At 39.6% G+C, this 67,806-nt stretch overlaps 3 protein-coding genes across 4 annotated transcripts; 2 read left to right on the top strand and 1 right to left on the bottom strand.

Annotated features, from left to right (window-relative positions):
* The first annotated feature begins 16,354 nt into the window (after window positions 1-16,354).
* LOC111604732 lies at window positions 16,355-35,178 on the top strand. Of its 2 annotated transcripts, XM_030223667.1 has the most exons (10): window positions 16,355-17,328; window positions 26,553-27,327; window positions 27,400-27,463; window positions 28,987-31,321; window positions 31,382-31,508; window positions 32,008-32,648; window positions 32,708-32,803; window positions 33,208-33,342; window positions 33,396-33,919; window positions 33,990-35,178. In XM_030223667.1, the coding sequence occupies exons 2-10, from the start codon at window positions 26,562-26,564 to the stop codon at window positions 34,123-34,125; spliced, it is 4,824 nt and encodes a 1,607-aa protein (XP_030079527.1). In that variant the 5' UTR covers window positions 16,355-17,328; window positions 26,553-26,561; the 3' UTR covers window positions 34,126-35,178. The 2 variants fall into 2 exon arrangements, with proteins under 2 accessions (XP_030079527.1, XP_023178671.2); XM_023322903.2 differs by lacking the exon at window positions 27,400-27,463 and having other exon boundaries at window positions 26,553-27,268.
* LOC111604745 lies at window positions 24,998-25,309 on the bottom strand. Its single transcript, XM_023322921.1, has one exon. The coding sequence runs from the start codon at window positions 25,307-25,309 to the stop codon at window positions 24,998-25,000; it is 312 nt and encodes a 103-aa protein (XP_023178689.1).
* A 1,476-nt stretch (window positions 35,179-36,654) lies between the features above and the next one.
* Window positions 36,655-37,753, top strand: LOC111604746. The gene is made up of 4 exons (XM_023322922.2): window positions 36,655-36,720; window positions 36,774-37,130; window positions 37,191-37,365; window positions 37,462-37,753. The coding sequence occupies exons 1-4, from the start codon at window positions 36,655-36,657 to the stop codon at window positions 37,641-37,643; spliced, it is 780 nt and encodes a 259-aa protein (XP_023178690.2). The 3' UTR covers window positions 37,644-37,753.
* Window positions 37,754-67,806: the final 30,053 nt, after the last annotated feature.

Raw genomic sequence — 67,806 nt, forward strand, 5'->3', positions numbered from 1 at the left:
TCAGGTAGTTCCCCCAGCAGCGACGAGGTTCGATGATAGTTTGTAAAGTTTTCGTTCCAATAAAATGCGAAGAAAAGGCGAAGAGCATATGAAATAATATCAATAATAGGAATAATACACAAATAACACAAAGCCCCAAAACTCGACGCTTTCTTTCGCCCCCCAAAACGGGGCAGCACTTTGCTGTTTGGGCTTTGATCGCTCTGCTGCTGCTGCTTCTTTCTGGCTCTTTCATTTTGATTTTTTGGCAATGGGCCTACAAATTGGCTCGCTTGTCTGGGCTACCGCACCATGCATATATTACCCATGCTCGACGCCTCATAATTAATTTTTTCTTTCTCATTTTTCCTGAGCCATGCAGCGGCTGCGGCTTGACTGAGCCAGCGACAACAAAAATCAATAATACAAAAGATCTTCAAAGCCAAAAGACTACAAAACTTCAGTTTTATATGCATGCATATACACACTTATATAGATATGATTATATATATATATATATCTTTCTTTTACTTCTTTCTGTATTTTGCTTTGCTTTTGGCTTTTTGTTTAATAATGAGACGACATTTCGAACGCATAAAATCGTCATAATAATTTTTGATATATGAAGCAGCACAAGCGCGATACAGCGCGCTAATATCAAACGAATTCTTTTCAAGATATAAAAAATATACACACACACACAGACACACACACACACTCACAGTGAGAGAGAGACGCATTCAACTGCGTCGCAAAGTCTTGCGGCAAAGCCCGAGAGCATCTTTGAGTTCACTTAACGAAACTTGATTTCGAGGCAGCCACGGTAGCTGTATTGCCAAGCCATGGCCAGGGGAGAGTGTGTGTGTGTGTGTGTGGAGCGGGGGGAGGGGTCGGGGGTTAGACTAGCCAATGCCTGACCATTCTTATAAGAAAAGCTATGGCAGAAGGCAGCATGCGAGAGCATAAATAAATAAAAGGCAGCCAGAAAAATCGAAAAAAAATATATACAACCGCAGCAGCAGCAGCAGCAGCAGCAGCAACAGCAACAGCAACAACAAAAAAAAGAAGCATTAATCGTAACAATGTTATTAGTCGTACAACAGGGGATTAGGCTACCGATTCGTGCGCGAGGAGCTGACCAGCGAGCGGCTCTTGGCTGTTGGCTGTTGGCTGTTGGAGCAGCCAGCGTCTTGCTTCGTTTATTGTCTGGGCGATTGGGAACCTGCAACGGTTGCTGGTGCTGCTGCTGCTGCCGTTGTTGTTGTTATTTTTTTGGGCGCGTTTTTATGGACAATCTTATGGCGGTGATTAAAGAGGGTGAGGCCCATGGTGGCATTGGAGGCGAGGCCCAACGCCAACGCCAGCTGCGCAGCCATTGCCACCGTGTGCCACACTTTGTTGTTGCTGCTGTTGCAGCTGTTGTTGTTGCTGTTGTTGGGGCTGCAAAAGTTTACGGCAGCGCACTATGGTCCCTCGGAGATTTGTTTGGTTTGCCTTCCGTTTAATTGCATTAATTAAATGCACTCCAGTCTGTCCTACTCAGCCAGCGAGTGGGCCGCAACGGGGGCGTGGCAGGCGCGAGGGCAGCAGCGTCGGAGGAGGATGGGCTGATTGTTATAAGTGTTGCATGGTTTATTACATATTATGCACATTGTTGGCCGCTGGCAGAGAAACATTTCACAGGATAATCAAAAGTGCTTGGCTTACGGATGAGCCAGCCAGAAAAATAATTAATAAATGGCCTATAGCCGATAGCAGATACCCTACAAAATCACACTCGACTACTTATATACATATATATATATATATATATATATAATGTGATAAAATAAATTGCTTAAAAGTGCTGTAGAAGCACTTTAGAGTCGAGTATATGAGGCCAGGCTGAGTGTTACCTCTTGACTAGATTTATTATATATAAGAATCAGTTAAGATGTTTGTATAATTAGCTATAAAACAAACAAACTGAACCACTTGACCCACCGGACCACTAGATAGACAAATGTAGAAGCGACATATCAAGACATAAAACATATATGAGGCATTATCCTGCTTTGATCGAGCCAAAAGGTTTCTTTGCGCCCATTCAGCAGTCTTATCATTTAATTACTGAAAAAGCTTACAGATTTAAATGTGTTTTATTATCAAGTTCAAAATGATCTAGAATAAAAATTTGTATTTGAAGCTTGAGCCAAAAAAAAAAAGAAAATTTTCATTTCAAGTTAAGTAAAGGGAATTTCTGATAAAAAGTTAAGTTGCTTGACTGTGAGTTATGGGTGAGCTGGCTGGCCAATATATGGACAGGTGTGCCTCACAGCAATCAGCAACAATGCGTGGCGTCAATCAAATTTGATGTATGCTGTTATATGTTATGTGATTTGATGTCGGGCAGGGCATATTGGGCGATTGCTGACAAAACATTGACAAGATCAACAATGGCAGCGAACTGACGAGGCGTACTGTAAACGTTAAGCCCTCATTGGGAACAAAAAAGTTCAGAGATTTCCCAAACGAGTTGCCAACAATGGCCACAGCTTGATTGAAGAGAACCAGCGAGACGAGAGACACCGGTTCCAAGAATGCAGCGCTGCAGTTGGCGTTGGAATTGAAATCGGAATTGGAGTAGGAGTAGCAGTAGCAGTAGCAGTAGCAGTAGGAGTAGCAGTAGGAGACGGTGCAACGGTTGCTTGAGCTGCTGTTGTTGTGCAACCTTTTTGATTGACACTATTTACGTGCGGATTGAAGACAACCAAATATCCGAGCTCTCTTGCCCACGCACATATGAGAAAGTAATTGTTTTGCTCGAGTTCAAATTGATTTTTACTTTCTTTCATGCTCGACTTGGCCAGCACTCGGCACAGAGCCCGTAGCCTGGGCCCGTCTTCAATACCATTCGCATTCCCAATCCCAATCCCAATCCCTTTCCCTTTTCCCTACTACGCTTTATTTTATATATATATATATACATATATATATATATTTTTTTTTTGTTTTTTTCTCAATCCCTCGTTCCTGGCTTTGTTTTGCTTAACCTTTCAATTTCTTGAGCCCCGGTTTCGTCCACAAGTTGTTTTCAAGTCTGAGCTGACGCCGCCAACGCCAACGCTACTGTGTGCGTGTGTGTGTGTGTGTGTGTGTGAATTGGCCTACTGAATGCACATGCATAGACAACGTGCCCATATTGATATGTCTTCATTCTTTCAATATTGATCATTGCTGGGATAATCCTTCTTTTTAGCTGCAACAACTTGGAATTGAAATTGGGTCTCGGTCTTGGTCTCGGTCTCGGTCTTGGTCTCTGTCTTTCTCGCTGTCTCTGTGTGTGTGTGTCGGACCCGGTCTGGTCCTCAGTCGCTGGCTATGGCGACTGCCAGTCTACCTCATTCTGATTTGTATTTTCCATCTTGGCTGCTGGTGTTGCTCTCTCAGGCTACTTAGAGCACCCGGCTCTGGGTTTGATGTCCAAACAATGCGCCCGTTGAAAGCAACATTGGCATATTGAGATGAATTGTGCCTGGGCCCTTTGATTGCATAGGCACACACACACACAGGTATGTATGTATATATGCATGTTTCATATTTCAACAATAAATTCATAGCTGATTTGCTGTCGATTTGCTCAATTGTTCAAACTGCTTCAATTCAATCCAATGCCAGCTGCCTGCTTTGCCAAAATTCGTAGCGTGCTTTCGGGCGCCGTACACGGACCACATCTCAAATTTCCCATCTAATACGATCAAATCTGTTGTGCATATTTAGGACACCTCAGAGAGCCAAGATCATACGAAGGGTGTGAATGATAGCCATCAACTGGAGTCATTGCATTGCATCGATATCTGATTAAGTGTCTTCGTGTTACATATATGCAACATTATGTATGTTATGTATGTTATGTATGTTATGTATGTTATGTATGTTATGTATGTTATGTATGTTATGTATGTTATGTATGTTATGTATGTTATGTATGTTATGTATGTTATGTATGTTATGTATGTTATGTATGTTATGTATGTTATGTATGTTATGTATGTTATGTATGTTATGTATGTTATGTATGTTATGTATGTTATGTATGTTATGTATGTTATGTATGTTATGTATGTTATGTATGTTATGTATGTTATGTATGTTATGTATGTTATGTATGTTATGTATGTTATGTATGTTATGTATGTTATGTATGTTATGTATGTTATGTATGTTATGTATGTTATGTATGTTATGTATGTTATGTATGTTATGTATGTTATGTATGTTATGTATGTTATGTATGTTATGTATGTTATGTATGTTATGTATGTTATGTATGTTATGTATGTTATGTATGTTATGTATGTTATGTATGTTATGTATGTTATGTATGTTATGTATGTTATGTATGTTATGTATGTTATGTATGTTATGTATGTTATGTATGTTATGTATGTATGTATGTTATGTATGTTATGTATGTTATGTATGTTATGTATGTTATGTATGTTATGTATGTTATGTATGTTATGTATGTTATGTATGTTATGTATGTTATGTATGTTATGTATGTTATGTATGTTATGTATGTTATGTATGTTATGTATGTTATGTATGTTATGTATGTTATGTATGTTATGTATGTTATGTATGTTATGTATGTTATGTATGTTATGTATGTTATGTATGTTATGTATGTTATGTATGTTATGTATGTTATGTATGTTATGTATGTTATGTATGTTATGTATGTTATGTATGTTATGTATGTTATGTATGTTATGTATGTTATGTATGTTATGTATGTTATGTATGTTATGTATGTTATGTATGTTATGTATGTTATGTATGTTATGTATGTTATGTATGTTATGTATGTTATGTATGTTATGTATGTTATGTATGTTATGTATGTTATGTATGTTATGTATGTTATGTATGTTATGTATGTTATGTATGTTATGTATGTTATGTATGTTATGTATGTTATGTATGTTATGTATGTTATGTATGTATGTATGTTATGTATGTTATGTATGTTATGTATGTTATGTATGTTATGTATGTTATGTATGTATGTATGTTATGTATGTTATGTATGTTATGTATGTTATGTATGTTATGTATGTTATGTATGTTATGTATGTTATGTATGTTATGTATGTTATGTATGTTATGTATGTTATGTATGTTAGTATGTTATGTATGTTATGTATGTTATGTATGTTATGTATGTTATGTATGTTATGTATGTTATGTATGTTATGTATGTTATGTATGTTATGTATGTTAAGTATGTTATGTATGTTATGTATGTTATGTATGTTATGTATGTTATGTATGTTATGTATGTTATGTATGTTGTGTATGTTGTGTATGTTATGTATGTTATGTATGTTATGTATCTGAATGTTTTTAATGCAATGCACCAATTTTCCACCAATTGCTGCACTTCTTTAAGGTAACAATCCTTGGCGATAAGCACGCTGATTTGGATCTGAAGTCAGGCAATTGGAGTCGACTGGCTTGGACTGTCAGCCACACCTAGAGAGGCATGTAACCTGCGCTGCCTGATTGACCCGCTATAACCACAGCTGTTGTTGTTGTCGTTGCTGCTATTGTTGGATGTTGTCTGTTTTGCGGCATTGGCTTTCAGATGTTGGGCCTTTCATGTTGTCACCGCAGTGGAGTGAAAAGAAACCAAAAACCAGAAGCGTAACGAAACAGATCGAAGCAGCCCGACAGACAGCCCAAAAGCGAACCGAACCAAACCGAACCGAAAGCAAAACCTCGACCCTTGCACGCGTCCGTAATTAGATGGAGGCTGTGTCGCCGTCGACAGGGATCATGGCTGGGGATCTCTCTCTCTCTCTCGCTCTGCCCGCCCTCGCTCACTCTCTCTCTCCCTCTGAGCCTACCTTTCTCTGTTAGCCAGCTTGAGTTTTGGGCGTGTTGGCTGAACAAATTTGTTAAGAGCTCCAACAGCGCGAGCGGCTCCTTTTTAGTGTGCTGCCTGCTGCCGTCCTTGCACCTTTTGGTATGCAAATTGTCTTTGTTGTTGTTATTGTGATTGTTGTTGTTGCCAGGCGACGGAGGCAGGCGGTAGGAATGTGCATAAATTTTGCCAGTGTTTTTGAAGGGGCTCCCAAGCAGCTCCCATAAAATTATGAGCAACTGCAGCAACGACACGGACGATGACGCGAGATGGGGGCAGAGGCCGGGCATGCCGGGCCGCAGGGGGTGTCAGCTGGCAGGGTATCCAGGGACACGGACACACAATCGCCTTCGCCTTTGCCATCGCATTCTCAAATTATATGCGATCATTAAATGTCTTCGACAAAAATGAGCATAAAAATCGCACGCGGCCCAAATGAAAATAAATTAAAGCAAAGCAAAGCAAAAGCGTTAACTAAAATGTAAAATCCCACAATGGATAACAGCGAACTGCAACATACGCTACTATCGCATGCTCGAATACATTATTTATATTCAAATTTATTTTTATTATTAATCTTTAAGTCAACAAAATATATCAAAATAATTTCAAATATATTTTGAAGTAAACAAACAAAATAGTTCATGACTGAATTTGTATTTTTAATATTCTATTGTAACGTGTTTAATTTGTTTTTCTATATATTATTATTAAATTTACTTTATAATAATAATTCACATATATAATAAGTTAAAATAACTCTTACATTTATATGAAATGTATTTAAATTATTTAACGAAAAAAGCAGTTTTTTTAATTTTTAATTTTTAATTTTATGTAATTTTATTAATATTGTATTTTTCTTTTACTTTTGTATTGTTAGTATAATTTATATTTAAATTGTTAATTTTTAATTTTAAAACAATTTATAGAATACCTATATAAAAAGGTATATATTGCTACTTGTTAAATATTTTTTATAGCAAATCGACATAGATAGAATTATTGTATATATAATTATTTTATGCATATTATATATATAAGTAAAATATAATATGCATTTGTATTTTTTATTAAATATTAATTTATTATATTAAGCATTTTTAAAAACATATTTTATTTATTTTATTATTTATTCATTTTACTAATCTACAATTTGTTTTGTTTTATATATTGTTATATATTTTATATATTTTTAAATATTTTGTTTTTATATATTTTTATATTAATATTTATTTTAATATTAATATTGAAATAACTAATTTGGTTCAGCATTTGTACGGCCAATCTAAATCTGAATCCGAGAAGCGTACTGCTTTTAATATTCATAATGCTCTGGTTGGGGCATTTCAAAAATCAAATGAATTGTCAGACCTGCTGAGATGGTCGCATTCGCTAGGTGTGTTTTCTGTTTTGTTGGGACCCACATCAAGGCACCGCCAGATGCTACTCCCTCTCTCTCGCTCTCGCTCTCTGTCTCTGTCTGTCTATCTGGGCATGACTCATCGGACCAAGTGTCCAACTGGTCAACAGTTCAACTGGCCAACCGGGCAACTGGTCGAGCTTCCACCTAAATGCTGAAAGTGTCGCAGAGTCGTTGCGGGAGGCGGTGGTGGTGGGGCCTTGCCGCATGTTGTGTTCTGATTCCTGTGTGGCTCGGCGATCGTTGTGTCGCGTTGGCATTCAGAAGCAAATAAGTCACGTGAATAAGATTTCTCGCATAATAAATTATCGAAGCTGGCCACTGTCCAGCAGCAGCATCGGCATTGGCATCGGCATTGGCATCGGCAGCGGCATCGACAACGGCAGCCGTGGCAGCGCTTAAGAATGCGCTTCTGTGCAACGCCGCAATATACACATGCGTCTGTATGGAGCCCGATCGGAGGGCGGGCACAGCGGAGGCCAGAACAGATCGGAAGAGCGCTGCAGCACACATTATTGTGACCCGTAAATGATACAAAAATTGTGTGTCATTAATAAGCGGCACAGCGTGGTATCCAAAGCGGCAGAGCCCACTCCCCCTCCCCCTAGCTCGATGCCCCTCTCTGGCTACGACTCCAACTGCGACGCGAGCTGCAACTTGTAGACTGGCAGGTACCAGGGACCGGTTGCAGCTTGTTACCTTGTCTACCCCCAAGCTCCGAGCTCCAAGCCCCAAGGCCCAAGCCACGTTCTAGCCTGGCACAGGGTGCGCCCAGGGTGGTCGCCTTGCCTCCGCTGCTTGTTGCTTTGGGTTGCCTGGGAACGCTTTTCCAATCGTTTGATTGATTTGCCTTGTTTTACTTCTTTTTTTTTTGGGGAAAATTTGATGTCTAATGTCAACGATTTGTTAAATAATTTGGTTAATATCTGCAGCGTACGCGGATTACAAAAGGCTAACAGCCATCGACATGGAACTTTCTTAAGCACCCCACCGTGAGCCCCTTTCCGACCATAGCAACCTCTGCCTCTCCCGCTAGCCGGCTATCAACGGAAATCTGAGCTGAACAAACACTTTGCAAAGTTCACCGCATACCCTGTAATCCCTGTTGTTGCCAATCGACGACTTCACTTCAGCTCGTAATTGAGAGCAATTGAAAAATTCAACTTTGGTTCAATTGCCAGAGAACTCGCGCCAAGGATTCGCCGGCTCAAATCCTAGACTCTTGACTTTGAATAGGTCAAAGTTATTAAACCAACTAAACTAATTTACTATCAAGCTAATATCTCGTACTATAAATAGGACTTAGATAAGCTCACATGAAAACTTGTTAACTAATTGACTGTGTAAGGCAAATCTGCGGTCTTCCGAGGCATTAAAGTCTGCACATAGAACATATGTTTCAAGTATAAATTTAACTACACACAATAGATATATATAATATATCGATGATCTATGTATATCTAAAGTATACATGTCTACTTTAGGTATACATACATCTATACATCTATATATCTATCATCAGGCAAGACATCTATCTATTTATGAGCTATGTGTAGACATTAAATATCTATTATATATGAATGATCTATGTGTATTCGGATGAGATATCTATAATATATATATGATCTGATTGTATACATATCAGACATCTCTGAAATGTTGATAATCTCTGTATATAGATATATATGCGTATAATGTCACTCAGACGACACTCATAAGACTTGCGAGCATAGAACATGTTTATGGAACTGGAACTGGAACTTTAACTGGAACTGAAACTGAAACTGGAACTGAAACTAAAACTGAAACTGGAACTGGAACTGGAACTGGAACTGGAACTTTAACTGGAACTGACACTGGAATTCGAATTGGAACTGGATCTGAAACTCTAGCTGGATATATATATATATAATATATATATATGATTACACTTAGATCTAATTCAAGGCAAGGCACTTCAGCTGTCTCTATGTGTGGGTCAACTCCAGTTCCAGCTGCAGCTAATACAATAATATATAATAGATATCGTGACTATATTCACATAGATCTGAGATATATTACTTATATCTTATCTATATGTACACAGAACATATATATATATATATATATATATATATATAACTTCCTCGGATATATGTAGATATAGACTATCTTTTCTTTACTTTTTTTATATACTTTTTCAATCTGTATCGCATCTGTATCTATTACACACACTGCCTATATCTGACCTATGGGCATATATCTTAGCTTATCCTGTAATCTGGATCTATTTTATATATGAACTATATGTATTCTAACTGTGATCTATGTGCATACAGATTAGAGCATTGCTGTCACATCTATTCTATATGTATATTCTATATTCATGATCGATATCTGATATTTAAGGCATATTCTCTACAGCCCACTGTGACTTAAATCAAAGTTGAATCGACGCATTTCAACTTCCTCTTGCCGCATTCGGTTGCAATCGGAAACAGGAACTCAATTGCACAATAGCACCTGAACGAGTCGTACCTTGCCATTCGGACCACCTTGAGGACGTCGTGGCTCGCAGTGAGTCCCTTTCTTGCTGCCTCCTTCATTTCCGGTCAGTCCAGTCGAAGAGCTGCGGCAAGTGTCGCTTGATATCAATTGAATTGAGCTAGGGCAACCGCACGTTGGCCTAGCAGAGTACCGTCGAATGGAAGTGCTGCGACTCCTCCTGCTGCAACTCCTCCAACTACTTCTAATGGGCTGCTGAATGATTTGTTCGGCTGCGAGGAGAATGCGAGAAATGCTGTTCGGCTTCCTGTCGCATTGTTGTGACCAATAATTGGTTGGTAATTGTTAATTTATGATGTGACACGGCAGCGGCACCTGAGCAACTGGCCCGCAGTGTGACTGACCTTTGACATCCGAGTGCCCCAGGCAGCGGCTCGACAGAGAGCCAGCATTTGAAGACCAGTTGCAGTCGCGCAATTGTTCCAGTTGACAGCGGTCCATAAATAATAACACAAAATGAATTGGCAGCCAAATCGCCCCCACCCCTGTCCCCCAGCCCCCTATCCACACCTCTCTATCTACATAAGCCCATTGCCCCAACGAACCGTTGTTATCTGAGAAATGTGGAAATTAGAAAAATGAATTAGGGCTGGGACAACAGCGCGACGACGAACTTTCGCTCTATCTAAGATTTCTTTCAACATTTTCTTCTTTCATAAAGAATAAAAAAGATCGAAAAGAAATTTATTTTTTTTTTTATACGCGTTCGATTCATTAATGCAGCAATGATGATCATGATGATCATGATGATCATCGATGAGCATCGTTGGTTGCGTTATGTATTTTCAGATCATGGGGTGTCCCCCCTCCCCCGCCCGCTCTTCTGCTGCTCGCCACGCCCCCCTCCCCACAGCTAGCCCCTGCTGGTCAGAGGCCGAGTCGGTAGCCAGTTCGATGTGTGTTTAATATCCGTTTTATTGCCATTGAATTAGTGCCCTTTGTCAGCATTTAGGGATCTTAATTTATATATGAGCAGCAATGAGCGTGACTTCATAACGAGCACGGCTTCCTGGGCTATACGGATGCCCCGATCCCCGAGCCCCGAACCAGCGAACCCCCGACCCCTGCTGCCAATGCTTGGCCACAGCCACGACCTCTGGCAGATGCAAAAGGTCAACACACACGCACACGCACACACACATCCACACACGCACACGCACACGCACACACACATCCACACACGCACACGCACACGCATACTAATCCCAAATGATGGCCGCTCTGGCAGACTGACTGTCGTCGTCTCGGCCGCGTCCACGTCCTTAGCCAAAACAATTATAGTTGCTCATAAAAAAAGAAGCAGAAGAAGAAGAAGATGATGATGTTGGAAAGGAGGGGGTGAGCTGGCATAGAGGAAGTCGACCAGGCATAAAAAATAGTTGCGTTCGCGTTGTCCCATTCCCAATACAATTCCCTTCGCCTGTCGCTGTTGCCCTTGCCCTTGCCCTTGCCCTTGTCGTTGCCGTTGCCTTTCCCTTTCCATTGGGATTCCCAATTTGATGCCGCATTCCGAATCTCGACGAAACGGCGATTCGTCGCGGGCGGCCCAGGACGTGCAAAAAACAACAACAATCTGCGAGGGCCCAGAAGCCATTGAGTGCCTCTGCCCCGGGTGTGAGTCAACCGTATACCATAAAAAAAAATATATATATATAGAACTTGGATGTGCCCATAGAGAATGAGTTCCGGCCCAGTGTGTGCAATGCGTGCCCAAAGAATTGGCCAGCGATTGGCCAAATGTGTGCGGAAACTGAGCATGGACAGGGCTCAATCCTCGAGCCGCAAACCTCGAGTCGCGTAAGCAGCATTTCCAATAAATAACTTGAAAAATAATAGGGAAGACTTCGACTCATGCCTGATAGAAAATAATTTGCTCCACAAATTGAAGCTTAAATTACTTCACTAAATATATAATTTAAGCATATTTTAGTATTTATTTTAAATTAAATGAATAGTAAATAAATTATATTTTATTATTTTATGCAAAATTTCGTGTATATAATAATAATTAAATGAATAATGAAAACAATCAATAAAAATTATATAAAAAAACGTATTTAAAATAAAAAAACATAGCTCGTTGAAACAAAACATTTTATAAAGAACTTTATATGAAAATAAAAATATTTGAATTATCAAATATTTTTATTTCAATTTTGAATATTTCTTAGTCTCCAGAGTTATTCCTTTTTATTTTATTTTTAAGCACAAAAACGTTTATATTTATTGAAAAAACACAGAAAATGAAATAATATAATAAAAATAATTAACAATAAAATCAAGTAAATATATTATATTAAAACTAAATAAGTTAAAAAATTAAAGTAAAAGGAAAAATGTCAACTATTTTTTATTTTAAAATGTGAAATTTTTTTATTAAATTTAGTTAATTTTTTTATTTTGTGTCATAATTAATATTGAATTGAAATAAATTAAATAATAAAATATAATTTGCAAAAAAAAAATGAATAAAAAATATTTTATATTTAAATTAAAATTAAAATTAAAATTATTAATGTAATAAAATTATATTTTTAATATTTTATATTTTTAAATATTGCTTAATTTGCATGTATTTATTATAATTTTTAAAAAATATGTTTATGTAAAATTTTATATTTTTAAGACAAAAAAATTATTGAGAATAAAGAAATAATTAAGATAATTATTTAAGTGCAAAAAAAAGTGAAAAGAAAAGATACAATTAATAATTAATTTAAATAAAATAAAAAAAATATAAATAAATTATTTCATATTAAAGTTAAATCAATTTGCAACCTGAATATAAATATAAAGTGTTATGAAATATTTTAGCTAAAATATTTCTTAAATTTCTTCAGTTTATATATATACAGTTGATGTACATATGTATATATAGCTGCTATAAATATGTCTTACCTGTGGTACAATTGCATCCTGCTTTCATGCAATTAAATTGATGTTTGCTTTGCTCAATTTTGAGCTGGGCAATTGATTTCTTGGCTTCACAATGCTTTTCACGTTTTCACCGTGTTGCGAATTTCCCAATTTCCGCCAATTTGCAATTTGAAAATGGAATAAAAAAGGCCGCATACTTGAATGCTTGATCCTCGACGTTTCCAGCTCGTCGCTTTCGATTTGTATCAAATATCGGAGGGAGCAGACGGCAGACGGTAGACGGCAGACGGCAGACGGCAGCAGGAAAGGAAAGGAAAAAGAAAACTCAACTGTCTGAGGAGCTATTCAACCAACAATCAGAGCTGAAAGGTGCATGGGATTTGTGCCTCTGTACAGGGTATGTATTGATATACCCTGGACGTGGAAACATATTGTGGAGTTCGCTAAATTGCACTCGTTGCAAGGCACGGAAGAAGTCAGAAGTCGATCAAGTGTGGCGGCTCATCCCGAACGTGGAGAATCGAATAGGGACTGCAAAGCTATGCCAAGGACTCGCAGCAGCTCGCATTGAGCGACTTAAGGAGCTGGCACATTCGTGCAGCTTCGCCTCTGTGTGTGTATGTGTGTGTGTTGTTTGCAATTGTCTTGGAAAACATTCAAGTGGAAGTCCTTTGAGCGATTTGATTCCCTTTCGGCTGCAGCTGTCCCGCTCCCGCACCCGCCTGGCTGCCGCAATGCACCGACTCGCTCCCACCCACACACCGTCTCGATTGTTGCGCTCTGTATGCAAAATTTGTTTGCAGTTTGCTGTCATTGTTGGCATTGTTCTGCGCTCCTCAAATCCCAGCCGCATCCTCGTCCTCAACTAAACTCCCAATACGCTCTCGATGTGTGTTTGTTCGGGTTCGCTTTGTTGCTGAACGGTGTTGTGTTGTGTTCTCCTGTGTTGAGCTGTGTTTTGTTTCATTTTCTTTTCAATTGCTGCAATTTGCATGCGCACGCTTTCCTCCGTTTTTCATTCCCAGTTTCCATTTTCCATTTTCCATTGTTCGACAATCATCGAGCAAATTGTTTGGCTTATGTTCTGGTCTGTTTTGCCTCGGACGCCACCTAATGAACCCCGCAGTGCATACCCCCCGCCCACACTACAATTGATCCACAATTCAAAATCCACTTTTCCACTGGCCCTCTACAAGCATCGCTCTGAGCCAGTGTCCAAGTGCTGTCCCTCTGTGCTTCAACAGCCAGGCTTACGCCGTTCCCGCAAAGCACTCCAAGTAAGCAACTAATCTCTTGCCGATTCGTTTATTTGCATGCATGCTCTTGCCTTGCATTAGCTAATAAGCACCCGATACGAGCTATAGAGCATTTCTATTTGTCTTTCGTCTGCATAGCTCGGGCTGCAATGCGAGATTTGATTCAGCGCCATCGGGAGAAGTCTCATCCAAGAGTTGGCCAAAAAAGATCTCTCGAGAGCAGACTCTCACCCAATTAGCCTGGTTAGACGCTGCTAGCGCCTGGGCTAGAACTAGGAGAAAGCTTAGACACCGCCACCCTCAAGTCGTACCCAGCCAAGTCTTGACTTTAAATACATCAAATGTTGCTGCTCTATAAGTCTCTCTTCCCCAAAGCACTAGATTCTGTGTTTGTTATCGTTGGCTAAACTCTTTTTAGATCAAGTTGCCCAAAAGGCAGTCACTAAATGCTTCAGCTTATTAAGACTCTGAATTGAGAGGAGGACTATCATCAAGGCATTCCATAGATTTGCTTAGCTCTTTCTTGCGAGCACTCTATACTGATTCTTATAGTGCTCTGTTAGCATTAGTCAGAATCATAGTATAGCTAATATATATATATATATAGTTTTGTTCATAAAAATAGTAGTGCACTAAGCAAAACATTAGCCAAATGAAAAATAAATTTTTCTTTTGAAAAATAAGAACTATGAAAAACAGCTAAAATTTTCCAAGAGAATTAATTATTTTTACGATTCGTTCATAAACTTAGTACATCTAGAAGTCGAAAAATGTAATAATTGTAATAAATTATAAATATATATATACATATATATATATATATATGTATGTATTTATTAAAAACAATAATAAATAAGATTTATGCATATATAAAATCTTCGTTTGTTGCCTACTCCAGGGCGCTACAGACGTTAGTTAATGCATTACGTAGACATACATAGTTCTATGTATACAGCACACAAATACACAAGCGCATATACATATACATACATAATGCATCCACACACACGTGTGTACCCACACAATTGGCCATAAAACAAAAACAAGAGAAATTAACATGTTTGCTAGATTAAATCAACTTTATTAATTACAAGTAATTAAAGTTTAATTAAGAGACCAAGTGCAGCACAACTTTGGCTGCTGCTGTTGGTGTTGTTGTTGTTGTTGTTGAGGGGCTTTCAAGGTTGTGCGTGTGTGTGTTCGTGTGTATTGCATTGCATATGGAATGCAAATATTTGTTTGCCATTTAACTTATCGATGCGTTCGTATTTTTGTGCAACTCACACAACAATAACAACAACAACAACAACAACAACTGCAACAAAAAGAAGAACAAAAACAGCCACAAAAGTCAGCATTAGAGCAACAACAATATGAATGGCAGAATGTAGTGCATTGCGGTAGTTGTTGTTGCTTTTGTTGTTGCTGTTGCAATTTTGTTTGTCTGTTTAATTAAAGCAATATGTGGCCTCGAGGAATGTTGGGTTAATTGACTCATCACTTATACGACAAACGAAGCACAAACAAACAAGCAAACACACACACACACACACATTCAAGCACACACACACACACTCACATGGCAGCTAGCTGGCTGGCAAAATGGGGGAACACAGCAGCTGCGTCGCAGTTGGCGGCGACGCCAACGTTTACGCACATAGGGCTGGGCGTTGCCCAATCGAGTTTTCTTATTTGTGAAGTTTGTGCGCATCGGCGAGCTGTGCCATGCCAGCCAATGGCAGCTGTGGATGTTATTGGCATACGCCCACACATGGCATTGTGTAAATTGAATGCGAGCCACACCAACACTCATAAAGTCACTCAAGAAAAAACTGGTAACAAGCTGGCAGAACAAAATAGTGGTATTTCAGCTTGGCGCGCAACCAACTTCAAGTGGGAACAGAATTTAATGCACAGCCAACTTCAAGTGAGCGCAGAAAGCAGCTGCAGCCAACATAATGTTAGTTTGAACTTAGAGCGCACACCGCGTTGCCAACTTAGTGTCTGCTAACTTATCGATATATCTACAAGTCTTAAATAAGTATGATTTCTGTCATTGACACTGTACGGTCACATTGCATGGCGGGCAATTCGTTTTTTATAACAAAAAGTAACATTCAATTTTGTATTTTGCTAACGGTACAATATTGATAAGTATTTATGAAAGCAATTATTTATAGTGCACACATAGATTTTAACAAGTGTGAGTTGGGTACAGCTAAAATTTACAGCCGACAACAGATTATGTTAGACATCGGTTAACAGTGCAGCTAACATGATGGAGATCAGCTTAACATTTACAGCGAGTTAGCAGTCCGTTTTGAGCAATAACATAATGCCAGCAGATCATTTGAGTAACAACAGCGAGGCCACTTAACATACTACGCTATCTAAATACTATTTTAGCATTAAACAGCAAATACGCAACAACAACGACAAGAATAACAACAAAACGAAACGGTACATCAAATGTATAATCGGCAGCCAACAAGTTGTTTGCTGTTGTGCTCTTGCTGTGATTCCAACTGACCGACAAATTCGTTTCTGCCCGTTCATTGCGAGAGACTGTGTCAAGTGTGAAGTGTAGATACGTGCGTGCATATTATTGTTTTTCAACTTCTTTTTTTTGTTTCTTTTGTTTTTGATTTGTGTGTTGTTTTTACGCTTGTTTCTTCTTGCATTGCATCGGCTTTTGTCGCCTGGCGGTCAAGAGACAGATACGTTTAATCCCAATCCAAATTCCATTCCGTTCGCGAACCGCGACTCATTTGGCAAGCAAGAGGAACACATAGACGGCGGAACGGGAGCGGCAACCTGCTGGTCGTGATAAAAAGCGCTGCGCTAGTATTCATGGGGCATGGAAATGAATCATTCTATTCGGCCCGACTCGTTCCCGTACTAAAATAAAATAAAAAAAGAAGAAGAATAAGAGAACGAGCGCCAATCATAAATAAATAAAGTGTATGTGCCCAACCTAAACGAAACGATAAGAGTAGTTACAAATACAACCCCGACTCCGACTCGGACCCGCACCCGGACTCGTACCCTCTACTCGCACCCGATCCAGTTCACGTTCCCGGATTTCCTATGCATCCACTGCATACCATTTATACCACAAATGTGCGCAACTAGTCGCAGTTGCAGTTGCGCGTAGGCTGTCGCTAATGTGGCCAATGAGTGCACTTCGTTTTTTTAATGTGTGAGTGCCTGCGTGTGTGTGAGTGCCGCGCACAGGTTGAACGATTTCGTGTTAAATGTGGGCCAACATCGACAACAAACAGCGACACAAATTTCGCATAATTGCATAGAAATTTACAGCTGTCCAGCGACAAAAGCGAAAGGTAAAAGTTAATATTTTCTTTATCTGGTATTAGGTTAATTTGCATAAATTGTTCATATGCTCATATGTATATGTAAGTATCTGTGTGTATAAGAAAAATAATAAAAAACATCTGAATGCGTGTTGAAGACAATAACAAAACAAAAACGAAAAAAAGAGGCAGCAAGCGTCACATTTTGCGTCTCTCTTTTGTTTTCATCTTCTATCTATCTCTCTCTCTCTCTCTCTTTGTCTGGCTCTTCTTCTGTCTGTTAACCTTTAGGCGGGCGCCTGCATCTTTGACAAACAATACACGTCTATCGGACTGCATGTGTTTGTGTGTGCGGATTTTCTGTTATGTGTGTCTGGTAATCCATTATCTAACTCTTAACAGTTGCTTAACACCCAAAAATGCTGAGCGAAGTGCATTCCAGTCAGCAATTGTCTGGCGCTCTCACAGCCAGTTTCGATTTCCACTTCACACGCAGTTGCTGCATTCACATGCACATACACACACACACACACATGTATATATATATATATATATATATATATATATATATATATATATATATATATATATATATATATATATGTATATATATATATATGCACGCACGCATACGTCTGTTATTGTCGTTGCTGTAACATTATCATTTTAGCACAAATTGTTGTTTTTGTGTCCAATAACTTATACATAACTGCTTATCGGTCCAATTCTGCAAAGGGAAACACAGAGAGATAATAACAGTGAGACATGGAGAGGGAGTGAGTGTGAGAGAGACAGAGAGGGAGGGAGGTAGAAATGTTAAACTTTAAACGGTGTCAGCCGTAATCGCTCGCCCTTTCTCTGTCACTCCTATATCAGCTGTGCAGCCAGCCATGGGTCGCACAGTGTCCACCTGTTGCTGCAAAATGGGACAGAACAGGCGCCGCTTTGGCCATGGGGCAAAATTCGCATTCGGATTCTTGTTCTCGTTCCTCTTGATGTTGTTGTTATTGCAGTTGAGTACGCGGTTTTTTAACGCTTTTAATTGTTTGGCAATTTAAACAATTATAAACATATTAAGTCTGATGCTGCTGTTGACGGCTGACACACATTCTACATGGTACATACAAACATACAAAAATACATGTATGTATGTGTATATGTATATATATGTGTGTGTTTCTGATGGCTTTTGTTGCTGTGTCAAATTGTTTTGCCCTTTGGCAAGTCTTAAGCGTTAAGCTCTCAGTTTGATAATCGCTTATTGATATTGTTAATTATAACGGTACACAATATGCACACATACAAATATAAGTGTGTTTGTGTCTAGTCTAAAGGATGTCTGTAAGCAGATATTATGACAGCTTATTGAGTGTCTGTCGAGGCAATCATATTTTGTCAACCTCTATGAAATGAGTGAAATGTTAACTGATGGAAAATTGTTAAAGCAAACAAAGAAGAAAGTTTTACAGTCAATGAATATTTGTATGTATGTGCGCACAGTATATTTCCATAATTTGCAAAGTACATTGGAATTCCTTTGTATCTTTTACATTTGAGATTGTGTTGTTATTGTAAATACAAATCGAGCAGCATTTACAGGGTATTTATATACAAACAAGTTGTCATTTTGTTAAGCTGCACAAGCGACTCGTTCAACTTTTCAACTTGTGCAAACAAAGCACATCCAGCCCCACAATTGCAGACAAAGACAGCAACAACAACGACAACATCGGTCTGAATGGCTGACAAGCCCAAAAACCAGATGGGTCAGCATTCGCGCGACACGTCGCCTTCAAGTGAACAGCGTATTGAAGCAGACACACTTACGCACACATATGCACATATGTATAAGCATGTATATGTATGCATGTCCAACAGTCTATGCAGTTGCATATCAGCTTTGTTATTCTTTGTCAGCTAATCAAGCAACGCATGCGCCCCCTTGATCTTTTTCTCTTCCTCTGTCTCGCTCTCACTCTCACTCCATTACTCACTTTGGCTCTGCTGGTCATTCGCTCTTTGAAGTGCATACAAATGTCGTAAGCGCATGCGCGTGTATAAATCAAATCAGAATCGTTAAATCTACGACAAAAATGTGGTTGAGCCACTTGGATGTATCGATTGGATCGATAGCAGCAATTATGAATCGAAAAGTATACAAATGCTTGCAATCGATACATTAAGAAATTATGTTCATGGCATGGCCTAGAGTAGGTTTAATGCAATATCAATGGTTCAATTTAGTAATGTAATGCTAGAGTATAAAATGCTTAGCTAATAATTGTGCAGCAGCATTGCATTGGAGCAATACGCAAATAAAAGCAAATTTATAATAATATAAAAGTCATTTTATTAACGCCTTCATGTAATATTTTGCAATTAATTAATAGATCTGCTTTATGATATATAATTATAATTTATATATAATTTAGCACTATAACAGTGGATCTAGTTGTCTAGCCCATTCTATTATTTCAGTGTATAAAATTATAAAGCTTGAACTAATGTATATATTAATGGCACTCTAGCATTCTAGTAGTATAACTGTATGACAGTGTAACAGTATAACAGTATAACAGTATAACTGTATAACAGTATAACTGTATAATAGTATAACTGTATAACAGTATAACAGTATAACAGTATAACAGTATAACAGTATAACAGTATAACAGTATAACAGTATAACAGTATAACAGTATAACAGTATAACAGTATAACAGTATAACAGTATAACAGTATAACAGTATAACAGTATAACAGTATAACAGTATAACAGTATAACTGTATAACAGTATAAAAGTATAACAGTAAATCAGTATAACAGCATAACATTCTAACAGTATAACATTCAAACCGTATAACAGTGTAACACAATGTTACACTAGAACACTATAAAAGTATCACAGTATCGCAGTATAAAAGTGTAACACTAGTAAAATCGAATGACGTTTCTTGCTTTGCTCCCTCATAGGCATTTAGGCCTGGTGCTAACGCAGCACATGTGTATAACTATTACAGTTAAGCCTCGCTCACCCTCTTCTTACCATATAGTTTTAATCACGTTCACATTCACATCCCATATCCAGTTGCTTGGTATGCAACTTGAACTCCTGCGGCATCAGCGTTTTTATTCTTGGCCGGACATGCCGGCAGATAAACACGAATGATATAAATACTCAGAAGTGACTAGCGCAAATGTTTATTCATTTATGTATGTTTGGCTTTACATACACACGTACGTACATATGCATGTGTCTACATGTATGTACATGTATCTACATAATTATAAGCCATGCGAGTGATTCACAATTGGCAACAGCGATACTATTATGCGACGATAACAACAACAATAACAACAACAAGAATAAACATCGCCAACAAGAGCAATCAAATGGAAGGGCAAGTGATTCATTCTCCACTACCCCACTCAGAGCGTAGACTGCTTTTTTTGTTGCTTAGATATCCCGTTCTCAGAGCCAGCGTCTACTAAAATCCAGTCTAAGCGGAGTAAGCTCCGCGGCGAAAAGCTGTTCGAAACTGTTCTCATTTAGCGAACGTTTCGGAACATGCGGAACCATGCTCAATTAGTTCCCATAATAATAATAAAGTTTTTATATGAAACTGCGAATTTCGCCAGAATATGACTAAGGGCTATTCAGAGTACATATATTGCTAATTCTGTGTGTCAATCAAACACAAATTGTTGGATGGCAGCTCGAATTGAAAAATGCATTTGCGAATACTATATAGAAGACTTTTCGCAGTTAGATCAGACAGTTTCGATGTACGAGATATATGTAAACATATGATATGATATAATAAACAAAAGTTTCAAGAATGAAATGATATATGTCCCATATTATAATTCACTTCATTATTACTGACATTGCAAAATATGAGCCAATAGTTCGCACCCGCCTCGGGATCCATGGATTTAATTTCTAAAATCTAAAATTTGATCTCTCATTCCTCAGTGTTGACTTTCTAGCTGCAAACGAGTTTTGTTTTCTCGCACTAATGAGTTTTTCGCTTACACTTGCGCATTTGTGTAAATAATTGAAATTTCTCAACCAATTTCGTTCAGTGTTCATATTTGAGTATTTGTTTATAATAAACAGTTGATAAGTTATAACAGTCGGCGGACTGAGCTGCCTTCTGGGCGCCTGGCTCTGTGAATGTCGCGCTGATAGCAAAGCTCTGATTATGTCGCAGTTTTTAGTATATTGTCGGCACAGCTTAAAGCTACAATCTGGGCAAATGTTATAAATAATATGTAAAGGGCAAGAGAGAAAGGTTATATCAAAATATATCAACTCGATGAGCCACGAGCGTGTTGAGTCTTTGCTTATCTTTAACTATTATTTAAAGAAAGTTGAACAATTATTATTGATAATTATGAGATATTGTTAGATAAATATATAGATATATAGATATATAGATATATAGATATATAGATATATAGATATATAGATATATAGATATATAGATATATAGATATATAGATATATAGATATATAGATATATAGATATATAGATATATAGATATATAGATATATAGATATATGAATATATAGATTATCATCTAGCTGTGACAAATATACATTTTCGCTAACAAATAAATCTTAATTCAATATTTAATTCGGGTAAACATGGGCAAATACATATGTACACAAAACTTGTAGTCTAAAATCACAAATTGAGATTATAGAGTCAAACAGTCAGATGGGAGGGGTTGCTAGACGAACAATGAGAAAAAAACATATTTTTTTAGTAAGTATTTTCGATTCATATTCAGATTGATAAATTATAAAATTTCATATGTTATGATATGGTGACATTGGTATATTTTAAATGATGGATTCTTCTTTCTATTCCAATAATATATTAGCAATATAAAAGCTATAATTCATTGATTTTACTTAATCTGGGAATTTAATCAGTATATAATACCAGACATCATACTCATATTAATACTTCTGATCGACTCAACACTGTAAGAGCTAAATACCTGAAAACATTTGCATATTTAACATATTTAAATATAGTTGATATATGCATATATGCATATATATAGATATGTTCTATGGATAAAGAGATTTATTCAAAAGTGAATTGCAAGCCGGTTCGGTTGAGAACTGTTCCCAGCTGTAGAGTAAAATGCAACGAAGAATGTATTCTGAGGGGTGTTTTGGAATACTTATTATGGGACATACATATGTATATATATCCCAATATACTCTTACAATATGCCTAAGCAGTCTTCGACTAAAACAACTTTCTACCAGACTTGCGATAATTGCAAGATAAGGAAATATTTTTGTTGCTTCAATTGTTCTGTTGTCTTTAGTCATTTGCTCACAGCTCTGCTACACATATACATGTTATATATAGCTCTGAAAATGGTGTATTATATATATTTATATATATATATATATTATGCACACTATGTATATTTGTATGAACTGAGACGAGCGTCATGTGAACTTGAACCACTTTAGTATGAGTCTCTTATGTATCCCGCCTTGGGCTGAATATTAACTTTCGTCACATATGCAAGGAATTTGATATGGCATTCGTCATTTGTCAGTCGGTGCAGAATTCGAAATGAGGTATACGAGAGAGCAGCCAGCCAATTGGTGTGAGTGCACACTAATAATGATATATCACAATTGTCTGGGGAGACCAACTTGGGAATGGTTAATGAATTTAACGAGCTGCCCATTCATGCCTTATTTGTGATTTATAATTGTCGCAATATCGTTGTCGTTCTCGTTGTTATCGCAAAACTATAAATGTAACATCATAGCTCCATGCGATACGCAGCCCATTCGACATGTATACGATATATGTATATATATGTTTATATACTCTGCAGACACATTGATTCATTGGGTCGTGAAACAATTGTCCAAAGCAGCTTTCCGATTAATCATCAGGCGCGCTTTATTCGATCGAGGGCGGAGCGGATGGGCCGATTGAATGAGATGACTACTCGTGCATAGGAATCGCTGCACAGTCTGAAGATGTCAATCGTTGTCAATCAGTTCCTTCGTCTGCCTCTTCCTGCCCGCCAGCATCTATGCAGATGGACGGCCATGTGCATGGTTCATACGTCCATTTATTCAACTTGCAGCAACAACAAGTTTATTAAACATTGTAAACAAAACCATTGAGCCAGATGCCCAACGCAACTTCCATTTGAAGTGCTGGCCACTTAAACAGCAACGGCAACATGAACTCTAGTTGCCTTCCCGAACTGGCAGTTGACAGTTGAGAGCTGGAGAGATCCAGAAATTAAATACCATCCATTAAATGGTTGATTGCAGGCCCTGGTACAAGAGGTGTTGATGAACTACAATGTCCGCCAATTATTGCAATCTCTCTAATCTATATGACCCTAGGCTGTGTGAATAAGTCCTATGAAACCTTCATATTCGAAGCGAGTCTCACTCGCCTCAGACATCTGTTAACTGCACACACTGTAATGCCTCGACTGTTAACCTGATGCTGTTAACCAAACTCTGTTAATCTAAGAATAACGCAATTCAAGTCGAATGCATTTCCTGATTGCTGTTTAGAATCACAAATGATTCATTGCATCTGCATAATGCAGTCATCCTACTATATCTGTGCCGCTTTGATTTCGATATATATATGTACATATATCGTATATATCTGTGTATATACGCTTGTGCAACTTAATGGCCACTCGCATTGGCTTTCTTTGTGAATTGGCCAAGTTAAAGTGTCATTAAAGACTCTTCTTTTTTGCAAAAAGAAACAGAGAGACAGAGAGAGAGAGAGAGAGTTGCTCTGCGAGGGGGAGAGCGAGATCAAAGAGGAAAGTGAAAGCCAAATGGACAATTAATGATGTCTATCGACTATCGACGGCGATTGTTGTGCTTCAAATTGGCCCATGTAGTGCTGGGGGAAACACGTGTCAGTCATTTTGCTCGAATGTTGTTTTTTTTTCTACTTTTATTTATCTTTATTGACCTGGCTTGCTGCTCTGTTGGCGTAGTGCACTAGGTGATACGTTCCACTCAGCCATTCAGATTTTGCTGGAAGTACTTACACACACATATGCGCTGTTAGCTAAGTGAACTTGGGTATACCCGGTACACTGTACCCTGTAGACATGAAAACTGATTCATCAATCAGCTCAAGAAATATCAAACAGATCAGAAAGCAACGTTCTGATTGAATTATCTGGGCATGCTATATCTACAGACGCTGGCTAGGAATAAATATGTTCTATATGAGATTGAAAGAGGAAGAGATTCAATATCTCTCTCTCTCTCTCGCTCTATCTTCTTCAGATATCAATTTGATCTGCTTTAGATTGTTTCAGTTGATTTGATTTGTCGCCAAATCTCATGCTCCTGTAATTAAAGACTCTTACGACAGGAATTTTCAATTTGCTCTGGCATATGTATATTTAAATATGCATGCTATATATAGCATATATATATATATAGATAAAGCAGCGATGTCTGTGCAATGTGGTTGCTGTTCGATTAAGTGCACTTTTATACTTGGGCATCCAGCAGATAATTGTATATATTTAGTTTGTCGTTTTTGCTGCTGCTGTTTGGAGCTTTATTGGTCACTTTGTCAGATTTCCTAGTATGATAATTTCCACTTAAATATGCAAAACTTAAACTACTTAAGAGATAAACTGCGTAAAGCAGTGCGTCTAATTGCTCAACTCGTACTCGAGTCGCCGTCGCGCCAGCGCTAGCCTCAGCAGACGCCGCTGCTCCAGCTGCTGCAGCTGCTGTTGGACGAGCAGACGATGCAGCAGCTCCACTTTCTCATAGGCCGTCGTCTTTGCCTGGCCGTGGTCGCGTGGGCGACGCAACTGCTCTTTGGTCTCGAGTGCCCTTGACTGCGGCTGCGGTTGCATCTTTGTCGTCGTTGCAGGAAAACTGAGCAATGTGTAGAGAAACTGGAATAGCAGACAGCACAGCAGGGTCCACAAATTGCACTGGCTAGCAAAGTGTTGCATGTTACTGCACTGACTCGATAGCGTTTAATGCGCTCCTGCCACAAATTAGAACCAACTTTTATATGCAGCAGGTAGGCAGATCAGGACAGACTGCTTGCCTGCAGCTCAGTTCTGACACAGGCAAAACCCAAAAGTTAAAAGCCATAAAAACGTAATTTTATAATAAATACCTGCGTTGCCTTTTACGAGCCCTAAAATAATCCCAAATTACAATTTGCAAATTTTCCCAAATACTTTCTTTTATTTTATATTATTTTATATTTATTTATATATTGCTGTAAATATATTTACTTACAATTATTATTTAATTTGATCACTTTGTGCTCAATAGTTTTTTTTTTAATAAATTTAATATATATTATTAAACATCTTAAATCAGATACACCTCAAGAGATGTAAATAACTGTAAATGAGACTTAACCCGCAGAATCAGCTAATAATGTATAACTTGCCAGGTGCTTAATATATATATATCTCAGAAAGAAAGAGAGAAAAAATAATATAGAATAACTAACTAGTTAATATAGATCTATATGGTTTCTACAGATCTTATATAGTTTTGTATTGTATTATAACTATATTTTATATATATATATAAGATCTGTATAAACTATATAGATCTATATTAACTAGTTATTATATCTACTATTATTATAATAATATTATATCTATATATATCTAAGATAGACATAGTCGACGATTCTCTAATAAGTACTTAGTCGACCAAAGACAGAGCCAGAGAATTATCGTGTAGTACATAAAGATAGGAACGCTGTAGTATACTTTATTAGCGATCATATAACTATATACATACATATACATATACACTTACATAGCATATACTTATTTATGATAGACGATAAAGTTAGTATCTTTAGCTTTTACAGATATATATATATATATATATATATATATATATATATATATATATATATATGAATAGATAGAGAGAGAGAGAGAGATAGAGTGAGAGAGAGACTAGGCTAAGCCCCTGGGCTGTTGAGTAAGTTTGCATAGTTTTTGATGTTTCCCAATATTGGAACCATCATTCCATTACTATATATGACCTATAATATTTTCACATTGATTCTGCGGTTTGTATGCCTCATCGGTCGAATCGGTGCAATTCCTTGGAATTACTATATAAATATGTATATATGTACTATATAGGTTGACTCTTGTATATATCAAATGTTGTGCTTATGCGAAACTCTTTTCGCTCTTTGCTTTGCTTTGCTTTTAGTCCTTGGTCATGGAACAGGCGGGCACGCAGACGCGTCCTGTGCCGGCGCCGCGTCGCCTCTACCCGGAGTTACGCGCCGCCAACTACGAGAATATCGAGATCAATGTGGGCAGCAATGCCAGCCGCAGCCCAGCGAACTGTAACAACAACAACAGTGCCAACAACAATGCCAACAACAACAACAACAACAACAACATCAACATCATCAGCAGCAATAGCAATAAGATGAAGCTAAACATTAACGCAGAGAATCTGCATGGCAGCTGCGCGGAGAAGAAGCTGCCGGCCAGCGGGCAGAGCAAACTAATACTGCAGGAGCAGAATGTGGAGCAGCCGATATACGGGCCAGATGCCAATGAGAATGTGCCCGCCGAGCCGTTATATGCCATGCCCATGCCGGCGCCCAGGCAGCGAGCACGGGCCGAGCTGCTACCGGAGATGACGGAGGAGATGGCCGAGCAGGGGAAGAAACAGGAGCAGCAGGCGCCAGCAGTGCCCTTGGTGATGCGAGCGGCACCACAGGTGCCATCAAAGCCGCTGAACATTGAGCAGGAGCGACGCAGGCCCGACCGCTGCTCCATCTCCAGCGAATTCTCAACGACGAGCGCCAGCGGTGCGAACGGCCAGCCGGAGAACGATTCACGCTACACATCCAGTGGGTCGCTGAACTTCAGCGAGAGCTCGCAGAGCAACAAGTTCAAGTCGCCGTCACCCGGGTACGTAGACGAGGGCGAGCAAGTGGCTGAAGATCAAGAGCAAGATCATGGGCGTGATCTTGAGGGCGATTACGAAACGAACACGGAAACAGAAACGGAGGCGGAGGCGGAGGCGGAGGCGGAGGCGGAGGCGGAGGCCGAACGCGCCGCCTCGTCCGATCAGTCGGAGCTATCCGCCAGCTGTGACGATGACAAGTAAAATTTTATCTACAATTTTCCATTTGTTCTTTATCTCTTCTCCTACGACTCTTTGGTGCCTTTCATCCTTTTTTGCTCATGGTATTTCCCATAATGTTTTTTACTTGACTCGCACCTGCCCCGTAACTCTAAGGTATTCCGATTCTCTAATTTCGTTTGCCAACTAACTTTTGGAACCGGTCTGGTACGTAACCCCGTAGAAACGCTAACCGAATCATCCAACATGGATGACAAACTACGTAGAAGATGCACCAGAAATCCTAAATAAAAAAAAAAACTGACCTTTGGTTATGGACTACATCACAATCGTGTAGAACTGAGTAGTTGACATTGAAAGCACTGTAAATTCATGATATACACTGACTGCCTGAAGATCTCTTAAGGTCTTACATAAATATGATATAAGATTGCTATTTGTACAAACTTAAGATCTGTTGGATCACTTTGCTAACAGCTCGAAACATTGTAAATTTGTATAGTTTGATTAACAAAATAATGAATACCAGTTAAGAATTAACATGCACTTTGACAAGCACTTTATAAACTAATCGAATCTTGGCTATTTCCACAAGATATTGAACTAGTATTAGTAGCAGTCCAACACGTAATTCAGTTTGGTCAGCTGGACAATTATGGTTAAAGCTGGATTCCTTTGATCGTTGCCGACTACGGTCTAACAGTCTCAACTGAGCAAATAAGCTTACAACTTCTCCAACGAAAGACTCTTGATTAATATATTCAATTCTGAAGTGTTCGAAATTTCTCTCAAAACAGAATTTGAAAAACTAAACTAAAACGCTCGGAAATGCAATTTGAATAACTTGAATTTGCTGGCATTCAGAATGTTTCTTTCATTAGTTTGCTTTGCTTTATTCAAATTGCATTGCGATCGATGGCATCATTTGAGCTCGGGTCATTGATCTGACAGCTCAAGGACCTCACTTAGTATAGGGTCCCACCTTTAGTTGGGCATGGCTAGACACAAGCGACAGCTGAAACTGTTTAAGGAATCACAATTCCAATTGCCCAAATCTGGTATCGCTGCACACTTGAGTACCTCTATGTGTGTGTGTGTGTGTGTGTGTGTGTGTGTGTGTGTGTGTGTGTAAGCATCTGCAGTCGATCTGCCTTGATGCAGGCACGCTTGATGCTCTATTGTGCGCTCTATTTATAGAATCCCCTGTGACTTTTGGAACTCCAACTTCCGCCGACGCATTAATCACGCTCCTGTCGGGCGCATCCAAAAATAGTCGCGCGCCGGTTGCCATTTCAAGATCAATGACAAACGATCTGTGGACTCGGTTCGATTTAGTTCCGCTTTTCGCTGCAGGCGCTGGAGTTTAGTTGGCGCTGAGCAGTTGGGCGCGAAGGTTCGACTTCCGTTGACTTGGCTATCGCCTAGGTTGTTAAATGGGACTAACTGTTTTTTTAGTTATCTTACTACTAACCCCAAATGGACTCTGGGCAACTTTGAGTGTTTCCACTGAATAACGCCACGAATTAATCTGAATTTATCGCAGAAATTTGCTTCGTTCGCTGGGCAACACCTCGAAGCTACTCGGCGAGGCGATTGGCGAGCGGGTGGCCTTCAAGGCAAAGGGCGCCAAGAAGCGTCTGGACAAGAATCTGAAGAGCTCCACGGAGGCCATAAGCAGTCTGAGCGCAGACGCCAGCAGCCGGCTGAAGCACGCCAGCAAACGTTTTGGCTCCAATTTCTCGCTGGGCAGGCGGGACAAGACAACGGACACTGGTGCCTTATCCGAGTTGGAGCAACAAATGGAGCTGGATCGACGCTGCACCATGCCCAACACGGACGTCTTCAACACGATACAGTTCAGCAGTCCGCTGCATCGCAATGCCGTCGGCGGTGGCCATACGGATCTCAGCGGCAGGAGTGGCGTCGTAGGCGTGCGATACGGCAAGCAAGCGTTTCCCAATGAGCAGGACTACGAGGTGCCCAAGTCAAAGCCGAAGCCCAAAATAAAGTCCAAGCCGCCCAGCTACGATGAGGCGCTGCGCGCTCGGCCCGCGCCACATCTGCCCATGGCCAAGAATCTAGCGCAGGAAGCCGCACAGCTTGTGCAGCTGCGCAATCCCCAACCGCAGCGCCAGTCCAGCAGTGGCGAGTCGACAGGCGAGGAGCTGCCCATGCCGACCTATCCGGCGCCGCGTCTCTCGCAACAGTTGGACGTAGTTCAGCCTCCGGCGCGGCATAAGCGTCGCAAGAACTATGAGAACATCCAACTGCGTCGACCCAATGTCGACTCGGCAGAGCTCCAGGAGCTCAATCGGGTGGCAGCTGTGGCCGAGCGCGAAGAATCGCTGCTCATTTCTGCCAACATCGCCGTCGAGGAGGCCCGTGCGCCCAAGCCCGAGCGCAGCGATTCGTGGCACTTCTATGGGGACGCCAATGAGCCCGACGCCGAGCCGGAGCCGCAGCCAGACCCGGAATGTGAGTTCTGCTCTTCACCGGAGCCACTGTATGCCAACCAGGAGGCCACCTATGGAAAGATCTTCGAGCTAGCCACCAGTAGCAGCAGCCGCAGTAAGGTGCTAACGCCACAAGTGGAGTTGGCCTGCATCAGCGAGGATGGGGAGTTGGATAGCAACGATGGGGCCGTAGGGGGCTGGTCGCCGCCGCAGCCGCCGCCGCCAGAGCTGATCGAGGAGTTCGATCCGCTGATGGGCAAATGCTCAACGCTGGCCCGCTCCACCAAGAGCAACGAGCTGCTGCTGCTCGAGCATCTGCTCGAGGAGGACACCTACGGCACCATCAAGCGCGAACAGGATGACGTGAGCATGTGCACCTCCGAGGAGGACGGACGCAGCGAAGCCCCAGCAGCGAATGGCAGTGCAGCAGCAACAACATCGGCTGCTGCAGCAGCAACTGCGGCACGCAACCAGCCGCAGATTGTGCACCAAAACGCGCAGCTGCTCAGCGACAGCATGGAGAATATGCTGGACGATGCGGACTCACTAGACATCTCGGAGATACGTGCCCGGCCCTACCTCAGTCGCCTCGAGGAGAAGCCAACGGCAAATCAGGCAACGGTTGATCTGGCAGCGCCATCGCGCAATCGCACCAATTGGTTTGTGGGCGACAAGTCGCAGACGCATATCGAGGGCGACAGCCCGCCAACCTACTTGGAGGCCATTGGGGGCGACGGCCTGCCCGTGTCCAGCTCGGCCACAGGCGCTGGCAGCTCTGAGTCGAAAAACACATTCGGCTCGCGCTTTCGGCAGACGATGAATGCCTTCTCGAATGTTAAGTTGCGCGTGGATGCCATGAAGCGGCGGGCAAGCTTCAAAGGCGCCGCCCAGCGGCAGTCGGACGTGAAGGTGGCTCTGCAGATGGTGCCCAGGCCGAGCCTGTCGCCGCTGCTGGTTCGCTACGAGGGGCCGTTGGCGCGCTTTCCGTCGGGCGTTGTCGAGGACATACTGAAGGAGATGCAGAACCGCAAGGCCATATTGCGGGATCGACAGTTCCAGACGTACCTCGACCAGGAGATGAAGACGCCCAAGGAGCTCATTCCACTGGACACCATCACGACGATACAGTGCGTCAGCAACAGCCGCGTAACCGACAGCGCGACGCATTTCTACTGCTTTGAGTTGACCACATCGCAGCCAAAGAACGGAGCCAGTGGCGTCGATGGCATGTCCTCCAATCCCAATCTCCTCATGACATCCAATGCCTGCGGCAATGTCAAGCAGCTGCGTGTCGCCCATCTCTATGGCGTTTGCAAAGAGTCCGAGCGCGGTGTCTGGATGCAAAAGATACTCGAGAGCCTCACGAACATTGTGCCCGTGAAGTACACCTGCCACTACTATCGCGCCGGCTGGTGCTACTTAAAGGTAAGCCCAGCCCAGCCCATTACCAATCCCAGCCAGCTAATCCATGGTTTGCCTTTGCAGAATTCCATCACCTCCGAGTGGAGCGGCACCTGGCTTGTGCTGCGCAAGAGTCAGCGTCGTCTCATCTTTGTCAGCGAATGCAATGGCAACGTAGAGAAAATGGACTTGAGAAAGGCGCGCTGCATAGGTGAGTTGCCTGAAGAATTCAGGAAAGACCACACTGACCATATCTCAGTAATATCATCTAAAGATAGGACAGAATTTTTGCCGCTAAAGCAGACAGCTTGAGGAAACTTCTTCTGCTTGGCTAAGAGACCCGAATCTGGCTAAGAGACCCGAATCTAGAATTACAATTTGAACTCAGGCAGCGAGCAGCCATCCAATGTTGTTCAATGGATAAGTGGCTAATGGTATTACCATGTCGATAAGATTGTGTTGCAGTTGGTTGAGCTGCAAAAGCCTCAACACACAAAAATGATTGATTTGGCAATGTTAGATAAAGTTCGCCGAGATAATAGATACATAGAAATAAACTTATAGACTTCGATAGCTGCCGGAACATATTTGCTTTATTTGTTAGCAGCGGCGGTGGCGGCGGAGCACAAAATTAACATCAATTAAAAAGACACAGCTTTTCGCCCTCTCACTTTAATGCGATATTCACCTCTCGCTCTTATCGTTTACAGTTCTGAAAGAGAACGATGAGTCGATTGACAATCTGCACGTGGAGAGCGGACCAATTCTGATGATCGACTGCCCGCCGTATGCTGTCTACATGATAATGAGCTCGGCACGCGAGACAAAGATCTGGCGACACATCATCCGGGAGGTGGCGCACAATAACGGCTTCTCGCTGGGCGATCAGCAGCTGACGCGCTACGACGTGCCCGTGATTGTAGACAAGTGCATCAACTTTGTGTACATTCATGGGTCCATGTCGGAGGGGATTTACCGCAAGTCTGGCTCGGAGAACTCCATGCACAAGCTGATGAGCGCCTTCCGTGCTGACGCCTTCAACGTGGAGATCACGCGCAACGAGTACAACGAACACGACGTGGCCAACGTGCTAAAGCGCTTCATGCGCGACCTGCCGGAAAGGCTGTTGGGCAAGCTGACGGACAGCTTTGTGTTCGTCACCGAGCTGGCTGTGGCCACCGAGAAGATACCCATCTACAAGGAGCTGCTCAGCCGCCTCAGCACCATTGAGCACGAGACGTTGCGCCGCATTGTTGGCCATTTGGTATTCATCAGCTCGCAGCAGAGCAAGAACAAGATGAGTGTTCAGAATCTGACCATGATATGGGGCCCAACGCTGCTGGCCAAGAAGGTAAGGCCATAGGTCTGCTCCTTTATGACTATGCCTAATATGCTATTTGCTTTCCACAGTGCGACGAGCTTATCTACTCCCAGAAAGAGGCCGATGTGCTCAGTGATCTGATTGTGCTTTACAAGAATCTGTTTCCCTGCGGAGCCGACGAAATGGTAATAGAGAAATCCACATCGAACCTATTTCTAGAAGCTTTCAACTATTCTATACACTGAGATTGACACAAAGTAGTCAATAGTCCGATGTGTCTGAACCTTCACGAAGTTAGGACTAGCATATGATACTATGATAGGTGGGCTGAAGCAAACTCCTCTTACAAAATATTCTGACCCGGCCTCTGTGATGCTTCCACAGATGCTTTCGAAGCAAAGCTGATAGTCAACCATTATGAATTATAGATAGGCGAGATTTTGTTAATTATTTTCTAAATTTGAAATCAAAAGTCTGAAGGAGTTGTTATTGAACTCATAGCTGTTCAAATGATAATACTGGCATACAGGCATATAGATATTTCAGTCCTGTTCTACAACTCAGTTTTTTCAATGGTTTTGCCTTTTAGAAAAAGGAACAAGCGATGTTAATGTGCCTACAAAAATACTATGCTGCCGCCGAGACACTAAAGGATGCTGTAAAGCAATCGGGTGACATCAAGATTTGGATAAGTCTCAATCCTAACCCGGACAATACCACAGAGGTGAGCTCAGAACTTGGTTAAAAACTTTAGTAAATCTGTCCTTTTGCTTGCAGGAGAAGACTCAGGTCAATGCCACAATTTCACCCACAAAGACCGCCTATGAGCTGTGCCGCGAGTACTCAGCCAAGATGGGCCTGGCAACGCATCAGTTGACGCTGTATGAGGTTATACTTAACGACAGCCTGGAACGGCCGCTGCACCACGACGCCAAGGTGTTCGATGTCATATTGAATTGGTCTTACTGGCCGGAGGAGGATCGCAAGCACAATTATCTGGTGGTGCGACCCATTGAGATGCTGCGCGAGGTGCAGCGCGCCATCAAGAATTTGGCAACGGTGACGCCTGGCAAGGAGCTGCGCTTCGCCGACTACCGCACCAAGTCCTTCAAGCCGCTGCAGTGCGAATTGCGCGATGGCAAAATTGTTGTCTCCAAAAAAGACAAAAACGACAAGACGAGCATTGTCCGAGAAATCTTTCTCCATAGCTCCACGGCGTACTTGGGATGCGAGCGCAAGCGCGACTTCCCCTGGAGCTGGGCCATCACGTTCGTGGAGCGCACGCAAGCGCAGATTATGCGGTAAATATAAATAAATTGAACTGTTCATTGATCTGACTATCACTGATCTGATCTGATTGCTCTTCTGCAGGTCACGCGATGCACCCTTCATTGGACACGTGCTGGCGGGCAGCGAGTGGGTCGATCGAACCATCTGGTATTCGAGCATTTGGTACTGTCTATACGGCGAAAACATACTGCCGCCCGCAGAGATTATCATCAAGTGAAACCCGAACAGCCAAGCATTCGCCAATTGCCAACCTAATCTGCCTGCACTAGCATTTAAATGATAGTCAGTCGAGCTTGCAATTTTCCATGTTCCCATTAGCTCTGCACTCTTTTGTGTGGCATACTTTTGGCTGCAGCATCGAGGGGCAATCCGCAGCTTTTGTTTGCTAATTTAACTATTATACAGTCCGCAAAGTATGCAATGCAAATGGTTCTGCAGAATTCACGTGAAATGGAATTTTCAAGCATGCCTGGAATATTTTTATTAAATTTTTTTTTGTACTATTTAAGCATAGTTTGCAATATCGCTTAGTACGTAAGCGCGTTATTTTGTAGATATTTGGAATTTATTTTAGCTACATACATAGGTACTTTTATACCAGCGAGCACATACATATGTTATGTATACACTCCGTCGCCGTATTTTTTATCTCTACTCAAATTCGATTTTTTCACAACGATCGCGATAGCAAATGTGCAAAACTTGTCAAAAGGAAGTTGTCATTTGTGTATTGCGAGGAATAAAAAGGATCTAATATAGACTAAATTTAGATAGTTTAATATGTGAGCATGCATTACTCCAAAATTGCTACCCACTGCGAATAGCCAGTCCCCATTTTACAACTATTCGGAGCTCGGCTTGTCGACATCCGCATTTAGATTAGCCTAACTCCTTCATCACATCTGTGTACTTATGAGTAATCTGCCAAATTCGAAATCTTTCTAAGAACTATGCCATTTATCTTCAACCTAGCTAGTTCTTTATGGATGCAGATGTGCCTATAGGACCTTCATCTATATAAGTGGCTCCTTAAAATAAATATAAACTGGCATTCAGTTTACTTCGCTCTTTCCAACCACAACCATATTCTTAATGCTACTCTTGATTATATGACTTTTTACCAATTATATATATATATATATTTATTTATGTGACTATCAAGACCATTCGGATTGTACGCACGCACTATAACCATATGGAAAGTACGAAAAAATCATATAATGCACCCAACATATTTAATTGCCAATGCAAGACGATATTATATGAAAATAAAAGCAAAAATTTTATCAAATACAATATTTAACTATTCTTTAAATCAAAAAAGAAACAGCAAATACTTGCGCAATCTACTTGATATGAAAAAGTAGACCTAAGGATGAGTCAGCTCAGAAGTTCTGTGAAAGACAATGGAATAATGGGCTATGACATAGAAACGACGGAATTATTATAGCCGGAAGCCACTGAGAATGGCAATTCAGGGTATATTGTTTTTGAGTTTGAGGCGTAGGAGACGCCATAAACTATATAAAAATTCTGGATCAATCAATTCTTGATGAAAAGCCAAGTTTATTCGTAGATATATTCGCCAAGCTACAGTCAAACCTATGTATATAAACCATATATAAAAATCGTTATTTTGACTTTATGGCGTCATTTGAATGTCCCGAAATCTTAAATTTACTGAGTACGTCTGTATTATAAATATATATTGGGATTTGGATACTTCTCCCCAAGATTTCATTGGATCTAGAATCATCTAGAAGAAAAGTAATTCAACAATTATTTTGCCAGCTTAGGGTATTTGCTAGTCGGGCACTCCGAAGCACTTCTAGGGCACTCTTACTTACACTCTTAATCGCCTTAAGATACTAGAGCTCATTGTAAGATTTAACCAAACACATTTCTGGAAAGCGAAAATTTCGGGCTGTGCCTATTGTGGGTCGGGTGTTCCAAGAGTTGGCAATGTATGAGCCATTGTTGAGTAAACAATTCAAGATGATTGCTGTGTCGCTGGAGGGTGCTAGAAGATCTTTCGAGATAGATGATGCGCTTATCGTAAACGGCCAATAAAAGAGGAAAATAAATATGAACTATAATAAAATATGGACTGTGACTATGCGACGCTATCACAAGCGAGAGCTGCCGTAAAGCCTATCCGGCTGACTGGCCGGGCGTGTGGCGCACATTATTTGCTTTTGGCCAAAAATAAAGCACTGCGCACAGTGTTTGCAATGGGCCATGGCCCACAATGCGCCAAGGTCAAGTCCCACAGGCGCACACGGCAGACGCGTGATGCGTGCAAACGGATCGACAGACTTGCCCGACATATGCGTGACACACACACACACACACACACATGCACATTGATATGTATTTTGCATTTGCATTGGGCCCACTTCCGTACAGGATGGCCTCGCTAGCGCCTACGCCGCCGGCATGCCGAGCGCGGGACATCTATTTGGGTGCCAAGCGAGACGACCATAAAATGTTGAGTGCGATTCGGATCGGAATTGGAATTAAAATTTTAACTGAAACTGAAACTGAAATTGAAATTGAAATTGACATCGAAATCAAACTCGCCATCGAAATCAGTCGCAATTAAATGCTAATGGCTCTGGCGCGTTTGGCAATTAGGCCGATAGACGGTGCGATAAACACAGTTGCATTCTAATTCAATTGCCGGCCAATTAGCCGCCGGCTTCTAAATGGGCTATAAATGTGTTGCATCTGCAGCTGCGGCCGCACGATGTCCACAATGCTGCGACTGCGCCTCGTTGCCTGTCTGCTGGCTCTGCTGACGCTGCGCGCTGAGGTGAGCTCCCAGTTCTGTTATTGTGTTGCCTTTAAAGTGGGATTTACTGGTAGTCGGCCAGCTACGAGGTCTTCCTCGATGAGCGCATCTTCCAGGAGTCCTGCGACAGCAAGGAGGACAAGGGCAATGTGCCACTGAGCGAGCTGCTGGACAACCATCTGACGAGCGTCCTGGTGGACGACACATCCTATATGAGCGGCGACTTGATTGTCAAGGCGCAACTGCCACCCGGGCACATCAGGTTCGAGGCAGACATCAGCCGCCGGGAGCGCGGCCGCTGGGTGCAAACATTTGTCTCCCTCAAACGCGACAACTTCTGCAAGTCCCTGTTCGACCCATTCGAGCTCTGGCACTTATACATCATCACACAAATACCCAGGCAACAGCGCATATGCCCGCCGCAGAAAGGTGTAAGTAATCCAATCGATATATTTATATTTTGGCACTGGACTATCCTTGCTCCAGACTAGTTCGGATCGGTCTGTCGGTCCGATCTGCGGAATGCGTACTGCCTAGGCAAACCTATGCAAGATTTCTTGCTGATAGTCGCCAATAGGAATAGTGACATAGACGAGGCTCAAGAAGATATAATAATAATTCCGCTTAGCATTGGAAATGATAGAAAACTGCATGCAAAGAAGCGAAGTTCTTATCGATAACTTTTTATCGATTTCCCAGGCTATACACCTCAGCTAAAGATTGAGCGCCTAGCTATATACTAGGTCCTATATATATATTGAGTTGATGTTCGGTTTCTCTGTTGCTTGCAGCATGTCTATACTTTCCAGAATATTAGCAACCGAATGCAGCTGGAGAACATGCCCCGTTGGAACATCGTGGGCGATATCAAGGCCGTGCTGCACTTCAGTGTGGGCAATCTGACGACGTGTGTGGCTCTCTATTGCACCGTCAGCTTGTTATAGTTTGTCCTGATTTAAATAGGACATCAACTCTATGTATAGCTCTTGGATATGCACCATTTTGTTGCTGGCTTCCCCGTTGGCAGTTCGTTTGATGTTTGCACTGATTTAATGGGCCGTATTACACTTATATCTAAATTAAATGCAAATAAACAAGATTTCATGCTCATGTACAAAAATGCCGCGTAATTTGCAGCCAAAGTTCTCATCTGCGGACGCGATAAGCGGCCATCGTACATGCTCGTAATCCCAGCGAAACGAAATGGAACGCTCTGCTCCCGTAATCCACGTTGCTATTTGCCCGTGGCTCAAAGTCAGCCCCATTTCAGCAGCTGAACTCATTCGCCGTCTCGCTCATTCGTTCACTCCACAAGCCGCTGGCGCGTGATGCCCACCAAACACCCGGAGAATTTACGACATCCATATCATTGCGGCAGCTCGCACTAATGCTTTGCGGATTCCCTCGCCCACTATCTTCTCTAGATCTCACGTGGTTGCCATTGCCATGGCCATGACCATTGCCATTGCCACTGCTCCTACCTCTACTTTGTCCTAAAGACCCAACAAAGCTTTCGCCTTCTGGTAAAGCATTGAGGGCAATGATTTCGATGAGTGAATCACAGAAGACAGCTCCACTACTCTGAAGCCATGCATAATGTGATATCAGGGTATGATGGTTTTGGGAAAATGTACGTAACAGCCAGAGGGAGGCGTGGCAGCTCCCATATAGTAGATATATTCTTGATCAGGATGAGGAACTCAGTCGATCTAGCCATGTCCGCTTGTCCGTCCGTATGCCACGAAAGCTAGAGACATTGGAATTTTGTAATATACTTTCCGCACTATGAGCCAGTCGATTGTGTTATCGATAACTTATTCCATTTCGTTATTATCGATAAAAATCGATCATTTGACATCGCTTTTTAAGCATAGCGTGCAAACCGTAAATGTTGCAGACTTCAAATTTACTGTATAGAATTCTGTAGTAAGTACAAAGGTTTTGTATATTTTGGATACCTCCCCACTCCACTCCCTCCATTCACCAAACTCACAAACAACGTCTTTGAAATACTAGCGACTTGTGCTCCGGCAAAAACAAGCAGCTGTATGCCATAATTACGCTCTGGAAATTTCATTTAGAAAGCGCATCTAGAAGAAAAGTTAATCAACAATGAACTTCTCATAGTATAGCCCACAATGCAGTCCAAGCGCAGTCGCTGCGTCAACTGCGCAGTTAGCAGAGCGCGCGCGTGTATGTGTGTGTGTGTGTGTGTTGCTTTCAATGTATGTATAAAGAATCGTGGAATGCTTGGAGTTTTACCGCCTCGCAGGGAACAGGGTATCTCCTAGCCGAGCCGACCCGATTAGAGCACTCAAACTTGTTATTTCTTATAGCAATACAAATTACAGTGGAGCCCCGCGTGAATCTATTTGCTGGGCTAAGAGTAATATGGTGAGGTAATGAAAAACCTGACGACACTGATAAAGGTTGAAGCTTTGTATAAAATATGTAGCAAAAGAGGAAATAAATGAACTCAATGAAACAAAAACACTAGACAATAACTAAGCGGGCATGGGGCAGTCGATCATAATCGACCAGAGTTCATTTCAGGAGGAGGAGGCGAGAAGCTTAAGTCGATACTTAGGCGCTGAATACTGCCAATAGTCATAAAACTGTGCTGGATGATATACGTTTACTGTTTCAAGCGTGTAGACAACTGTATATAAATATATATTATTTATGTATAGAATAGGGAATTTCGATTACCTCGCTTTATTAAGGAAAGAGTTTACTGCGCTCGCCTCATTCCAAACACTAATTTGTCACCTGTGCTCGCTATTGCATCAGTTAATCTGCGATATAGAGACATTTGTATCTCAATGTGGACAGGTGAGGCGACTAGAATATACCCTGTATGCCGCGCCAGGCAGAATATACGACTACAACATACCCTGTAGTTAGCTGAAACTCGAGTATTTGCTTTGAGATTAACGCGAAGTTGAGGGAGATGCGAAAAACCTAGGTAAGACACGTTTCATCACGAAGTTAATATTTAGTTGGCGAGTTGAAAAACATCTCAGATTCATTATTTGATGGAGCAATAGCTCAACTGTCAACTATCCATAGATATATGGCTTGGAGAGTGTGTGTGGGCTGCTGCCTCTGTTTCGCAACGATAAAAATGAGTTGGGTAAACAGTTGGGGCTATTAAACTTAAGTCTTGTCAAATAGCAAAATCTATATGTACCCAGATTTTCGCATATATTGTAAATATCAATAAATCTACGCGGACCATAGACGCCTGTGTCGCTTAAATGACTTCGTATAACTGCACAGCCCATGCCCAATTCGAAATTTACATAGGATACTGAACGGTTATTGGGAATGCCTATTGTAGTCTATATCAAAGCAGCCTTGGGGATGATAAGTTGAGCTGTAATACTGGCTCCTAGGCTGAGAGGAGTATATTCGTTGGGTGCTAGGCTTCGTGTGGAAAGTCTTCTCATGACTCGAGGGCATTTGATACACTTCGCGGCTTTCGAGCTGGTATGTCTGGTATTTGGTTTCGCGTGCGCTATTATTTATAGGGTATTTGATGGCATATACATTCGGCTGAATGTATACAAAGATAGCTGAGCGTATGAAAACAAGTTTAGTATACGTACCAGGTACAATTCACGACCTTAATATGAATGCAATCCAAACTTCTGGGTAAACAAATTGAAACACAGCCTAGTGTTGGCTATCAAGGTCTGGGGCATGGGGAAGAGGTTGCCAGTGGCTGAAATTCGATGTGATTGCACAGCTGACATCAGCCCGCGCCTCCGATCGTATCGATCGAAATGGCAAAGGTGTGATGGATGTTGCGGCCAGTCGTTGGGCTGCTCGTAATGCAAATATAAACAGCTTACAGCCATTTATGTGTCTTTATAGTCGCACAGTGCAGTAAGCTATAGTTTCGCATACTCGCTGGTATAATAATAAAATACTAATAATAGAGCCACATGTGAGCTGCTCCGTGTTTACATCATAAATACTTATTAACTACTTATTTGCCAGCCGCTCGAGTTGCAAGTGCTTCAAACTAGTCGTGACCTGTTATTTGCGGACTGAGGTTAAAAAATACAATAACATAAAATACACACACACACACACACATACATGTATATATATATATATATATATATATATATATATATATATATATATATATATATATATATATATATATATATATATATATATAGAAAATACAGTCGAACTTCTGTATAATAAACTGCATCTCATTAATGACTGCTGCGCGCAGTCTACAGTGAATGAGCATTAGCCAAAGTCTTGCTATGAGCAAGCAGCCTGGAGGACACTGGCAGCAGCAGAGTCCAGCTGATAGGGTAGCTGCCTGTCGAGCTGTCTCGCTCGCAGCTTCACTCTTTAGCCTTAAAATATACTTAATTGTCAAACTGAACTCGGCATAGGCTAATCAAATCCAGACAACATTTTAGCCTTAGCATAAAGGCAGTTGCTAACACGATCTACTAAGCCTGATTCTGATCCTTGTGGCCGCCTCGGAAACTGATTAGCAAGTTGGCATTGGAGTTCAATTACAAAGACGTTGCAAAGAATAAAGTTTGTTTGATATTAGTTATTAGTTATTATTATTAGTTATAGCTATGCCCATCACATATGAAGCACAGTCTCTATTCGAGACAACTGAATTCTGACAAAAGTCTAACAACTTCTTTACATGTCAAAAGGCAACATTCAGCAAGCAAGTACTTAGCCTAGCCCTAGCTCTTCGAGCTGCAATTAGCTTGTTCCCTTCCGACTTCCTTCAACTCGCTAATCTATAGCTTGTATATTTGCAGAACATGCTAAAAAAAGGCTTAATATAATATTCTGTCAAGGTCCCATTTGTTAGCGTAGCTCCATGAAGTCTTTAGTGAGCATTGAGCGAGCATTAGGCAGTCGTGTATAGCCGTTGCGCAGTCAAGAGCTAGTTTTAAGCGACGTTGGCTGTACAGTAGCATATCAAAGTTAATCGGAGCTGCTCTTCTCTATTACAATCGGTTGGCTCAGGAGGCCTTGCGTGTGGGCTGAGGCTGGGCGCAGGATAACTTTGACAGCTGAAGCTACGGCAACAATGGACTGATGTAATTTGGTTGGCTGAGTGTTTTCCCAGCGCTGCGCATTGTCGTGCTGCTGCGAGGGCTACTCCAGTGCACTTCCTTTTGTTGATAATTTGCAAGCCCCTTTGTATATCACTCATACGTAGCGTTGGCCCTGCCACGTAAATTGCATGAATTAGGCGTTTTATTTATTGCATTTATATAACTGTTAAGCACACACATACACACAGAGATAAATGTTACGAAATGCAAATAGAATGTCACTGTTAAATGTCGCGCTTACACACACACACACACACACACGCACACACTGTGATAGAGAAGCGCGTGCAATTGTTGTTGCTGCTGCTGTTTGCTTGCATTTTAATTTGTCAAGATTGTCAAGAAGTTACTGCAATGTAACAAAACAAAGCAATACAAAAAAAGTGGAAAAAAATTACAAAATTAAAAAGAATAAACAGCAACAAATTCACAATATTAATAAAGAAAAAAAAGGTTGTCGCACCCCGCTGACAAGCGATGTCATGCCCCCTGCCCACCCCTCTGGCTGCCCGCCGGCCGACTCCTGCGCTGACTTTCAATTCATTTCATTTCATTTCATTTCATTTGATTAAATAAAGAACAACATTTAATCAAATAAGGGGAAACAGTCGAGTGCAACTGAAAAGTGCAAACAAAGCCGAGCGTTTCATTCATCTGCTTCTTCTTCAACATATTTATTTTATTATTATTTTCCAACTGCTTGTATGTTGTTCTGTAAACATTAAATAAATACAAATTAAATTAATTAAATGAATAAATAAATGCGGCAGACACGAAAAATGTTCAGGAACAAATACAAAAAAAAAATTAAATAAATATCATAATTAAGTGCACAAGATGACACGCAAGTGGAAGGTTATTTTTCACTCCTTCAGCAGCTCCCCCAAACCAAATCGCCCCCCTCTCCACGCACTCTCCATTGCCCACTTCAAACAAGTTGAAGTATGTCAATCACGAGACTCTGACTGCGACGGCGACGGCGGCTGCGACAGGGGCTTCGTCGCGCTTTGCTGCATTCCCCGGAAGAGCGCAAAGGGGGCGACTTACAGCTAAGAGGCTAAATATCTTCATTAGCCTAAACTATTTTCAATTAATTGCCTTCAATTTATGCAATAAATGTTCGAGATTAGCTCGCCAAGTGCATGCAATAGTTTCCGAAACGAGATGAAGGTTGCCCCCAGCTGCGATAGTCGTTGACTAATTGGAAGCCTTAATTATAACTATTGTGACTGAACAATTATATAATTGATATCATCGCCTAAATGCACTGTGGGAACTTGCAAAGCACCCAGCTTGATACCCAATCAAAATTGCTCTATTAAAAATATGCTCGGCACTCGGGCCTAAATTGCCCAAAAGCAATCACAGAATATTTCCAACAAATATCTACATAATTTATCCCATGTATTTGGCGTGATTTCACAGCTCGCAGCACTGTCCATAACACTGCTTAACAAATTGTCACTTTTGTTCTCTGGCCAAAAGTGAAAGCTCACTCTGAATGGATTTCCAACTCAACTGAAACTTCTATCCAGCTGAAGGCAAATTAAATTAATTCATGATCAGCTAAGAAGTTGCTTATCTATTTAAGATATGGTTTAATGGGGAGTTTATTAGATTATTAATATACTAAGTATTCTTTTTTTTTTTATTTTATTATATTATTAATTTTCTCTTTTGCATATTCTATTATTATTAAATTATATTAAAGTTTATTAGATTATTAATATATTGAATATTTTATTTTATTTTATTTTATTATATTATTAATTTTCTCTTTTGCGTATTCTATTATTATTAAATTATATTAAAGCTTATTAGATTATTAATATATTAAATATTTTATTTTATATTATTAATATTCTGTTTTGCATATTCTATTATTATTAAATTATATTAAAGTTTATTAGATTATTAATATATTGAATATTTTATTTTATTTTATTTTATTATATTATTAATTTTCTGTTTTGCATATTCTATTATTATTAAATTATATTAAAGTTTTTAAGATTATTAATATATTAAATATTTCATTTTATTTTATTTTATTATATTATTAATTTTCGCTTTTGCATTTTCTATTATTATTAAATTATATTAAATGGATTTTCTTTTCTAAAATTAAAACAAATTATTTCAGATATTCAAAGCTTTTTTAATATTACTATTATTATTATCATTAAAATTTCTTCTTTTTTAGATTAATATAAATATTTTAACTAAGAAAATGTATTTTCTAAGTGAATTCCTATCAAGTTGTTACACACACAGCAAGGCTTATACGCAGCTCATATAGATCTCTATCCTTAACATATACTTAACTAACTGTGGGCGTGGCACATCATGTAAGAATCTTAAAGAAAGAGACTAAAAATTAGGCAACTGATCTAACGCCTAAATCCCAGACTTCTCCACTGTGCCCAAAAATCATGTCCGATCAGTTGATTGATTTGACTTTTAAATGAATCGAAATAAGCTAAGCCCATGGGCTATTATCAAATATTTGTTAGCATGCATAATTTAAACTTTAATTTTGGGAATTTTTTAATTTTAATATTTGGTTTTTTGGGTCATTTTCGTTGACCACCGCCACAAGACGGTCCTGCGTATTAGCGGGATAACGTTGACTTTATTTATGCTAAAAGTATATACTAAATCTTCCAAAAATTATATATGCATGTCTATTAATCAGCTTGGATAGTCGAAAGAAAAGAAAAACCTAGTTTCAGAGTTTCATTGTAGATCTTCTGCAGAGTTAGATCTATAACTGAACTGATCCAAAGTTATTGATTTTTTTTCTGCATGGCAAAAGATATGGATGGAAATAGACTCCGTCTCTGTTGCCACAGTGAAACAAACATATAGTCATTGAGCAAATCTCAGTTCTTTGATGCACAGAGATCTCCCATGAATAAACGCAGATTGTGCTGAGAACATTCGACGGACAGTCAGAGTCACGGAATGGCGCTGGGGTGAAGGTGAAGGTGTTTTCCATATATATATATATATATATATTTATTTATAGCCAACTATTTGCAAATTCTTATTTGATTACAAACATGTTTAAAACTCGTTTAGCTAATTAATTTTTGACAAAAATTCAAATTTGATTTATGCATTGTTCGCAGAAATATTTGCGACACATCTAGAGACAAAGTCGTGGATCGCTAACCAACTCTGACGACAAAGTAATTGTGTGCGCTGAACGTAATTAATGAAAACAAATGTTTAATTATTAATTAGAGTGAGAGTGAGAGAGGGAGAGAGAGCTACTGTGTTAGTTGTGATCTTGTTGAGTGGAAAAGTCAACACGATGAACTGTATAAGAATTGTTTATTTGAGCTCCCTAGTTGATCTATAATTTGCATTATAAATTCCGATCTAGAAAACTAACTAGCATTGGTTAACAAATAGGTAAATAAGCTAATAGCCAAATAGACTTTAAGCACAATCATAAAAAGTCAACATAGACAATAAAAAGCAAAAAACACATCTTCCTTATTTATTGCTGTGGGTGCTTGTATTTTTTCGTTGCATATTTTTGATATCGTTTATGAAATTAGCACCTCGAGTTGTTATTCGATCATTGGACTGTAAATCTTCTAGAAATTAACAGTGGACGGGATTCGCATATTTGGAGCAGTTGCGGTTGACCTCAGCGTGGGCAAACAGCATAGTTTACTTAGCGATATAGTTGTATGGTGGCCAAATATTGCACCCGGGCTTTAATTGGCGCGCCAAAGCGAAAATTAAAATTACTTAACACTCTAATTGCATATTAATTAATCGCACGGATGGCGCTCAAAACTTTCCACATGCCCAATGCTTACGGACTACGCGACTTTTCACACGTAAATAAAAAATACTTTTGAATGAACAAAGTAGACAAAAAAGTTAAGTAAATATATATATAGACAAATCTATATATATGTGTGTATGTGTGTATGTGTGTGTGTGCATGTAAACACAATTTTTATGAGCCCAGGAAAACAGACACCCACACAAATTAGTGATAAATCCATAAGAGAGCAAACAAGCGATCGGATCGAAAAAGCCGTAAAATGCTCAGCAAACGCCGCAAGGCTGAGCAGAAGTCTGCCAATTCGACGCAGTCCGGCCCATGCCCCTTCCCAAATCGGACCAGTACCAACCAGTTGAATTAGCAGTGCTCGTCAGTCGACATCGTAAAATCAATTTGCTGCTGTGTATACAAACTTTTATGGCGCACTGTACGCGTAAACGTAACGCTAATCAATTGGGCAAATGCGACATATTTGAGGCACTTTTTCTGTTTTTTTTTTCTACTGTTTTTTTGTTTCGGTCCGTTTGCTTTTAGCGCCTCCAAGCCCATCATCATGAGCCTCGTCCATCGCCATGACTGCGATGATGACGAGGCTGATGAAGAAGTTGCGCCAACAGACGACTTTCATCCAGCGCTGGCAGATAAAACAAATATGCTTTGACACCTAGCCAAATTGTTGACTTGATGCCTTTGATTGCGAAATTTCAATAATTATTATTGTTATATTTATTATTCATTACTCATTAGCCACTTCTCATCACTCATTGGTTAGACAAAAAATTGATAATTAATAATTGATAATGATAAGAAATATTTTATCTTAAAGCTAAATATCTTCAGGTTAAAATCTCTTGGTTTTACTCATTATTCATTAGTCATTACTCATCACTCATAGAGTAGATTAGATAACATTAATAATCAAAGGAATATTTAAGCTTCAAGTTATCAAATTGCTCATGATATTGATCATTATTCATTAGTCATTAGGATCTTAAAGGACTATTTGTTTTATGATGCATTCTCAAATTTTTGCTCATTGTTTATCACTCATTAGTCCTCACTCATTACCAACTAAGCAAGCTGAACTTATATTCAATGAAATATCATTGAGAATCCTGAAGAAATATACGATCTTCTAGGAATCAAAATATATATTATATGGCTCATCATTCATTAGTCATTACTTATCACTCAGTTAAATATTTATGTCTTGTGGCCCACAAGCCATTGATCTAGAAGGACTATTTGTTGTTCAATTCATGTTGTCATTAGGCATTACTCATTACTTATCGCTCATTATGGACATTATCACTCTATGTCTAGAAGATCATTCATTAGCCATTAGTCATCAGTCAACTGAAATGTTCATTCAAGTCAATTACACGTACTTCGTTTTGCTTTGTAACTTTCCTTATCATTCATTACACATCGCCCATTACTTAATATGCCTTCAGTATTGTTGACATTGTTGTAGGAATATTCGCGCATACAGATATCAAAAGACTCGTTTGTTCTCCTCATTTATAGACGACGGAGTAACACCAGTGATCAATATGAAAAACTATTTGTTAAAGGGTATTTGGCTGCATAGAATAGGTGAGGGTATTTTGCAGTCGAGCACTGAGCAAGAGTGTCTCAGCTAGCTAGTTTATTTCATCAATTATTCCACAGTCAACTTCGCATTATAAATTTTAATTGCCATTCCCTTTGACGGATTTCGACTCGGAAAATTAATTGTAAAAATACCTTTAATGTTTCAACTTCTTTATTAATCATAAAATACATTGGAAAAATTTCAAATTACTTTGACATTTTATTTTAAATATGTATATATATATATATATATATATATATATATATATATATATATATATGTATAAATATTTATATAAATATATATATATATTTATTTATATATATATATCTTTATTTATATATATTACTTTTTATTCCATATCATTTTTGCAGTCACGAGTCTGTCTCATAAGCGAGCCGTGCAGCAATAAACAGACGTCATTAGCGAACAAAATAAGAAACAATAAAAGACAAGAACTTGATTTTATTTCTTAAGATCGCAACGAAGCAGGCAATACGCTACGCAAAACTAAACTTCAAATTGGCACCATGCATAAGGCTGAAAGCCGATTTGAGTGCCAATCAGGAAATAATCAAGTTCTGCTCAAGTGCTCTTAGCGCCGAGCCAAGAATATGTATTTGCATGCCTCGTAGTGGATTGACTGTACCTCATAGGAGTTACTGAGTGAAATGATCTTAACTTATATTCGCAGTGCTTGGAGGATAAAGAAAGTCTATTGTTCTAACTGTGCCATGGCCGTTTAACTATGGCTCTGCCTCATCCTGGTTGGCTTTGTGTCTTTAAACCTGAATTACACCAATTATAGTTGAGATTCGATGTTTATGCACGATATCTATATGTAAGCTCGTTTCTTTGTGGCTGACAACTCAGGTGTGTCTTGGCCATACAAAACGGGTTTCCAGCTCACTGGCCAAACTCTATGAGATTGTGCGAAGTATACGACAATAGAAGTGACTAGATCGTAGGGTGTATTGGCTGAAAATAGATGTTACTCTATCTGAAAAACATGATGACATAGTTATGCTATTGTTATTGCCTGTTGGCTGTTATCAGATTTTGGGCAAGTTTGCTAAAAAAGAATTGGCAGCGAAGAACGATTGCCAGATACCTGGCAATAATTCAGCTATTATTGATTGCCGGGGTCTAATGGGTGGTCCTCTCGATGATTTAATGTGTTGCAAATAGCTTATTAATTAGCCAACGCAAATGGAGCGGAACCCCAAAGCCAAAGACTATGCCAAAAAGCGCAACAAGAAACAAATTGCTGTTGCTTGGCTTGACTTGGCTTGGCTTGGCTTGGCTTGGCTTGGCTTGGGCATGGGCTCGGGCTCGGGCCCTGGCCCGGGCTCGGTCTCGGGCTCTGTACTGGAACTGGTATTGGCTCTGTACCGGTTCACCTTGTAAATCAACGCCACATACTAAAAATACCAGTGATCGAGTGTTGTTGTTGCTGTAGCTGTTCAGTTGGCACTGTGCAGTCGGCAGTCGGCAGACTTGGCCAACATGGGCTTTAAGCTGGGCCCGTGAACCGCTTCTAATCGCCGTAGCAAAAAACAAAAAGCGCACAAAACAAAATTAAAATAGTCAAAAACATTTCGAGTAGCCGTCGCCATTTTGTTTGCCATTTTTGCTTGTCTCTTGTGTGTTGTGTGTTGTCTGTTGGCTTTTGGCTTTTGTCGATTGTTTATGTTTTTCTGTGGAGTTCTTCGAACTCTGCGCTGAAGTTCAAAATGCTGTTGACGAAATTACCTGGCCAACCTGGCCAAATCGTCTGAACGATAACACAGCTGGCGGCATCAGACAGTGAGGGAGCGAGCGAGAGGGCGACAGAGAGGCAGTGAGACAAAGTGAGACAAAGTGAGACGCAGACGCGCAATGAGAGATCGCAGTTTGGAGATTTGGAGACTGAAGCATGGATTTCATTGCGCTGCCATTGCGGAAGCTTTATTTATTTATGTTTCATATTGTATGTCTTCAGCTTGTTTTATTTCACTTTGAATCGAAAAACGTGCACACGGACCGAGTCCGAGTTCGAATCCGACCCGAGTCCGAGTCGGCTGTCCGCGCTCGATTGCCCGCTGACCGATTTGTTTTGTCGCAACCCTCTGGCAGATGTATCTTGAAATTAAAAATGCTCATACGTCATTTCGCAAGAAGTCTTTATGAACGAACGTATGTATATTGCGCAGAATTTTTGAATTTTGTAGAACCGGCTGCTCGGATCTTGGATGAGTTTTTGCTCGTTTGCTTGATTGCTTTGCCGGAACTCAGGGTTGCGAGTTTCTTGACACCGTCGCACAGTTCCTGATTGGCAAAATTTGCTTGTGTGTAGCTATATATACATTTCTGCTAGTTAGACATTAATTTCTAGCCAAATGCCAGTGACACCTGTAAGTGGATTCCAATTAGAACGCAGCTCGCCTCAGTTCGCCTCGACTTGGCTCAGTTCAGTTCGGTTCAGCTCAGCTCAGCTCAGCTCAGCTTGGCCCGCTGGCCTTGGGGCCTTGCCGCATATTGCTGCAGCGAACCTGTTACATTGTGTCGACCATTCCAAGCATTCCGTGTATTACAGTCGCGCCCCAGCGCTTTCCTTTTCTATGGCATTTCTCATTTCAAACACCCTTCTAAGCGATTGCAGCACCAGCCGCAGCAGGTGATTGTCTTGCTTGGCGATCGCATTATTAATTGCCTGAAATGGCTTGTGGAATTCTTAATGTTTGTGTCTCGGGGTCCAACAACTGAATCTAAGTTCACCCTTCACTCAGTACAGCAGTGTAGACTTCGGCCTGACTTCTGTTCACGATCTGTTCGCGTTGCGCGATCTGTGACAATCACACAACGACCGGCCGCAACTGCATGCCAGTTGGCCAGGGATCCGGTTAGATCTTGTAATATCTGCTTGCAGCCGCATTTGCTGCCATCACAATGTATATGATAAGCATATTTATATATTATTTATATCTAAATACGTATTACTTTTATTAGGTATTATAACAATGTCAGCAATAAATCAGTGTTCATTCTGCAGAACCGATCCCAGTAACTAGATTGAGCCATACCAATGCACGTCATATATGAAAAACAGTTGTATTATCTCTCAAGCGTTTTTCGATGCTATCAACAGTCGTGTTTTCACTATACTTTGCTATACCTGAGCATTTGTATTAAATATATTCCAATTAAGTTATTCTGCTAGCTGCACATGTAAATAGGGTATCTGCTAGTCGTATGCAATTTGATATTTTTAATATACATATATATTATGTAATGCACTATGCTTCAAAGTGATTAATTTGTAAGTTTTCCAAACCGATAATTATCGATATGAACTCTTTTTTATTGGCATATTTATGAGATACGACTAAAAATATTGTATATTTTATTAAGTAATATAAATAGCTTATGAAAATCGTACTTTACCATCAAATATACGATGTGGAGCCTTGCGTAGTCGATAAAATGTGATTTGAAAATTATCGATAACCACCGTTTCACACAAAAATATTTTTATAATTCTTAATACAATTGCATTTAAGAACAAGATAAATGTAGTTTAGATGTCTGCCAATAAATTAAGCTAAATATCGATTTTAATCGATTTTAATATATATATATATATATTGTTAATTGAATTATCGATTTTAAGCTACATATCGATTTTAATTTAAGCATCAAGCTTAATATAAATATCAAAGTTGATCTTAATATCGATTGTAATCGATTTATAAATTGTAATCGAAACATAAATTGTAATCGAAATATCGATTTAATAATTATATTTATCCGTATACATATATCAATAAATAAATCGTTTTTAAGCACGATATCAATTGTAATCGACATATCGTTTTTAAGTGAATGATAGATATTGATCTAATTATCGATTATAATCGAAATGGCGATAACAATTTAAATAGATAAATCGATCTTAAACTAAACAACAATTGTAATCGAAATATCGATTTTAATTTAAATACAAATTTTAATCGAAATATATATTTTTATCGATATATAAAAAATTGAATAAGCTATCGACAAGAAAGTGAAGGAAATCAGATTTAAGCCTTCAGCTTTTGTTGACAGTCGGACAGTCGGACAGTGGGCATCTCAGACTAATGAGTATATAATTGATCGGCATGGTCGACCACGCCTACTTCTGCCTGGTGCAAATCAATTATACCCTAAACTAATAATTGCAATAGCTGGAGCGAGCAGCTTCTCATTTAAGTCTAACGATTCTTGGTATTATATGGTATCTGGCGTTTTGCAGCTGATAGATATGCACTTATTCAATGGGAATTGCCCAATTAAAACGCCAGCAAAACATCTCAAATGCTCTCGGGCACATTAGCTGTGCCAGCAAACGTGTGAAGTATGAAATGCAATTCGATCTCTGTGTGCACGAAGCGTGTATCGATTGTTTGCTGAAACAAAAGCCAAGTATTATTAAGATATGCATTGAGATAATATTTGTATTAAGAAAGAGCATTGAAGCTGCGATATAAATATTTCTTACTCTCAACTAATTTGTGAAAAGCAATGAAATGAAATGTTTCCATGAGTCAATCTCCCTCTCTCCCCCCCTCGCTTGCCTGTTGCGTATCAATCTAAATTAGCTTGATTGATACGTGAGTGTATGTGTGTGTGCGTGTGTGTGTGGTTGGCCCACTCGTAACTTAATGTCTCAGTGACCCTTGCAGTGGCAAGGAAGTCCCTCTAGACACTTATTTCGCAGTATTTGACCTGATCCGCCCCGCCTCCTCTCAGTTGATGGCCAAGCGATTCGATTATTGTTGTATAAACAATTGTTTATATCGGCGGCATTGTTATTTGTTTAATCAATACTTATTGTTTATTGTTGTGCAATGGGAGTCATTACGCCGATTTGTTCAATCTGTCGTGAAATTGTTTATGATCCCCGACTACGATAGCCGTCATTAGCATCGGATTTCGTGGCAGGTGCGTTACTAACTGCAGCACGTGTTCCAAGCTTTTGACTTAACGCATACTTAAATAGACGCCTTTCTTACTGGGCACTCTTTAAACGCTGTTGTCTCTGCTTACCCTGCATAAAGTAGCAGTGGGCAAAGGCATGCAACAGCCTCAGTCAGCTTCAGTTCCATCTTGTCTAAATCATTTCTGTTCGTCCATCTGCTTCATGTAAGTTGCACCTTGCTGTTTCAATATATTGAATCCAGATTATTTTTCAGCTTAAGACGACATATTTCGTAAAAAAATTATAATTTTTGCAGCTCAAGGCTTTAAGTCTTCATTTGGGATGTTTTCTTTTTGAGCCACACATAAATCATAGTGACTTTTAATATCTATGAAATGGAATTTCTTTACTGGACATTTTTTACAAAATTAATTTTTAAATATGATTACGTCCAGGTGGCTGTAAATACGACTGCGTACTAGGGGCAGTCTGGAGCATTATAACATTATTTTGATAACAAATTTCAGAAACTTAAAAGCGTCTTTCTATAATAAAATGTCAAGTCTAGCTCTATAAAAAAGTTAATGAAAATATTTGAACAACTTGTCATATTAAGCAGCAAGGCCCATTTAAAGTTGCAAACCTCTTAAATAAACAGAGGGCATCCCATTGTCAGGCATTGCCTGCTACTCGAGCAGTTTTTCTAACTTGCTGAAATTTGCAGCTCTTGAACCTGATTCATTTTGTTAAAATTTTTCTTCAGAATGCCTTTATAGCTTAAGCCTTGCTGAATTTTAAATAGAGTTAAACAGCTCAGAAGTTCCCTTAAGCAACTTCAGCTAAATATATATATATATATATATATATATATATATATATATATATATATATATATCTATCCGTGAAATAGACTTGGGCTGAGAGATCTGCGTATACTATTGGCCCGCTTAGCCTTAGCCTACATAGTTCAGCTCAAGAATATATATTGTATTTGGGCTAAAAATATACTTTAATATCACATATTGCCGCTGGCTCAATGCCATCCTTTGGCTCACAATATTCGAGCCGTTAACAATAAACCAGCTGTACTTGGCTTGGATGTTCATCGGAGCGCTGGGCTCTTGAGTCGTATTCCTTTGCCAGAGCTAAGGTAAGCATTGTAAAACTCGTACATTTATGGGAGATACGCTGTCAAGAGTGGCTTCGGCCTGTTAAGCTGCTGCCTTGTCCATGCAACTGGATCGCGTCCTTGGCCTTCACACACTTTTCGCTCTTGCCAGCTGGCCCCAAACTGGGTCTGGGCTGGGGTCAGGTTTTTGCTTTTTTTTTTTTGTTTTTTGGGCTCCAGCTCTGTCTGCGATATTGGGGCTTTGGCCTCTGGGCCTTAGCTGTCCGGGCGCTACTAGTTGGCTACCTGACTTGGGCACCTTGTTGTTCATTGTTTGCTTTATGGGGCATTGTTGCTCCCGTTAATAATTGTTGTTGTTGTTGTTGTACGTGCTGGGCAGCAGTGATTTCAATTATGGGACGCAGTGCTACTGCTGTTGTTGTAATTTATTGACTCGGATGCTACGTGAGTGTTATTGAAAATGGTCATTTTGTTGTTCATGTTGCTGTCATTAGTTGCTGTTGCTGTTGCTGTTGCTGTTGCTGTTGCTGTTGCTGTTGACTACATAGCTATGCCGCTACCTCCACCCATAGTATTATCATTATGGTTAAGTCGTCTGTTCTGTCTGTCTGTCTGTCCTTCCGTCCGTCACTTAATTTATTCAAACATTGAACTTTTATTCGCTTTCAAGCGAGCGAAAAGGTGTTGCTCGCACTGCAAGTGGCGCCAGAAGGGGATGGGGGTTAGGGAGCTCTGCCCTGTGGCAGCTATGCTCAATGAATGAGGCGTGTCCCCAACGAAAATCCAACGGTTGTTGTACGTTTTTAATTATATTTACTGTCTTATTATTTGTATTGTCATAATATTGTTGCATTATTTATTTATTTTTTTATGGTTTTATGCTAAGTTTCAAGGAAAATTTACAGAACACTTTGCATGCGCACATATAGCAGTAGCAAAAGCAATAACAACAACAACAACAGCAGCATCAAAGGCAAATAAACAATAAAAAATAAATATAAAAATGCGAGCGAGAAAAAAAATATACAAAAATAAATGAATATTTAGAAAATGTTTGTTTTTATAAGAAAACAAAATTAAAAGTTTTTAAATGCATTTTTATATTATTAAATATTAATGATAAAGCAAATAATTAAGATTTATAGACACACATACATATATATAAATATATGATGAGTGTTTTCTTTAGAGCCTTACAACTTTGATTTGGCAACTCGACGTTATCTGATAACTAATTTACTAGCTGATAGTTGCCTTTTAATAAGTTTAGCTTGGCATTTTATTATGAATATATACAGTATTAAAAATATACATATATATACTTATAAACTATAAAACATACCCTAAAGCAACACTTGCAAGTCGCTGACATTTGTTCTCCAAATAATTGTTTTGTACGTCAAACTTATTATTCATAAAATATCTCACGTAATGGTCTAATTAATTGGGCAACAAGGTTGTGTGATTAAGCCTTGTTGGATTATTTTCTTTGGGTTAAATAGAGTCTATTATCTACGTCGGTAAACGAGGGACGATTGAACACTTGTAAATCAAGATTCGAAAAGTTATTGCCGCAAGACGGCCGCAATTGCTGCGCAAAGTTTATGTTACATAATGTTTATAATATATTTAAATGGCTTTCTATATTTAAACAGCAATGTCGGAAAATATTCTATCAAATAAAAATAGTTTCATTAATATTTCTAATATATTTATTTATTTTATTATGATTTAAACTTGTGTAACTTTAAAAAGAACATGCTATATATATAATGTAATTTATAGAAGTTTGTTGATTTCTATGTCTATTTATCATGTGGAACAATATTATTATTTTTGATATACTCATATAATTATATAATCATATAATCACAGAAATTTAATGATGTGGCTGATGGACTCGGCATATTTCAAGAGACGTTGGAGCTCTCCGCTGACAACGTTTGCTCTCCAAATAATTAGCATAGGAACAGATTGATAGACGGATCGTCTCGACTCGACTCGATTGTATATTAATAGCATCGCATGTGGGTTACACATTTCGTAGCAGACTTAAATATGCTCGATAAGAATATAAAAATTACGTGTTAATTAACAAACTACAGTCAGTGATTTCCGAACTTATTCCTAAATCGATGCCATTTAATGCTATTTATATTCAACTTTAAAATGCAATAATAAATAAGAAAATTGAACTACAATTTCATTCTTAAAAATCAAATCAATCGAAGTCGTAAGATAAGAGGATTGTTTTTTTTAGAGCCCTACAAAATTGAGTTGCAAAGTTGCTTTATTTGGCAACATATTTAACAGTTTCTATGATTGACTTTTGCTCAGTTTTATTTGACATTTTATTACAGAGAGACTTATACAAATTGTTCACCTTTTTATCAAAATAACGGTTCTTTTCGTCACGAGCTTCGTCCATTTTATGGCGCCCATAATGAGGAAGCCCACTCTTGGTTGAATGGGTACGTAAATAAGCAGAATTGTCTAATTTGCAGTGTGAATAATCCACAGGTATTTGTCAGGCGACACAGAAAACTGCTGCCTTCATGGGCTGGCGGAGTCATTGGTTCAAATGTCTGCAAAGACGATGGTGAGGATTGCGATGATTGTGCAAATTGGTGTTTCAGTTTACGCTATGATAGTATAATTATATTTATATATATATATATACATAATTATATTTAAGCAATAACGTCATAACATATTCTATTCATTAAAGTTCATTTTATTGATATTTAACATATATTGGTTTATTTTCTTATGACTTAAGCTTATGTAACTCTAAAAAAAAAGCAATTTATACATACCTAGGTAGAATCTAAAGTAGAGTAGATATAGCCCGATTTGCCTGTGCGAATGAATCACACAAGTAGCAGCTGTTATAATCTAATGCTATATGTATTTAATAAACGAGGTCTGTTCAAAAAGTATTGCGAATGTTGAATTTCCGTGTGTAATGTAAACACGATTTTGAGCTCAGTTCAGTCTGGATTCGACTTGGATTTTAAACTCTGTCAAACCGACAGAAAACAGCAATAAAACAATTACTTTGAAGGGCACACAATAGATACTCTTTAACGTTTTGAGCAGCCCTCGTGTATAGTCTGCACACATTGATAATGACTCGATGGAATGGATCACAAAAGCATTCCGACTTGGCCATGCTGAATGGGTTCAGGGCAAAAATAGAACTTGAATCTGCTGAAACTTGAAGATCTGCGACAAACACTTAACATGTAGATCAATCAAAGCTTTTCATTACTTCCTTAATGCTGGCTTAATTAAGCACAACAACAACTCAGAATACACAACGACTTCTGTTGTTGCTTTGGGATAGCTGGCAGACAGAAAGATTTAAAATCAATTTGGAGTGCGGCGAAGCAATTCATTTGCAGTAAACTGAGCGACTCATAATAGAATTGGGAAATACTAGCAGCAAATGGAACCACATCATAATAAAGCTGCTCACATCGTCGATTGTGTTTAGCTAAACTCGAATTCGTTTCAAATTTTTACTACTTATGTGTATTGGCGTCATATTGTCAATACTAGTACGCAGCTTTGGGTTAGCTTTGACATTGTTTTCTTTGCCCTTCAGGGGCACGCTGAGCGGGCGAGACGGAGAGGGAGAGGGAGAGGGAGAGTGAGTGTGTCTGTATGTCACTTTGCGCTCACGAAAAAAACCCCCGATTCGAAAGATCGAAATTTCGTCGAGCATAAAGCCATTGACAGTGCGATCGTGAGCTGCTTAGAGCGCCATAAAACACGCTGCTTAGCCGAAGAAACGTTTCTTTTCTCGCTTTGATGAATTGGCATGTGTCACAGCGGCAGCGTTTACAGATATTATATGATATGATATGATATGCTGTGTGTGATCTATTGGAACTCGTTCGGACTGCGGGACAGGCCTCCCAGGTTCGGCCAGCGAGCTGACAGCTGACAGCTGACGCCCGACGCCCGACGCCCGACGCTGAGGCCTTTCGCAATTGGCACAAAAGCCCAAGTTTCGGACGAGACGCGACTCTCCATTGATTAACGATAATTAAACAATTCCGCCCGGCTGTGCTAATGGCATGGATATTGTGCGGCTGTGAATGAAGCTCTTGAATGCGAGTTTCTGAATATGGATATCGTATCGATAGGGGATATGGTGGATGTCGATCTCGATGTGGAATGGATTGCCAGCTCACATCTCGAGCACTTAGCGTGCCAGCGCTAATGCCCTCTAATAGAGCACGAATACAATGTGATATTAATTGAAACATGCAAGCGGCGAGCAGCGGCGACGGGGAGCAAACACACAACATAAGAAAAACAATAACAACAAACAACAAACAAATAAAAGCCATAAACAAAATGCTCGTCTCGAGGGGCAAATCCACGTCGCGTCGTGGTCAACGCCGATGACGTCGACTAGGAAGGCTATGCAAAGTCTAGCCGGGGCCTGAGCCGGAGTCTGGCGAAATTCACCTGGGTCTCGCCACACAATTGCCACTCGCAATCAAATATAGAATTTATCAATTAGAGGGACGTTTCGCACAGCAGCGTTTCCTATTGCAAAATGTTGTTAATTGCAATTTACAATAAGTGGAAACTGATCGAGCAATAAAAACGCGCATCGAAAATACGCAAATATCGCTGAATATATTTTTGAGACTCGTTCGACTAGATACCCTAACAAAACGTCTGCTGCGCGATTCTCTCTCTCTCTCTCTTGTGCCCAGGCATGTATGCGTATTTCTTTTGTTCAAATGCGCCGTTAAGTCGAGACCTTTCGAGATTAATTCCAAGCTAAATCGGGCTGTAAAATGTTTCTTATGTTTGCAAATATCATTTTCGAGATATCGCAAAAAACTCGAATTAATCTTAAATTTCACATTTTTTTTTATTTGTTGCTTTAATATGCATAAAGGCACATTCTGAAATCAATTTAAAACTCAAGGAGCATTTCAGCTAATTGAAAGAAAAAATTGTAAAAATTTATTTTTTTACTTCATTTATTTTTATTATTTCAACAAATTTGTAAACAACTTCAAATATCTTTTAAACATTGCTGAGAATCGAAAGTGATTTAAAAAAAGCTTTGGATTAAGCTATTAGAAGCCTTAAAAAGCATCTATAAAAATGTCTAATATATATAGATAATTCATGAATCGTTCAAAGCTCTTATCGAAGATATAAAGTATTAAATTGGAAATATAGAAACAAAAACTTGTGAACAAAAAGAAACAGTTGTAACTTTTAAAAAAGTATGTTTTTATAGAGGCTTGAAGCATTTTTTTTATTATTTAATAATTTTAAATAAATATGCCATAATAGACTGAACAAGTTTGTCACTATATTTATTATTATAGATGCACTACAGTGATCCATGCTGCACTCAGATGTGTGATCAGTGATCTATGCTGCACTGATGGTCACTTCGACAGCTAAGAGGAATATGCTTATGTCAACTAAATATTTCTTGGCCCAAACATAGCTGTCTATATTGCCATGGTGTTCCGCGTGCCATAATTAGACCACAGTCCACGAGTGTCTTATCATTTGTCCCTCTACTCGATGGCTTTGAAGTTGGGGCCCCCTGCTCAAGCAAGCATCGACCTGATAGAAGTCAAAGTAGTAGCTGTCGAAGAGCAAATGTGGGTGGAGCACATAGAGGGGCGCCACCTTGAAGGCTAACTACTGGTTGCAGTGCGTTAGGCAGTCCAAGTAAGAGAATGCAGCACGACAGAGTCAGAGTGATGAACTGTAGGACCACAAAAAAGGGTAAAAAAAAAAATCAAAATTATTGTAATAAATTTTATAATTATTATTGTAATTATTATTCTTATTGCTATACTTTTCCATTAAGAAGTTTTTAAATTTTTTATATTAAAAAAAAAATTAAAAACATTTCTCAAATTATCGAAGCCAATTTTTGTTATTTTTATTTTAATTATATCTAATATATATTACATTGAATACATAGCACTCACATAAAACTGCCATTACATTGCACGTGGTTCGACTGTGAGCTCACACAACTGCGGGTTCGAACCAGGATCGTTGAGCAGGGCTAAGGCTGCTTCAGTGGCTATTAAGCAGACTATATAATCAGACAGACGATTAGCTGAAAGTTCCTGCTGAGATAAAGCTTATACTTAGTCGCACATACTATTATTAGTGACTGTTGTTAGTGTTCGCTCAATGTGAAGACGCAACAATATGCCTGTTGTCGTGACGGCGCTGCTGGGTATCGAAACAGAATAAAGTTTTTCAACAAAGCGCGCAAATAATTAAGTGAATATTGCGGATTGTTTTTGGTTATGGGGCAGGGCTTTGTGGAGTGAGGCGGGCAGCGAGCGTGGCAGGTGCAGGGGGCAGGGGTGAGCCGTGTGGCCTCAACATCTTATGTTTAATTTGTTGCAAAAATATTTGTATTTATATTTTTCATGTACTTACCGTTTAATACACATTTTATACGACTACAACTCGCCTTTTGAAGCACCTGTGCTAATTTTCCCGCCATTGTCTGGGCCAACTAAGGGAAAACTGAGCAACGGAACGACCAAGCGACGAAGCGACAAACGATGAAACGTTGCGCAAATAACAAATATTATATGTAAATAATGAAAAAAATATTTGCCAAGTTGTTGCTGTTGAATTGTGTGCTTAGAAAGAGCTACGTCAATTTAGTGTTGTTGCTGTTGCTGTTGTTGTCGCTGTCTAGTTGTTGGCGTGTGGCATTAGCTATTTACTCCCGAGAAGGTCGCGCATAGAGAAGCCGAGCTATTCTGAGTAGCAGTACTCATCATATTCGGGCTATACGACAGTTGAATTGAGTTAATTGTTTGCCTATCCGTACAAGTCTTTTATTGCGGCCCGTTAGCGGTATTATTGATCTTACAATTAATTGGCTTTAGCATTTGAAATCTTGCTGTGCCGGTTCCGAGCCAACTGGCTTAGCTCAACTAAGCTCGGATCTGCAATATCTCAACTGAGACTCATAAAATGCATGTTCCCATTAGCTGCAAATTTCAAAATATACTATATGGGGGCTACGCTACAGGTTTCGAGGGTACTTCCCAAGCCTGACTAATCGAGCTGGCAGCAGGCGCACAAGGGATGCCCTCTCAGCAGCGCTCGAGACTTTTCATGTACAAACTGCAATTGGGGCTTATGCTAATGCCTCCCTGAATAATATCTTCCAAGTTTATGCCGAGTATTTTACCGCATCTGCAATTTGCCAGTACTTCAGATGTCAGAGTGCTCTAGTCGGGAGTGCCCTACTAATAGATACCCTGCCTTGCATGGGACTTTCTCGATTGTTGAATTGCTTTTGTCCTCAAGTCCCTATTGCCACTACTACGACTTTACTGCTAGGGGCTAGGGGAGTATACAACATCCCAAATCTACAAAATCTATTTCTGCATTACAGTTACTTATACAGTTCTTTCTTGCGTTACTCTAAGCTAAGCTTAAGAAACGAAAACAAATGATCGATTGTTATCGACTGTTAGTAAGGATGAGTTATCGAATTAAATGTTCAAAATGGTGCTGCTTATGGTAGACAGGACTATACATTTATAGATCACCACGTATGGATCACATGCAGACGGACAGTCGGACAGACGAACAGCTGAACAAGGCTAGATCCACTCAGCTCGTTGAGCTGATCAAGAATATGTCGTTTCGCTCAGATAATACTGCTATTAATTTAGCAACGCTGTATCCAAGTATCCCAATTCAGGGTTGCCTCCTCAGCAGTGTTGATGTGAAGCTGAGAGTTGTACAAAGCTGTTGTGGAGGCATTATCACAGTGAGCTTGCCTATTGGCTGTACGCTGCTCAGTTCTGAGTGTCCTCAAATAGTCACTCTGTGAGTGTGAGACACAGATAGCTGTACTGGGTGTCCAGTTGAGGTTGATATGATTATTTAGGCCTTTCGGACAGGCGCGTTACGATTGTCAATGGACAAAAAGAGGCGACTAGAAATGTATTTTCTGAAAGGAATTGTGAAGGACACGTAAAATTCTTTATTGTGCACGGCTGCTGAACTTAAAATTGAACTGGAAGTTGGCAAAACTTCAATCAACGACAAATAAATATATTTTCTTCAGGGTTCTGCCTATGACATGCACTTGCACGCAGCCAATAAGCCCGGAAATTCTATTTTCAAGGCTTAAGGTTCATATGATCAGAAGTATCTGCTATCAACAACGCAACTATTTCTCATATTCCTAAGCTTCATCCAGTGGTAGCCAGTTGCTTCAGTCGACTCGAAGAGCCATTTGAAGACTCCGAATTGCAGTCCAAATTTGTTTTATTTTTTTTTTTATTTTTATTCTTCAAAATTATTCAATATAAAGTACTCTCAGGCTAAAGCAAATGCCAAGAAGCTGAATCATTCGAAAATCCTTTTGAAAGGATGTGGCGCAGAGTTGGGAATCAAGGCCATGTTTGATTGCCGCATCAAGTGATATTCGCAAAAGTCTGGTGCCTGCAGAGCTGCTCTTTAAGGCAAGTTTATGTCGAAAGAAATCAAAGAGAGGCTCATTATAATAAACAGCTCAAAGTGGACTTTCGAATGGCGATGCAAATAATGCAAGAATTAAGTGAGCCAAGTTAAGGCAGTTGGCCAAGACGGCAAGCCCTGCTGACACAGAACCACTGAGCAGCGGAGATCTTAAGTGATTGCCAGAGGTGCCGTGGGCATTGGCTGATTTGTGTGCTGCATCGATGCACGCGGCGTATGCGCAATATTTGCACAGACTCCCTGCACCCCAGCGGCCAGTGGCCCCGCAGCTGGGCCAACTTCCAACTGCCAACTTCCAACTGCCAACTGCCAACTGCAAACTGCAAACTGCCATCGACCACACCCAAAAGAATGTCGCGCCTTGCCCGCAATCTTTTGTTCAGTTCGTTTCCAATTCGCCTCTCGAGTTTTGTTTTTGTTATTTTTTTTTCTTTTGATATTTTTTGCTGTGCTTAACGCGACGCTTTTTATGAGCCAACAATAAGATTTTTGTGTGCAAGGCCGTTGGTGGCTCGTTTTGCTTAATCGTAAAAAGCCAAAATGCGATTGTTGTTCGGCTGCGACTGCGATTGCTATTGCGCGAGCCTTTTCAAACCTGGCCCAGTTGATTGAGTTTTATTGATGCTCGTTCCGGGCAATCACGTGCCATTGAAGCCGCAGTTCAAGCCAGTCCAGGCCCAACTAAAAAGCCTTTGGGCCTGGCCCCAATGCATTCCCAATTAAGCGTCAAGGAAGCATTGCAATTTTATGTTTACTGTAAACGTCTTAGTCAGTGTCGCTCAGGCGATATTCAAGTTTCAGCTGCAGTCAATCAACAACGATGATTTATGTGCTTGCTCGTGCGTCCAGTGATAACAAATTTCTTAAATTTCTTTGGGTAACATCGACTAGTTCCAGTTGCCGTACCAGTTTCGTATCCATTACCAACTGCAATATCAACAGGGCTAGAAATAAATAGTGTAATCAAGTAAAAGTGTTGATCCAGCAAAACTAATGATCGACCAGTGTGAGGCTGATCGATATGTATCGAATAGAATGATTTTCGCTAGTCAGACTCAAGCAATCTGCGATCGATAGGAATTATATTCGTTAATCAGAATCAAGCAATATGCGATCGATGTATCTATCGGTCTATCGATATATATCGAATAGCACACTCTGAAGCCATGCATGATTTACGAGAATCTGACTCGATCCATATAAATGTGTGAGGCTGATCGATAAAAATACTTCGCATCATATACTAGCATCTGACTGAGCGTTCTATATCGATATATATCGCTGTTCGATATCTCTTCGAGAAAGTCAGAGAGTTAAAAGATATATTTGAATTTTGGCTAAGAAGAGATAGATAGATAGATAGATATAGGCAGCTGAGTCTAGTCTGACTACCCTGTAGCCAAGGTATGTAGCTTTGAGGCAGTAACGACTAGCATAAGAAAAGGGAAATCAGATGCTTTGAATATAAATAAATTGATTTTGACTAAATAAAAGAATCGAAAATCAAACGTGTGCTTTAGTCACTTCTGGTCACGCCATGTTCGAGGCTTACAGGGCATATGGCAGTCGGGCTAGTGAAACTAGAACTTAACAAGATCTTGTTGTTTAATTCTTTGAATACCTCATCTAAACAAGCGGCCAAAAATGCAAGTGTCGCCTGGTCAAACTGATCGAGCGCCTGGTTAATGTACGTCCTTGACCATCGTAAGCAGCCAATAAGCACAGAACTCGCAATACGAGAAACGCAAGCAGCAAATTGAATACCACAAAATGCATAGCAGTCCAAAGCTGCTCCGATCCGATCCGATCCAAGGAGGCCATATGCAGCTTAAGATTTATTTATAGACAGCGCGGGCTTTTAACCTCCATTCGAAACACGCTGCGTATGAGTTACACCAAGTGCAGATCGTTACAAATTATTAGCCATGTTTTTTTTTGCTCTTTACATTCTCATACTCTGTTCGCAAGGTTCGAGAGAGGTATATGGGGATAATAATAATGGAGATGATAATGATAATGATAATGATAATGATAATGATAATGATAATGATATGATAATGATAATGATAATGATACATGCTACTGATAAGGCTATGATACTGAATCATGATCATTATACTGAAACGCTAAGAGCAATGAATCATGATCCAATGATAATGATATAGATAATATCAAATGATATGCTACTGCACTGCTAATGATCATGATACCTGCTCTAGATAATGCTATTTGAATGATAATGCACATCGATATCTGCATGGATATGATCCTGATCAGAACATCATGCTCATGATACGATACCTATCATGATACTGATCATGATCAACTGCTCCTGATCCTGATACTATACTGCTCCGCATCCTGCTCATGCATCCTGCTACCTGATAAATGATCCATGCTCAATGATACTATATGATAATGATACATGCTAATAATCATACTCAATTAATAATTATTATCTATAAGTGATGTTACTGTTAGCCATGTTAGGCAAGGCATTAGGCAGTCGGTTACACCCGTTAGCAACATTCTTACTTTTGAGCTTTTTTCGTTTCTTTTTTACTCTTGTGGGTTTTAAAGAAAACGATAGCGCTTGCTGGGTGCGTCCGAATGCACATGAATTTTCGATGTCGATGTCGACTTAATGCACCTTTTGCTGCAGCCGAAGTGGCTCTTTGTCAAAGAGTTGGCTGCGACTTGATCTTTGGCACCGTCAGCTCGAGCGCTCGCCAAGACGCTTATATCAAAGCTGATGATGAAGCTGGCGATCGCTGCCGTATCGCACTTGGCTGTTAGTTTTGGCTCAGATCCAATGGACAAGCCACAAAACGATTATTGCGCCGATGCCCGTTCAGCGATTCTAGTTTGAACTGGCCCAAAGCGGTTTCAAGCTGTTTAATGGCCGCTGCCATCGGCCGCTTGCCGGTTTTCAAATGGGGGCTTGTTGGTGTCGCCGTCGTCGCCGGAGCTGCTGCCGCTGCCGCTGCCACTGCCGCTGCCGCTGCTGCTGCTGCGGTAGTTGGCTGTGGAGCGCGCTATCCAAAGCTTGTCATAGGTACACCAAAGCCAAAGCCAAAAGCAATTGAAAGATTGATGGCTCTACTTCAGCGGGCTAATGATTCAAAGCGGACCGACGCAGCGGCGGCGGCACCGCTTCGTCCCGCTGCTGATATCGAACGCGATACGAACGTGCTCCACTCCCACCCCTTGGTTCTGCTTTAGCTGTAGCCCCCCTCCCTTCTCCCCTCACATTTTTACCGTTTCTTGGCTGCCTTAGTCGATGGGTAGGGCTCGATGTCTGAGCTCTTTCTAAGTTAAAAGCTCTAAATTTAAACAAATGTTGTGTTAAATGGGCCAAAGATTCTTAGATAAGAATAGAAGAGAAATAAACCATGCAAATTAAATGACTTTCCAAGTCTATAAATTCGATTATCATTTACATAATGATCATTTACTATCATCGTTAGCATTGGCAATATCACTCTTATTGCGGTTGCTATTATCATCGCTATTAGCATCATCATTTATAAAAACAGTACTAATAACTAGTATTATCATGATCACTCCTGTCATAATTATTAGTATTAGCATTGTTATTAACAGTAATTATCATTATTATCACTATCATTTTTAGTAAAGGTCATCAGTGTCCTAATCAATAGTATTACGATTATCATAAGCATTATCTAATTTGCATTATCATTGTTTTTATCATTGTTATTGTCATTATTACCATTGTTGTTCTTTTTATCATTATCATTGTCTTTATCATTATCATTATCATTATCATTATCATTATCATTATCATTATCATTATCATTATCATTATCATTATCATTATCATTATCATTATCATTATCATTATCATTATCATTATCATTATCATTATCATTATCATTATCATTATCATTATCATTATCATTATCATTATCATTATTAGTTTGAATCTTAAAATTTCAAAATTTAACCATATGTTAAATGTGACAATCAGATAAACAAAAATTAGCCTCAAGTTGGGCGCTCAACTGAGACGCGAATCTCTCGGGCAATCTCGATCGACAATCAACTGAGTTCGTATCGTTCGATATGGCTTTTGCGCAGCTTTTCTGAGGCTTTTCATGGCGCAACGACTAGCTGCCGCAAACCAATATTTTCCGGCGTGCATTCGCTGGCCGGAGTCTGGCCAGCTGGGAGACGGAGCCAACTGTTAATTGGCTTTTGTTGATATTGAGGCAGAAGCGGACGAGTTTGTCCGTAGCCTTTGTTCTTCATATTAATTGATTTAATTATAAGTGCGTGTTGCAACACTCATCCCCAAACAACAATACAACAGAGTACCAGAGTAATAGTTTATTATTCATTTCTTGCTCTTCCTTTAGCATTTCATCAAACAGCAAAATATTGCAGCCGATGTTGAAATATTTTTGTTTTTTCTTCTTTTAATATATTTTTTAATTGGCGCTGAGTGTGGCTGGAAAGCCATACAGCAGTCTATATACAAAAACATATATATATATATATCTGTGTGGATTGTGTACGTGTAACTGTATCTATATCTAACACGCATTTGCATGTAGAGCTGGTGCTAAGTCAATAGGCCGATCCCTCCGCCAACCCCTTCCCAACTGGGCCCGACTGATAGCCAGCGGCAGCAAAGCGCGTTAAAGTTGACAGCACAGCTATCAGGCAGACGCACACACACACACACACACATACACACTCCCACATAGTGAACTTGAAAAGGTTATTAAAAATTCAAGTGCGGTAGTTGGGTGCTAAGGTAAACAGACGACGACGACGTCAACGTCAGCAGCGACTGCAGCAGCGCGCAGCAAGCAGCGAGCATAGCGCCAGTTGGTTATATAGCAGTTGACCCATATTGTCGCATTGTCGAGATCGTTGGATTTGCCACAACAATGATTTATGCAGTGTTTATATGCTGCCTGTCATTCTGTCATCCAATTGCCTACACGCACAGCCCATTTGAGTACTCGACTATGACATACCCTGTGAACAGCTTTGCTCTGCTGCATGCTACGATCATTGTCATTATCATTGTCCTTGCCATGCGCATTGTGTTTGTTATCATCACTGCCATTCCCCTTATCGTCTAAAAGTCATCAGCTACGATGACATTCTAAGGCTGCAAATGCCTGAAGCTGCCTTCCCCACTTGGCATTGCGGTCATCATCAGCGTCAGTAATGTCATGGAGGGGACTCAACGATGGCTAAGTATAGAACTCAAGATACTGAATGATTGACTGTACACTTACCTTCTGGGAACAGCTGCAACAGGCAACACAGTAAATAGCGATTGCAACAAGGTCTCCGAGTAGACTGATGAAGATGGACCAACTGCAGGAAAACCAAGGCTCCTAATGGAACGACCAATTCAATTCATATCAATCATTATCATTATCATTATCATTATCATTATCATTATCATTATCATTATCATTATCATTATCATTATCATTATCATTATCATTATCATTATCATTATCATTATCATTATCATTATCATTATCATTATCATTATCATTATCATTATCATTATCATTATCATTATCATTATCATTATCATTATCATTATCATTATCATTATCATTATCATTATCATTATCATTATCATTATCATTATCATTATCATTATCATTATCATTATCATTATCATTATCATTATCATTATCATTATCATTATCATTATCATTATCATTATCATTATCATTATCATTATCATTATCATTATCATTATCATTATCATTATCATTATCATTATCATTATCATTATCATTATCATTATCATTATCATTATCATTATCATTATCATTATCATTATCATTATCATTATCATTATCATTATCATTATCATTATCATTATCATTATCATTATCATTATCATTATCATTATCATTATCATTATCATTATCATTATCATTATCATTATCATTATCATTATCATTATCATTATCATTATCATTACATTATCATTATCATTATCATTAT

The sequence above is a fragment of the Drosophila hydei genome, unplaced genomic scaffold (assembly GCF_003285905.1).
Source record: "Drosophila hydei strain 15085-1641.00,03,60 unplaced genomic scaffold, DhydRS2 tig00000250-arrow-arrow-pilon, whole genome shotgun sequence".
NCBI lineage: Eukaryota > Metazoa > Arthropoda > Insecta > Diptera > Drosophilidae > Drosophila > Drosophila hydei.

Excerpts from the sequence above, each read along its gene's own strand:
- LOC111604745 (XM_023322921.1), bottom strand. The coding sequence starts at position 25,309 with ATGCAACACTTTGCTAGCCAGTGCAATTTGTGGACCCTGCTGTGCTGT.
- LOC111604732 (XM_030223667.1), top strand. The coding sequence starts at position 26,562 with ATGGAACAGGCGGGCACGCAGACGCGTCCTGTGCCGGCGCCGCGTCGC. Across the intron at positions 27,464-28,986 it reads GCCAGCTGTGACGATGACAA|AAATTTGCTTCGTTCGCTGG; the intron begins GTAAAATTTTAT and ends AATTTATCGCAG. Across the intron at positions 31,509-32,007 it reads GAGAAAGGCGCGCTGCATAG|TTCTGAAAGAGAACGATGAG; the intron begins GTGAGTTGCCTG and ends TATCGTTTACAG.
- LOC111604746 (XM_023322922.2), top strand. The coding sequence starts at position 36,655 with ATGTCCACAATGCTGCGACTGCGCCTCGTTGCCTGTCTGCTGGCTCTG. Across the intron at positions 37,131-37,190 it reads TATGCCCGCCGCAGAAAGGT|TTCGGATCGGTCTGTCGGTC; the intron begins GTAAGTAATCCA and ends GCTCCAGACTAG. Across the intron at positions 37,366-37,461 it reads ACTGCATGCAAAGAAGCGAA|TTGATGTTCGGTTTCTCTGT; the intron begins GTTCTTATCGAT and ends ATATATATTGAG.